The sequence below is a fragment of the Rousettus aegyptiacus genome, unplaced genomic scaffold (assembly GCF_014176215.1).
Source record: "Rousettus aegyptiacus isolate mRouAeg1 unplaced genomic scaffold, mRouAeg1.p scaffold_m13_p_2, whole genome shotgun sequence".
Lineage (NCBI taxonomy): Eukaryota > Metazoa > Chordata > Mammalia > Chiroptera > Pteropodidae > Rousettus > Rousettus aegyptiacus.
The window spans coordinates 58880274-58952362 of NW_023416295.1; positions in this window are offsets into that span (position 1 = coordinate 58880274).

A 72089-nucleotide genomic window follows, 5' to 3' on the forward strand; every position below is an offset into this window, starting at 1 on the left:
TTTTCCTATTCACCATCAAGTTTAGAATACATATCTTTGTCGCAACTCCTGCTAATTCTGTTTGGAATGAGATGGAACATAATTAACTAGTTAATTAATTATCTAATAGCTACAATGAGCAACATGCATTTTTGTCCTGTGCAGTCTAATGATGCCTTCTAGTCATTCCTCATATCTACTCATGTCTTCTTATAATATGGCTTCGGTTTGCCCACCTGCTTCAGGATGCTGTCAAGACTGTCAAATGGCAGTCACCATCCACAGTACTTGGAACTAGCAGTTTGATGGCTCTTTCCCAATTCGATCACCAACTTAGTTATATAAATACTCTTGTTCTCTACTCGAAATTGCAGTTAGCCTCTGAAAGATAGTTTTTGTAACAAATTGTTGTGTCTATTGTTTCAAATAAATCTCTGTTAACTAAATATTTCTATCTCAGAATATCTACTTTAGAATGTAAATTTCCAAGAACTATAGTTATCTTAATAACATACAAAATGTCAAGTAAAAATAGTTGCTTAAGTTTTACTTCTATTAAAACCAATGGAAAGTGATTCTTAATGACAAAAGGTAGTAAAAATAAATTAAGTAAGAGACCACCAGCACTCCCCCCCGACACACACACACCCTGCCATACAATGACACCTTCAGGGGCAATATGAAGACTCAGACTTGGCAAAGGGACATCACTATGTAAAGGATAAGAAGGAATATCTGTCTATCTATCCATTTGTCTGTCTATCTTTCCCTATCACTATATTTGATTGCCATGAAATTCTTAAATCTACTGAAGGTCAATGCAGGAACTACAAGTTGGGCTTATTGATCTGAGCTGTGAAATGACAACACAAGGTCTGTAGTCTGTCCTCAGATCAATGCCGCATGTGTGTGTGTTCCTGAAGCACATGGTATATGCTGTGTCTGTCTGGCAGAAACATTTGTGCTTAAAATACAGCCTGACAGTTCCCTGCCATCTTGCAAAACAGTGTGGCTTATTTAGAACAAATCTGTTATGACTGACCACAGAAAGATGTATGTGTGTTTCTGAGCCTCTCCCTATGAATAGGCAAAAGGACCATCTGGGCACGTGGCATTTACACATCTTTGAGCAAAGTTAGCATTCTGCCTCTGAGTAAAATCCATCTCTCAGGGACTCTGTGGGTTTGTGATGCTTCCTGTAGAATGGAGGAGGAAAACAAATGCACTTCAGTAAAACAGAAGTCTCTTTTTTTTTCATCTGTCATAGCCACAGTTTGATAGTATCTGTATTTCATTTTCACTTCGGAATATCACAAGAGAGAGAAATGGCAGGAAGCAAGTTGCTTCCACATGGTTGTGAAAGAGAGTTGTTATATTTGGTTGCTCTCTGTGGCACATCTCTGAAATTTAAAAAAAAAAAAAAAAAAAAAAGAGGAAAGAAAGAAAAAAACCTAACTACCATTTTGATGGTAGAGAAACAAAAAGCAATGTCCTTATTTTTTTCTATGGATTATTGCTAAAATAATAGAGTGATCATAATGACATTCCTTCTTTGTCTATCTTTAGTACAATCAGTGACTTACAATTCAGACAAATACTATACTGATGTGATTATCTTAAAATTTGTTTTTTATTGGACAATGCAGAATACTCAGAGAAAACATGAATTAAAATAGACTTAATTATTTTATAATTGGAACTTATTAAGCTCCAAAATTTTTTTTTAATATTAAGGAATTCAGGGCACTTTGCTTGACCATGGAGGAACATGCTTTTTTAAAAAAAAAGAAAATTATGTAGCCAAGCAAATTATTGACCATTGCTAGAAATGATAATTTTTTTCACTCAGAACATTTTTTGTTTCCTCTTTGTAAAATGACTTTCACAACATATAGTTTATTATTTTCACTATTGGAAACATCTTTCATCTTGGAATAATAAATTAATTTAGAATAGAGTGAAATGTAGGCAAGTACTACTAACAAGAAAGGTGAGCAACAGGGAACTAACTTTTCGTTTGAAGGAACAAAAAGTGTTACTATAAACACTGAGGCTGATCTCAAGTGTCCTTTCAACTCTAAAGCGGAGCTTGACATTCCCTCTCAGAGACAATCTTTTGCAACTTGGAAATTCAGAGGGCAACTCTGAAAGAGGAACACTAAAATGTTTCACAGAGATGTCAACATTGTTAAATTTCATGAAGAGCTTTATGAAGGAGCCATTTTGAAAGATCATCACAGGTTGTCACACATGATTGTAGAGAAAAATTGTCAATCCCATAGGTTTCTAGTTGCATATTTACTTAAATTTGGTGGTTTTCCTTCTATCAAGTGAAATGCTAAATGAATTAAATCTTGGCCAAATCTTATGTCTTTTAAGTCAAAATAATTTCCCTTTCTGCTCCCTCTTCGTCTTTGTTTTGGTAGTCCCTGACGTGATCTAAGTCAGGTACTGGAAATTTTTAGGGGGGATGCGGACAGTTATTAAATATTTACGGTTTTGTGAACCAAGAAGTAAAATCAAGGGTACGATGCAAGTACTCATGTTTCAAGAGAAAACTCCTATCCATCCTGCCTTGTTTGCTTGGGTGGATTGTCTAGGTAGTGGAGATGCTTTGTGATGATTTGCTATCTAAGGAAGACTTTCTCTGGATGATGGTGAACTTAACCAAAGGGTAGGAGGCAGGTCTTAGCAGTCAATGACCGGCTAAGTAGCTGCCGTAGTCAGTTTCACCATCTGTCCCAGTGACACTCAGATCCAATGCAGTCATCTCAACTTGGGCAGCAACTCAGAGGCAAGGCCACTCACCAGATTGAGATTCTGATATTGGTGCGTCCCAGTTGCCAATAGCAAAGTCCCAGCGCACAGGTGACAATCAGCATGGACCCTGGGAAGTGGCAAAGTGCGACTGGGAAGGCAGTTACTGAATGTGGAGGAGGAATGGGGAAGGAACTCCTTCCCGCCACACTGCCCACCTGCCTCTTGGTCTCCATGTTTCTTTGTGCTGGTTCACTGGAGTAGGGCCCAGAGACAGTACAAAAGCAGGCCGCAGGACTGATTTGGCCCACGAATGGTCTTTCAACTGTGGTTTAGGTTATCACTTGTATATAATCTTTGTTTTTAAATTCCAAGAAGTCATCTCTTGGAGAAATAGTCTTTCCTGAGGCAAATAGATAATAGGTGTAAAAAGATCTTGCAATCATTCTTAGGAAATTTTGGAGGAGGTGGTTAGTTGCTATTTCATGTAGTAACTTATGTTTAGATCTATCCCAAATCCATTTTTTATAGCAGTTCCTCATATTCTTCCTCAATTCAGCAGAAAAATAAATATGTCTCAAATTCTTTTATGAGTAGTGAATTTCAGGTAGATTCTTAGGTGTCTCTGCATTCCTTTCCTAGATGCTAAACAGCATTGTTGTATAGTATAGGGATTAGCAAACTGTAGCCTGTGGGACAAAACCAGTCACCCCTTTCCATTTTTTTTATGACCCACAGCTGAGAATGATTTTTTACACTTTTCAATATTTGGGGAAAATCCAAAGAAAAATACTATTTTGTGACACATGAAAATTTATGAAATTCAAATTTTAGTGTCCATAAATAAAGTTTTATTGGAACACAGCCATGCTTATCATTTACATATTATCTATGGCTGCTTTTCGCTAAACGGCAGAGTTGAGTAGTTGCGACAGAGACCGTATGGCCTGCAAAGCCTAAAATATTTACTATCTGGCCCTACATAGAAAAAAAGAAAAACTGATTGCCGATTTAAAGTATTGCCTTAAAATGAAACTGTATTCAAGTTCCTCTACATCACTTTTAGTATTCTCTTGGACAATTTACTTAACTTCTCCTTCATCAATTCCTTTATCTATGAGATAGCGATACAATGGCACCTACTTCGTAAATTGATATGAAGAATAAATATCTTAATCTGTGTGCGTGACTTAGACCAGAGAGTGGCATACAGTAAGATTCAATAAATGTTAGTTAATTTTATTATGCTTTTTGAAATCAGATTTTATTTGTATAAATATGCATAATAATGAAATAAATGTATTCCAAATATAAGAAGCAATTAGATGGCAAAGATTTTGAATTGCTTTGGTATTTTATACAGTAATTAGAAATACTTAGTTGGCACTACACATTTTGTAGAAAGACATGGAAGACACCAGGACTCCTTCTAGAAGCTATCAGTTTACTGAGGGAACAAAGGTCACCACACAAAACTGAAGTACCTTTAAAAGATTACTTTTTCTATCTAAAAATTTAGAAAGCATATACTTTTTTCTACTATTTTAACAGCAACTCAATATACTCAATTATCTTGAAAGACTCCATTTACCAAGCGTAATAATAAACCAAATCAACATATAGAATTCAGTTGCATTTCTATATACTAACAACAAACTATCAAAAAGAAAAATTAAGAAAGCAATCCCATTTACAATAGCATCAAAAACAATAAAATACTTAGAAACAAATTTAACTGAGGAGTTGAAAGACCTGTACACCTAAAGGTATAAGACATTGATGAAAGAGATAGAAAATGACACAAATAAATGGAAATATAATTTGTGTTCTTGTATTGGAAGATTTAATATGAAAATGTACATATGCCCAAAGCCATCTACAGATTCAACGCAATCTCTACAAAATTCCATTGGCATTTTTCACAGAAACAGAAAAAACTTCTAAAATTTGTATGGAACCACAAAAGACTCCAAATACCCAAAGCAATCCTGAGAAAGAGCAAAGATAGAAGCATCACATTTACTGAGCTCCAGCTATATTACAAAGCTAACCTAATTAAAACAGATTGGTACTGGCATAAGAACAGGCACATAGACTAGTGGAACATAATATAGAGACCAGACATAAACTCATATATGCGTAGTCGAAAATTTTGACAAGGATGCCAAAAACACATAACGGAGAAAGGATAGTCTCTTTAATAAATGGTGTTTAGAAAACTGGATAACCATATCCAAAAAATAAAACTAGACCCCTGTCTTTAACCACTCACAAATATTTACTATAAATGGGTCAAAAACTTAAATGTAAGACCTGAACTCCTTGAATAAAACATAGGTAAAGATCCTTGACATTGTTCTTGGCAATGATTTCTTGGATAAGACACCAAAAACAGGGTGACAAAATCTAAAAGAAAAAGTAGGACTATATCAAACTAAAGAGCTTCTGCACAGCAAAGGAAACAATCAATAAATTGAAAAGGCAACCTATGGAATGGGAGAAAGTATTTTGGAAAACATATATTTGATAAAGGGTTGATATTTATAAAGAACTCATGTAGCTCAGTAGCAAAGAACCAAATAATCCAATTAGAAATGGACAAATGACTTGAATAGACATTTTTCCAAAGAAAACACACAAATGGCCAATAGATATATGAAAAGGTGCTCAAAGTCATAATCATCAGGGAAATGCAAATCAAAACCACAATGTAATATTACCTCACACCTGTTAGAATGGCTATCATAAAGAAAAGAGATTAAAAGTATTGGAGCAGATGTGGAGAAAAGGGAACCCTTGTACTCTATTGGAGGGGATGTAAATTGATTCAACCACTATGGAAAACGGTATGGTGGTTACTCAAAAAAATTAAAAATTGAACTACCTATGCTCTAACAATCCTATTCCTGGGTATATATCCAAATGAATTAAAATTAGTATGTCAAAAACATATTTCAATAAAGCATTATTCATATATAGCCAAGACATGGAAGCAACCTAAATGTCCTTCAATGAATGAATGCGCAAAGAAACTGTGCTATCTATCTATCTATCTATCTATCTATCTATCTATCTATCTATCTATCTTTCTATCTATGACTGCATCATCAATCACATCATAAACTTCAAACATATACAATTATATTTGTCAATTATTCCTTAATAAGGTTAAAATATTATTTTCAATAGAAAACATACCATTTTTCTACTATTTTAATATAGCAACTCAGTGTACTGAAGTATATTAAAAGACTATTTATTGAACCTGATAATAGTGCTAAGCCACAAGTCATCTTTCAGACCTACTGTTTTTCCCCTTATCAGCATACTCGCCTCCTATAATCTAATGTTCATTAGTCCCACCCATTGGGTAGAATAATGTCTGAATAGTAAATTGTAAATGAGCTTTTTTTCCTTTTTACTGACATCAGGGATTATAAATAGACTTGATATTTCCCAAGACATTTTAAATGGAAAATATCATTAGTATATAAATTATAAAACTTCTAGTCAAGTTTTGTTTTGAACTTGAAATTGATAGCTACAGATTTTCCCAGTAAGAGAAACATGACCATTAATTAACTCAGCAACTATTTATTGCCTACCAGGTAGCCAATACTCCTACGGAACTTAGCCTCTTGTGATTCTGGAATGATACTAAGTGATTCTAGTTGACACATCTCAAAGTTTTATCTAGTCTAATCTCTCAAGAATTACAGACTAATCGTCCCCAAATCCTATTTTTGTCATTACATCTTTGTTCAAAAAGCTTTGTTTCTCACTGCGCACTAAATCAAACGCAAACTCCTTAGCATGGCATTTAGAGATTTTCATGATCTAACCCAAGACTATTTGTCTTAATTTTCCCTTGTTACTGCATTATTGCACTTTTACTCTTAAACTCTGTTTCAAATTCACCTACTTAGCCTCTCCACCTCTGCCAGAAAAAAAAAGAAAAAAAAAAGACTACTTCAAAAAAAGAATGAAAATTGGCTGGTACTCATGGAAAACTCTTTTTAAATTTCTACTGTATGAACAAGACATAAATGGGGTTTTATTCTTTTTGTTATTTACATTTTTGTCCCCTCTCCAGCATGATGATTGACTCTGACTATGATATTATGAGACTGAATCATAGTCAAATGCTTCACAGTGACTCATAGAACTGTTTCTGCCTTACCTAAACTGTCTTTGAAACATTTTTTTCTTCCTTTGCTTCTTTAATACTCATAGTTATGATGGTACATTTATCTTTTTAAGTTTCAAACTTTCATCATATTGCATTGATCAGAATTTAATCAACAGTCATATTATGCAGACTGGAAGCTTCGTGAAGACACGGGCTATGACTGTGACTATCTATCTTGTTAAATGTTATGTCTTCAGTAGATTTATAAATATTCTGATTCAATCAATGGATCTTCTTTCTAAAAGATTTTAACACTCCTCCATCAATGTTTAACTAACCAAATATTATTTAATGCCTAATTTGCATAGTACTAGATAGGAACAATGCTGATGTATAATAATGCAAAGATAAAATAAACGTTGAAAAAAATGAACACTATATTTCTATAAAGCTAATGAGAATATAAACATTTTCTCTCCCATGTTTCCGTAGAGTTTTATTTGAATCTTCATAATAATTCTGAATAGAGACTTCTGGCTATGTATAATTTAAAAAATATGTATTTGTGTTATTCTGTCTATAACACTGATCATTTGGAGGTCAGGGACCTGTCTCTCCTATCTTTGAATTACCTACAGTTCTTAGGCAGTACTTTGTGTGTAGTTGATGTTAAACAATAGTTTGTTTGTTGAACAACTTAGGCAATAAAAAATGATTAACATACACACAATTCTTACATTATAAATGTATATTGCTAAGTTTTGCACTTAATAGTCACATATGCAACTTCGGCTGGTGTTTGTGATTTATGTTTTGCATTTTGTTGTTGTTGTTATTTTACAAAAAGAGTGAATAAGAGCTGTGCCTTCAAAACCTAAAATCTTATGCCTAGGTTAGTCTTGTCAATAGGTGTACAATTGCCCATAATACACAATGTATAGTTTTCTATTACTGCAGCCCCAAACAGAACTTTGTTGGAAGCTAATTCCAGAGAGGAGCGTTCCCATTTCTGTCTTCACCATTTTGGTTATAGCTTATCTGTTTCCTAATTCATTCACCAAGTAATGATTTATAGAACAGACCTTAACTCAGTCATATTGATTTGCCTCTTGTGGTTATTATGATGGAGTCAAATTTTACTGCATTTTCAAGATTAAGATTCTATGTAGCCCTATCAAGTTTCCGACTAATACTTTCAGTGACTTTTGATTCAGTGTAATTTCCTTTTTTTTTTACAACAATGTTCTTACATGCTAAAAAGAGAAATAGAATACCTAGGGAGTGACATTTTAAGTAAATGAAGGCTCTTATTAGAAATAAAAACAATCGTGTCAGTCCAATTAATACATGAGTTGCACTTATGGATGTCATCATAATTCATTTTTTTTAAAGTATGATTTTATATTAATGTGTCCTGGCATTTACGAGGAGGTTAGGTTATAGTTATGAATTTGCATATAAACAAAAAATTAACACAAAGCTAAGCTTGTTTTACTGTTATTTTATTTTAATGAATTATATTAAACTTTTAATTTGGGAAAAACATCTCTGCAAATTGTCTCTGAGTCAGGTCCCCAAGCTGCTAACCCTAACAAAAACTCTTGTATTTTGCTAAAGTAGTGGGAGCTATTAGAGGAAATCTTTCTCATTTTTCAACTGCCGCAATTAAAAATTTTTTATGTACCTCTTCTCTTTAGTCTCTAAAATTTGTCCCTCCTCCTTTCAAAGGTTACCGTCTAGCATTCTCGACCTCATTCCCTCTTGTTCAGGTTTCCTTCTTTCAATTTCCCATCTCTGCCTTGTCTTTAAGCTCTCCTTTACTAGTGAAACGCCCCATTTTTGCTTTTAAATTTATGTACAGATCTCTTTAGCAACAGCATTCTGTTTTGTATTTTATTGTCCCTGATAGGCATATCCTGTTTCCTACCTTTTTTTCACTGCCAGATTCTAAAACAAACCGATCTAACTGCCCTTATTTTTATACTCTTATTACCCTCTTGTTCCTATGTATACTCACCTAATTTATGCTCCTGAAATCACACTCTTGATTATATAGTCTTGGTGATCTCCTTGTGATCAAATTTAATTAATTTATTAGATTTTGTAATCCTCCATCTTTTTGGAAGTTCTCAGAGATATGATTATAACTAAAATTTCTTTCTTCCTAGAATATTATTTCATCTCTCTGATTACAACTTCCTATCTTTTCATTGGCTTCACTTTCTATTAACATTCACTAGATGCAAGGTATCTTCACTTTTATTACTGTGTGCTCTCTAATTTTTCTTGCCTATGGTTTCAACTATTCTCCCATATCGTTCATCAGTACCCTGTTAATTTAAAAAGCAAGTTATTAAGAAACTGATCACTGTTTCTTTTCCTCTTTCTTTCTTTCTTTCTTTGTTTCTTTATTTCTTTCTTTCCTTCCTTCCTTGCTTGCTTCCTTCCTTCCTTGCTTCCTTCCTTCCTTGCTTCCGTCCTTCCTTCCGTCCTTCCTTCCTTTCTCTCTCTCTCTCTCTCTCTCTCTCTCTCTCTCTCTCTCTCTCTCTCTCTTTCTTTTTTTCTTTTTCTTCCAAATCTAGGTAAGTACTTTGCATTTCTAAATATTTTCTTTGGTCTTGAGAGAAATGGGGGAAAAAGGAGCTTTGGTGTTTCGGGCTCACAAAGAAATATTTTGAGAGAGAAAAGCAAATGGAGCAGGATCTGACAAGAATAAAGTTGAAGCATCTTTAAACAGCTTGGGGTGGCTAGATTCAGTCTCTGATTGCAGCTGGCACCCCTCTCAGTCCCATCAAGGGCAGAGAGGACGAAGACTGAGAGGGCATCTCTGAGTGCATTTGTGTTTTGGGCACCAGGGCTCAAGGGCAGAATCACAGAATAGATAAAACAAAAGACATAATACTGAAGATACAGACTCTCAAATTAAGAGCCAAGTTCTTCTCTAATTTATCAGTCCTAAGTAAGCTTGGGATTCTTTTACAACCACTTTGAGGGTGGAGGCTGGGAACCTTCAACAACAACAAGTCAAGTTTTCTGCCAACAGACAGGTAAGAAATCAGAGCAGATTAAATTTCCTTTAGAGATATAGATATGTTCAATCTTAAGGCAACATTAATAGTTAGAATTTATATTACCTGCTTTGACCTCTTTGCTGAATTTCAGTTCTGATTGCAGAATCTACATTTTCTCTCACACGTTACATTATGACCTCTAAATCAATTTATCTTATAGTAGGATTAGATTTTAGGTTACAAATAAAACTGCAAAGAACATGCCTATGATGATGTCTTTCTTTTAGATTATTTCCATAAGATAAATTCCCAGAAGTGGGCTCACTAGGTTAGGATCAGAGTCAGGTGGTAGATAAGAATTCAACAAGAGACTAGCTGAGACAAGACGAATTGTTTATTGTACATGGAAAACTAACATGAGTATAAAAGAAGTCTTGAAATAAAAAATCTTTCTATGTTGCTCTCTCTTCTGTTTTTACACTTAGACACTCTGAAAAACATCACAACTATTGACACACTGTTGCGATAAAGAAGTTGGGAGAGGAAGCTCTTTTGTGCATTGGAGGATGTTTAATAGTGTTCTGGTCTCTACCTACTAGATGCCAGTAGCAAGCAAAACTTCTTTTAAGCTATAACAATCTAAAATGTCTGCAATTCACTACACTAGGTCAGGTTACAAATTTCCTTAAGTTGACCATTTTGACACAAAAGATATTTTGCACAGCTATTTTATTTATTCTTTTTTGATGTATAAAATTTGAAGCATCGTGAAAAGCTGTTATAAAATATATTTTTAAAAATAAACATGAAATAATGTTGATATCAGATCTCTCCACTATATCTTTGAACTTCATTAAAATGAAATTACTTTCTGCTCATTCTACACATATACACATGCACGCACACATACAAACAAAATTGTATGATGCTACCTCGTCAAAATAGCAAGCAGTTTCAAAATGTCCTGCTTTATTGCATTATCGCTCTCTGTGTCTCTCTCACTTTTTTCTTTTTTTTTTTCTTGTGTCATAACCCTCCAGCTCATACTATTAGATTAGTTGACCTGCCCATAAAGTTTTTCATTTGAATACTTACTGTTGCAGCACTCTCTGCCTGCTGGGTATGTGGGATAGCAATGGTGGGACGTATACTCGAACCATTGGTTAAAGGAATTTGAAATGAGCTAACTACTTCATCATCATGGCCAGTTAGCAAGAGTGACTCATGGAGTAGTGTGAGGAAAAGCACAGGTCAAGAATGTCTTTAGTAGACCACACAGAAAATTTCTGCAACAGTCTGAAAAGGTGATATATTAAGAAGCAATATGTTCACTTTATAGGTTCAAAGACCTTATAAACTGCAAGAGCTCAGAGTATAAGAATCTCTGAACCTTGTATAAAATCCAGAATAGGAATTATATGTAACCACTGCTAATGATTTAAATTTTGACTTCATGATAGCCAGTCATTTTCTCCGTTTCATTTCCCCTAAGAATAAAACTCAGTTTGGGTAAAATAGTGGGAAAAAAAGCCCAAATGTATTTGGTAATAGGGATCCTGGATTCCCTGCAGGTAGTGCCACATATTTGTCTCAACACTGCAATGCTTGCGCCTTGGTTTCTTCCTCATCAAATGAGCAGTGTAAAAATCACCATCGTTATCATTAAAGGAAGAGAAGCACCTAGAAAGAAGTCAACCCACAAATATAACAGCTTAAATGTTAACCAGCTTTGTGGAGTTTGTTTGCTATGAATACCTATGTTCAGATTGCATTTCAGCCATTTATATTAAAATGCTACATCGGTGCAAAATAACAGAGTTGCTGTAGGCTGCCACCCAGCTGTTCATTTCCCTGTCATAAGCTGTTTCTCTTTGGTAATCTGGTAAGAGGCAAATCACTCCCCTAAAGAATATTGGTGGATGTCAAAAGGAAAACTTCACACGCACGCGCGCGCACACACACACACACACACACACACACATTGGTGCTGAAAAAAATCAATACACTTTGGTGTAAAGGGCAGTATAAAGTTATTGGATCAAACTGTAGAAGGTTAAGAATTTAAAGGTTTTTAAAAGAAATTTAAAAGTTTTGAAAGAAATTTTGTTGAAATTTCAGCGACAATAAAGGTTTAATTCCAAGGAAGTATAGTACTATCAACAAACTTCTGTATGAGAGCTTCTTGTGTACAGGGATCTGATTTTACTCATCTTTGAATCCCTAGTACTTACTGCAGAACCATGAATAGGAGACATATTTGATACACATTTATCATGTTGAATGTCATCTGGTCATTCCCAAATTTGTGACCTATAAAGTTTTTCATTTGAATACTTACTGTTGCAGCACTCTCTGCCTGCTAGGCAGTTTGATACCCCTGTATCGTCTTAATTTCAATGTGAACGCATATATTTCTCCCAACATGGTTCCTTCTTCAGACACTCATAATTTTATGGCAAACCTTTTTACCCAACTAACCAGGAATAAAATCTCAGTAGACTGATTTTTCACATTCACTTTTTCTTATTTATTTCTCTTCTACAATCACTATCAGATCTACATCTACAATGGTACTATCCCAATTGTAATATGTTATAATGGAAGTTCATGGACCTGGCCTCTAATCATGATGAATGAGACCCTGAGCAAGCCTCTTGGAGTCTTTATACCTTAGTTTCTCTTCTTTAAAGTAAAGGGGGTGTGCCTGATTTATGTTTTACAAAGAGCAAGTCACAACCTCTTAGAAAACTTAAATATAATGTGTTCCCATCAGCATTTTCTAAAATTTAAAAGGAATAGAGCAATAAAAATGTCAAATGTCATTATAAATACTAAGGATAAAATTTTTTTGTTAAAATTTTTTTTGTTTTGTCTTGTATGTATGTGTGTATAAGTAAATCACATTTCTTAACTATGGCCCATGGTTACGAAAAATAAAAATAAAAATGCTTGAAAGCTACTGCATTAGAGGATCTGAAGGTCTTTCCATTTATAAATTACATGATTTCGTTCTGGGCCTTTACCATTTCATGCATAGATTATTTCAACAGCCTTCTAACTACTCTGCCTGCTTAGAGTCTCTTCCCCTTCCAATCCATCACGTACACTACTGCGAGACTGCTCTGAAGTAGCTCTTTCCCTGTATAATTCCCTGGCGTAAAACCTTTAAATTATTTCCCTTTGGAAGAAAGTTTCCATACTTAGCTTAGAATAAAAAGTTCTCCCCCATCTGGGTCCATTCTATCTTTATAACCTAATCCTCCTCTGTCATATATGGACTCTGGGTTCCCTCAAATGTCACTACTTATTGTCCTCTGAACATCCTTTATAAATCGCTACCTGAAAACTTGACCCATTCATTTTTCCAGATTGGAATACTTTTTTTCCTCCTTACTTCATGTATCCTAAGTTTATTTTTTTTTCCAGATAAGCTCATTTATTCAATTTAAAAAAAAAAAACTTGGTAATATTTAGATCAGGATTATTTTGATAAGGATTAAATTAGTTTAAACAGAACTGAAAGCATTAGCATATTGAATATTATTACCTGCAAACAACTAGCTTTTAAGCTTTCTTTTAAGTCCTTAGGTAGTGTTTTAAATATTTCTTCACATATGTTCTAGGAAATCCCTAAATAGTAAGTACTTAATAAATATTTCTTAACAGTAACTTTATTAACTTTAATAATGAATTAGTGTACTTGGGCTAGGAAGGACCAATGTTGTTCATTTTAATTCATTAAACTAATAGTAAGATTAAAAGATTTAAACACTTTAATGTCAAAATGATTTGTTGAAACAACTTATAAATATATTAAAAATATAAAAGGGCCTTGAATATAGAATTCTAAAATATTTATTAGACAATAAATATTTATCTTCTTTGGTTCCCCGTGAATTGAAGGTAGGCTTCTCTTGCATGTTAGGGGTAGGCTTTCTCCTCTTCAAGACAAATTAGATGACCATGTGGAAGTCATCAATGCTCATGATTTGGTGGGTCTGGGAGTGGTCCCTCAATAAGTTCCATATGCAACTCTTCCCCACCTGGGTCAGAAGTTTAAAACAAATAGAGAATATCAATAGAAGCCATAGATAGAGTCTAGTGGAATGACTTTTTCATAGCCTCAATCCAATCTGGGGTACGAATAAGACCACTTTGATTTTTCCAGCTTTTCCTGGAACTCTGATCCATCTCCCCTTGTTACAAATAAGAAGAAAGAGACTATGGCATTGTTACAGGAGTCCACACACAGAAAGATCATCTCAGAGGACTTTTTAACTTTTGAATCTTGTAAATGTAAAATCCATTATCATCTGATTGCATAAAAATAACATATAAATGTTATAGGCTATAGAGCTTGGAAGTATGGTTGTAAATTATGTAAGCATATCTGTATATCTACATATTCATATTATGATGCATTCAAATGATGAAAAATATTCTTTGCTCCATTGCTGCAGCAAGTTTCCTTTCTAAAATATGTTCTGGAGACATTAGCAGTGTCTCCTCTCTGTGAATGACTAATGCGAGAAGGTAACTTTGGAAATTACATTGCAATGTAATCATCCATATTGTGTATTGTGGATAAAATTGATTAGAATAATATTGAAACTCCCCCAAGGGACTCTACAATTATAAGTCAAGTCTCAAATGGAAAAGGTTTTTTGAAAAGTTGGCAGATGTCTTAATGAAAATGAAGCATTACAGTAATATATTAGGGCAATTTGTTCATTATTGACAAGCAAATCACTAAACTATATAAATTACTGGATTAGACAGGCAGAATTACTTTTCTTTCAGTGAATGGTTAATCAAATATTACTTTTAAATGCTCATTTGTTTAAGTTTTTGATATGCATATTAGCAGACAAATGATTGCCCTTTACTTAGAGCTCGAAGTTGGCTTTCAGTGCTGAAAAGCCAAATATTTGAATTTACTGTCTAGTAGGAACCAAAGTCAACTACAAGATTGAAGTCTACCATTCACAGTCCACAGTAGAATATATAAAAGCACCAAGATTTCGTATTTCTCCTTAATAAACACATTTATTTGGCATTTCTTTCCTTTTTTTCCTGTTTTTATTTTTAAAGAGCCTTCATGAAAAAAAAAAAAAGCATTGAAAGAAATCCTTAAGGAACAGATAGAGCCATTTAACAAGTATGGTGATTACATATCACCATTCCGCATGCTGAGAGGTTTTAAATGATTTAAAAGTTTATTTCTGCATTTGTTTCCAAGGACTTGACCAAGCACAGAAGCCCCATATATATTAGCAACTATGGCAAATTTATTCTAATGGATATTTATTCCATGAACAGAAATCTTCCTGTTTCATATTGCACATGAATATTAAATAAACTACCTGCTGGCAACTACACAATATTTTAGTCTCTAATTTTAAAAGTACACTGTATTTTAATACCTATTTTTAAACAGATATCAATTTTTATGGAGCAGTACATGAGTTGTTGATGGATAAATCACCCAAGCATGGTTAAAGAGAGCCTAATCTCCAGCTGGTACCAAATCCATTTAATTGTATCTTCTGACCTCACCTCACCTGAGCCTGCATTAAAATCATAATACAGTTCAAGTGTAAAAATGATATACTGTTTGTTCGCCCTGTTTATAGAGGGGCAAACATACAGTTAAATTCATATGTTTAAAATTAGTGTAGTCATTTGAAAAGGTTGAGTTAGATCAAACTGCCTCTCAGCGGTTCTCTGCCCTTTTTTTATTCAAATGACTAGGCCTCCATAACTAGATGAGAGAGGCTGTTAAGAAAGTTGTAGCAGCTTTTCCTGAACACCCAGAAGACCAAACACAGCTTTCAAGCATCATTTAATAAGGGAACAGTCTTTTTTTTTTTTTACATGTTCAGAAGGCAATAGGACAGGAACTTTTAGGTGTTCTATGTCTTTTACAAAAATAGTAATATTTTGGAATGGCCTAAACAGCAGCCTTGGAGTTGAAATTCATTTTCAGTAGAGTGAAATTTTATCTTTATATTTTATGGCAGTTTTACTTTCATAAATTGCAGTCCTTAGGTTTTTTTCTGTTTTAAAAGCTAAGATATTTTTTTGTTTTTGTTTTTTAAAGTGCACTTCCAGCCACACCTATATTGATCTTAATGTTCCCAAAAGCTGACTTGAGAAAATTAAAAATGGCATTTTTTAAAAATTCTAAATCAAAGAAATGATTAGCTAATACTCATCACAAATAACATTTATCAAGACCTTTCTATGTACTAGCAAACTTCATGTTGAGTTTCAACAAGTAATACACTGAAATGCATATCTCCCCTTCTCCAAGTAAGGATCTTGTCTGTTTTATTCACCACTGAATCTCCAGTGCCTAAAAGTGTGCCTGGAAGAAGCAAATGCCCAATGAGTAAGTGTAGAATCAATCAATAAATCAATCGATCAATCGATTCAATCAATGCATTATTTCACTGAGTCTCTACAATACCGTATGTTGTAGGAAATATGTTTATCCCCATTTTGCAAATGAGGAAACTAAAGTTCAGAGAAGTTAAGTAAATTGCCCAGGATCACATCTATTTAGTAGCAGAATTTGGAAATGTCTATCTGATTCTGAAGTCTATTTAAGAGACTATGATAATAGCTCAGTCACAGTGGTTCCCAAACTTTTATGTATATCAAAACCTCCTCATAGGCTGATTAAAATCCAGACTACTACCTCCCTTGCCTGTAGAGTTTTTATTTCAGTAAGCCTAAAGTGGATTTACAGAATTTGCTTTTCTAACAGGTTCCCAGGTGAGGCTGATGCTACGGATCCTGGCACTACAGCTTGAGAAACACTAGCCCTGTGTTTCAAACTGTCTTCCCAATATAATAAATAAAAGTATGTTCAGATCCACTTTTGCTTGTAATACTTATATCCATTGGTTTTAACAAAATAAGCTCTTTCTATTTCTATAGTTTACAGTACAGATCCTTTCCTACATCCATAACTGCACCCTTGGGGTTCACTGCAGCATGTATAGCTGGTTCTAAACAGTAAATACATTGATCATTTTGATTGATCTGATGGGTAAATTCCTCTCATAAATTAAATTTTATGATTTTTCAGAGAGTTTTGTAAAAACTAGAATATCTCTCTGAACTTACATAATATTAGATTGACTCCAAAATGATAAAAATGAACCCAATATACAGAAAGAGGAAAGTCAAAGTCTGAGCATCACGGTTATTCTGTTACTCTGTCAGAAAAAGAAAACATTACAATGCTATATTTAACTCTCATGGAAACATTTGTTGAATGGTGAACTTATGGAATTTAGAGGCCTGAACTTAATGTCATGGAAATATCTCTGGGAATATTTGCTAGATGTGGAATTCCAGGACAATTTCGATCTTTGCTGCCAAGTGTAGCCAGGTCCCTAGGAGGACCAAAATACTCTATTTCTTACTGTGTATTTTTCTTAGACTCTTCAAGTAAAGTCAAGGTTAATTGTTAATTGATTAGTTACAAATTTATTCCCTGATGTTACTTCTCCCTGGCATACACTACAGTCTTCAATCCTTTCTCGTGGATTCCTGGAAGCACATCCTAATGGTTCTGCCATCTCAAGACTGGCCCTTGCCAGTCTCTCTACATAGGCCTGCCAGTCATTTTCTATGATGCAGACCTGACAATGGCATCACCTTGATCAACAACTATCTGTTGCATCATAACATTTTGGGAGTAAGATTCAGACTTACACATTTTGTCTTATGAGACCCCTTACAAAGTTTCTGCTCTCTACGGCTCTCATTTCCTAGCACCGTTTTCTGACGTGCACCTATATCCATCCAGCCTTACTGAAACACTTGCAGATACCCCAATGCATTTTCTTCTTAGGCAATTGTGCCTTTTATTTTCTACCGGGAATACTCCCTCCACAGCCTACATACCAACAAATATATAGGCCTATACACGCCCTTCGTCTACTTAATTCATACTCATTCTTCAAAGCATACTCTAAGTACTACTTCCTCCATGTCCATCTGCATTTGTTTCTCTGATTTAAAAGTCTTGCCTCTTGCTTCACAGCAACTTTGAATATTTCTCCCATAGAATCTATCATTCTGTACTAATATAGGCAGTTTACTTTTCTGTCTCCTCTTCTGGACTATATATTTCGTGAGACAAGTACCAGATCTCATATAATTGCAAAGTTCAAGTGCTGGTTGAGTGTTGGGCTTCTTATAGAGATTCAAAAAAAGAGAGAAAGAAGGAAGAAAAGAAAGAAAGGAAGAGGAAAGGAGGGAGACAGAGGCAGAAATAGAGACAAAGAAAGATAGAGACAGAGAAAAATAAAAAGAGTGATTAAAAATCTCCAGATGGTTGCTTTAAGTAGATTGCATATTTATTCTTTTGCAAAATCATATGCTTCAGAAGAAAGAACTCTGGACATGGAATATTTCCTCAAGCAACTTCGAGTAACCCCACGGTCACTAATCTGCAAAATAGTAGGCTCCTTAAAGTACTTTCCAGTATAAAATTATGCAATTAGCCACTTTGGATGGAAAAAGGAATTAAATCAAAGATGCCTTAAAACTAATGGGAGATATTATATTTTTTCTTTTTTAATTTGTAACATTTAAAATATTGAAAAGATCTTAATCCTGCTGAATATTCACCTCTTTTGTGCATTTCATCAGAGTTTTATATAGTAATCTGTGTTCTATGAGTCTAAATAATCTAAGTAGTTAGAGCTAATTTTGTGTATTTTATGAAGTATTACCTCCTAAACTAGTGATAGGGAAACTGTAAAAAAAAAAAAAAGTCTCCCATCTTTAAGGCTGAATTATTAATGATTTTCAGCGTTTAACCAATGATATTTTTTTCAAACAAAATTTGCTTAAATCAAATATAGAAAACTTGTAGATATTTAATATGTAAACTGATTGAAGTAATATTGTCTTTATTAATTGTAGTGGTAATGAGTAGGGGGTGGAGTGCTGATACTGCCACCCCTTCAATGCCATCTCTGAGACCTTTCCGTTGGGGTGTTGAGGATTCTTTGAAGCCCAGTTTGAAAACCATTGTTTCTTACCCAATACCCTAGAAAAAGGAAAATGAGATCCCCCAGTAGTACAACATCCAGACAAATTAATGGCATTGATAGAATGAGAACACAGGCCCTCCGTTTTTCACAGCAGCATCTGTACCATCACATCCATGTGTATTCTTAGGTCTAATCTAGTTTAGTGCAACAATGACGGCACTTTAAAAAATCCATGAAAGAACTCTGCTTATTTTCTCTTCTTCCTATCTTTTAATCAAGCATCACTCCATGAATAAGTGTACAGTTATACGCATTTCGAAGATGATTTGTGGTCCTGGGTCTTATGGATTTAGGAACTATGTAATGGGTTTTCATTTTCAAGGAATTTTATAAGTGATTAACTAATTATGAAAATATTTGTATTATATCTCAGAAATGATTCCAATTATTGTCATATTTGTAGCCATGAGTAAGGCCTCACAATGGGATTCCTGGAACACCAGAAGTAGAACTGTAAGTGAACTCAGGTTTGGTTCTTCATTGAAAGGCCACTTTTTCTCTACAACTTCTAAATAAGAAATGCATAGGAACTGAAAAGTGGTGAATAATTTCATGACCAAGGAAAAGAAGAAGTCTTGTTTTTTTTTTAAGTGCTTATGTTTTTCCAAAGACATTTCAACCTTATCTTTCTTTAAAAATGTCATTTTTATGAGGCTAACTTCATTGTGTTTTCAGATCTGTGACTTTCCTCTCCCACTGTTTAGGTAAATTTACTATGAGACGGAATATCTACTGTAAAGAGAAATTATATCTTTTATATATGTTTATAATACTAGAAAAAAGTTAAGGTAGTATCATAAATATTCAGGGTTAATTATAGAGAATTTGGGCAAATGCTCAAAATTCTATGATTAATCTTCAAAATTGTTACTTCATATTTGTCAAACTTAAGGATCAGCAATAACTTCTCAAAGTTTGTAAAAGTATTTGAAATAATAGGATCGGATCATGCCTAATTCATTTTGTGGAAGGCATCAGTACTTATGAATATGTACTATTAAAGATAATAGGTAACATTAGAGGATGCATGATATGCCAGGCTTTCATACCCTTAACTAATTTAATCTTCCCAATCTTAAGAAAGAGGAATCTGAAGCACAGTTTATGTGACTTTCCCAGTATTACATAGTAATGAAGTATTAGAGTTCTATACCAACAGTCTTAAACATTCTTATACTATCAATTTCTGTTGCTGGCATTGCATAGAATCCCCTTGGAAGGTTGACAAAAAATTCTGAGAAATTTCGTCCCCCCAAACAACACTCTTGTCTAACTGACCTACAAATTTTACACACAAAAAATTGTGGGGTCCTAATGACCCCTCCTCAAACCATAGACCAACCATTGAAATATATTTTTTGAGCAGTCCTTCTAGCCTTGAATTTCTTCCCTTGAACTTTTAGAACTGATTTAGTCTTGATATAGTGATTTATAACTTTTCTTATCCTCCCTATTGTAGTTTCTAAGAAAGCAGGGATAGTGTTTTATTTATAGTTCTAATCTCTGCTTTATTGGGAACCAAGCTTTACTGAAGTTGAAAATATTGTTCTATCTCCTTATCCTCCACTGAACTTTCCAGTAGAATCAAGGAACACTACATTCCCTGGCCCGGTGGTGTACTGGCAAATATTTAATAACCTGCTCTCTGGAGGAATTTGTTTAAGCCCTGCTTTGTAGAATTTGCCAGTTCCCATGATGTAAATACTATATCATAACCAGTTTCAAGCAACCTACTAATATTACATCACAGAATGCAGAATTAGAAAGAGATGCTAACAATGAGCTCTCGCCAGCTGCCAGTCAGTGAGAGCTCAGCACATCACTGCTTTGGCCATTCAAAAAACTATGAGTCCCAATGAAAGGCGGAAAAAAGATAAGTGAGGGAATGTATGAGTAAATTTTGACTTTAGAGTTTCTGTGTAACATCCTCTGGTCCCATGAACCTTCATAAACTACCCAAAGGCTCAGTGAGCTGCTCCTGCTGTTATCTGTTCAAAATATCTGTGAAGACCATTCATCAAAGCATTGCTATCCCTCTCTTTCTACTTGTCTAGTTTCCCTGGTCAACTGTAAACTCTTTGAGGGCAGAGATTATTTTATCATCATTTGGTCCCTAGTCTGGGTCAAAGAAAGTACAAATATATATATATAGAGAGAGAGAGAGAGAGAAAAGAATAAACACAGGCACAAGAGATTGTACCTATTTCTTTATTAGGATAGGTCATAAGTATCCACCTGGATTTGGATCTTAATGCAGAATTTGCTTGCTTTGTTGATTTATGGTTAATCCATAACATTACCCTTTAACATAGTTATTTGTAGTCGGTGATTAAGTTCTGTGGACTCGTGATTAAGGGGTAATTAATTTTCCATACTTAACACTAATGAAATTTCATGTGAAATGAAAAGTAACTACAGAATTAGCATTTGCATCTACTTAGCAGCTTGTCTTCATTATGTAACAAACAGAAACAAAGTACTTCCAGGCCATCCTAGTCAAAGGCTTGAGAATGGAGTGTGAAGACTTAGATAAAGACAGGCAGGCTGACAGACAAATAAGCAGAGAAGACTAACTTAAATTATTATTAATGTATTTACATACCTAGGTTATCAGTTTTGTTGTAGATATACAGAATATGGAAAAAAATTTTCTATAATTTATCCAGCAATCTTTACATGAGCAATATATAAAAATGAAGAAATGAAGGAAGAGGTTATAGAGGGGAACATATAAATGAATAAATGCGTTAGATAGCAGAGTTGGTGAATGTTTTAGTACATGTGGACTAGATTTAAAAAAAAAAAAAAAGGACAAAAAAATTCCATTTCTGTGAAGTCAAATATCTGCTGGAGAGTAGAAACTGTTAAGAGTAGGAAGCTTATTCCCATCCTTTTATTGCTGGTAGCGTTTTCAAAAACTAAAAGTAAATCTTTCTCATACCATTGTTCTGAAAAAAAGTACAAGAGTGACTAATCAGGAAACATAATAAGGAATGAGAAAAAAAACAAGAGAGGAAGAAGCAGTGCTGCAAGCCAAAGAAAGGTGCATAGGTTTGCTCAGAGTCTCTAACTGCTCTGCGATATTTGCCCATTTAGGTAAAAAAATGACCTTCATGCTCATTTTTTTTTTTACAATTATCCCTATTTCCTCCTTACCATGTACAATTATATAAATGCCATTATTATTATTTTATGTTTTTATGAACATTTTTTAAAAAACATATTGACCTTTACTACAGATAAAACAAAAACATATTATTATCGTTGTCTCAAAGAAGAAACCTAGATGCTGGCTAAGTAGGCTCTGATTTTTACTAGAGAGTCACAGCACATTTAGGCAGAAAATTCTAGTAAATAATTGCTTGTTTTTTATTAAAAAGTAAAATGGGATGGAGCCTCACACAGGTTTTAAAACTGTAGAATAAGATAATCCCAACACTTATGAAAATTTTGGCAAAGAGGGATTTTTTGAGTATGGAATTATCAGCTTTGGTGTAATACTCTCTAATAGTTGCTTTAAAAAAAAAAAAAAGAGCAGGTGGCAGCCTCAAATAATAAACATTGAGATACAATGAGTGCTCCCAAAACCAAATTCAGAAGAAAGCATACATTTTTTTCTTGAATTAGTACTGCAATATTTGTGTGGTGTGCGTGGCTGTGCATGTGTGTATCTCACTGATTCTATTATCTATGCTAATGGATAAATGCAGAGATATGGACAGTGCATATGCTTGTCTTTGATTTTAGAATTTACTTCTGGACAGTGTTGCCTCTGGTATTTAGAATTCTTGAGCACTGTATCTTCTGTGTTAGTAAGTTTTTCAGATACTAAGCACTTGTGTTTTGAGCACTCAATTGCTTTTTTTTTTTTTTTACTCTAATAAGTTTGTTTAGATTTTTCTAAAATATCTTAAAATCTCTTCTTTTTGAGCAGAATACATATAATTGAGTCTTTCTTTGAATCTCTCCATTGGGATCATTGATAGCACTTACTGTTTGATTCTGTCGTACAAAAAGGCCTTCAATGCTCACTAAGTGTATTGGGGCCTTTGCCACTACACTCATGGGCCCTACAATACTACGTATTTTGAGTTGTTAACTGACAATTTTGTTGCTGTAATTAAGTCTGTCAGAAGCAGTACTCCTTTTATCATTATTTGTTTTCCTTTTTTAAGGCCTGAAATTTAATCATCATATTTATGAAAATGATTCATATAAAAAATACAATGCAGAAGACTTTTAGTTTACAAATTCTAATAACATCTCTTTACACCTAGGTTTGAACTCACTTTTAGTTTCTTGGTTATGCCTAAAATAAACAAGGTATTTGCAATACCAACATTTGAAAAACTAGAGTGTTTGATGTTGTAGGAAATTATGGAACCCCAAACAGACACTCGTAATGCTAAAATGTCTAGATTAAATGTGGCAGTGATATTGAAAAAGAATCAAAATTAAAAATGTGAAATTTTATCTCTAACCACATATTGTTATTTGGTAAATTTAAAAAATTCTATTATTTATTCATCTTATATGTTACCCTATCTGATTAGATTATGAAATATGGGCCTAAAAAAAAAAAAGGACCTATTATAGCATTCTTAAAAAGAAATTTCTGGCCCTAATGGTGAATATATATTCAGTGCTTAGATGCATTCTTTTGTTCTCTGTGCTTATAATTTCTACCTCAGAGTAACATTAAAGTTTGCATATCAAATGACTACTAGATAATATTCTTGATTAACAAATATGACTCAAGTGTTTAAGGAGTCCTTATTAGAAATTGGAATGCTATTAAGTTGATCCTAAAACTACATGGCTGGGATGTGTGTAAGATTCATAACACATGACTTTGATTCTCAGCCTAGAGAAGAATTTTAAAGTCAGGCTGGGATTCTGTGGGAAAGAGAGCAGTTTTTGATTGATGATGTCCATTCCGGAAGTAGGATGTAGGAGTTGCTGTGAGCTCATAGGCCAAGGAAATGAGTGCCTTGGTCCTGAAGAAGGAATATTAATGGCACACCAACATTACTACACCGCTCCTTTACTTATAAAGCCATGTTGATCTCCCTTTTCCTTCTCTCTTATAGAACTCTAATTATTCTTACAGCAAAGGTCAAGTGCCACCTGTTATTTCTTTCCTTATCTGACCACCCTAGGCTAGAGAAACTTTCTATCCCTCTGAATTCCTTTACTGTATCATGATAGATCAGGACACAGCAGATACCAAACACAGTAAAGGCAGATTAGAGATTGAAACACAGCCCCCTCACCCCTACTTTGGCAATATTTATTTTTGCCTGACTTGCAATGCATGGGAGTTTTGTTTTGGGCCGAAAAAGTAAGGAAAGTGCCTTGCACCTGAGACACAGAAATATGTAAAAAACATAAACTATAAAGGCACTGTCATTGAGTTCATTTTTATGTAATCCCAGAAAACCCCTCACCTTTACAGCAGTTAGAAGCAAAGTTTAAGGAGATATTTTCAAGATACTTAGAGTTCAAGTAGTGCCAGTTCTGGGGCTAAGGTGACACTGAGTGACACAAATTAGGTGTGTCTTCTCCCCAACTATTCTCAAACCTCTTGCATCCCTTGTACTCCAAGAAAAAGTGATGTGGTATCCAAAGTTTAAGTCACCTCTTGGAGGGCTCTGTCAGTGACTAAGAAGATGAGACTATTTTTCAAGAGTTATAGGCATCGATGAGGAAGCTGAGCAGAAAACATAAATGGATAGTTCATGAGAACATTTGAGCAAGTCTCTGGGGACTTTGCTATGTGAGAGAGATGGCTGAGATTATGCCCTGATGTATGAGGTAGGGGTGGGAAGGAGCTGCTGAGTTAATAAGATTCATGCATGGTTTTAGTGTGAGCTAATTTGAAAACTCTAGATTTACCTAGAAGTCATCACATAATGCCTTGGCGTCTTTATCCACGTGTGAATTCTCTCTCCCTAACTAGGTTATAGTTTCTCTGCAGGTAAGAAACATGTCTTTCCTTCACAAATATTTGATTAATTTATAGATTGGTGACTGTGGGTCTCTTAGTGTTCTGAAGAGTGTTATTTATTATTTACACCATTCTTATTTGCAGACCTGGACTTAGTAAGCAAAAAATCATAAGAGTGTTTTCCTAATAGTCGCCATCTAGTGATTAGTGTCTTACTTCGTTAGCTCTTTTTAAAGTTAAGTTCATAGTTCCTGTGCCTTTACTTGTCTTCTTTTGAATGTCTCAAATTCCTATTTTCACTTCTTCCCATCACTGGCAGTTATCCCATTGTGGTACAGCCTCATTCCCCCATCCAAATCTAGAAGGCGTAGAAGATCACTGAGTTCTCAGATGGGGGTGACATTACCCCAATGTAAGGGTGTTTAATATGTTTGAGCCACAGACAACTAAGTGAGTTAAAAAGAGGCCCTACCAAGTCTACGTTACTTTCTAGTCTTCTTCCCTTATGTTCTTGGATTTTGGGGTTTTTTTGCCTAGATGTTTTGGCAACAAAACTGAATACTGATAAGGCATTAATTGATGTAGTCACAAATATTTTTAAAGAATAGATATGATGGTCAGGTTAACCAATTAGTCTGAGGGGATTTTGTGAGATTACCCATGGAATTGTAGGTTAGTTGGTTTTATCCCTATATTTTCTTGTTCTCTTTCCCAAACATAGAAAATTCTCACTATACAAAGTCTGCTCAATGCTAAATTTCAAAAATGACCTCCAACATACATACTTTGTTCAAGATGTGGGAACCATTTCCTGAATTTTAACTGGGCCAAAGAGACATATGTGTATGCATATCCATGATATTCTCATAAATACATAATATGTTACATATATAAATGTTTTATACTTTTTTCATAATGAACAATATGTAGACAAACACAGAGAGTAAGACAAGTGCAAACATAAATAGGCGAGGATTCTAAATCGTATCTATGGAGAAAGAAGTGGACGGTGGTTTTAGGGGTTGGTACTTTGCTTCATAACAGGGAATCTGTGCTTGGAAATTTTTCTGTATAATTCAAGAAGGGTTTTGACTGGACAGACCAGACAATAACATCACCTTATTTATTTATTTATTTATTTTTTTGATGAAGATTGAAGGTAAGAAATGCAAAAGAGAGCGAAAAATCTCTCTTTTTAAAATTAACGCCATTGTCTTGCACAAGCTTTAAATACTCCCTATACTGCCAAGTGACAATAAGCATTATGAAATCATCTTATAAAGGCATATCCTACTCCTTGATACCCATAAAGCATCTTGATTATTGGCTATCCTCTAGCTCAGTTTCTTAACTGGCCCAGTCTTCTTTCTGCAAAGCTTTTGTTAAGGCAGTTCCTTCCTACCATTACTTATAAAAACTGAGAAGGTCAAAGTGTAAGTGGTAATTGCCTTTAGAAAATGGTTTTCTTTCCATACCTATCATTTTCTCTAAAGCCTTCTTCTGTTGAGTTTTTATCAATTGCATTTTGCACTGTAGATCAACATATTTGGGGCCTCTCTGCCTGCTTAGTTTCTTTCTAGTATTAGGAAGTCTAAAAATCAATGAGGTAGCTCAGTATAAACATATTTTCCATACTGTATTTCTGTGAGAAGGAAGAAGATATGAGTAGAAAACAAGATTTTCGTGTGTGCTTATGGTGCCATCATGGAATATTTGATATTCAGGAATGGGTTCATAGAGCAAAGAGGCAAGTCATTTAGGGGAAAACTTAAAAGGAGAAAAAACTTTAATATTGTTTTCCTCTATTTAGGATTACTATGAAATGAGAAAGACCATATATATAAGTACTCCACCTTTTCAAAGCATATGCATCATTTTATTTAAATTTCTTATTAATATCCAACTAATATCTCCATGAGCCAAAACCACTGCTGCATTTCTCCTTTCAGTGTTTCTTAATGACTTGACTTCTCTTCCTGCCTTTGTTATTAATCCAGAGCTCTGCTTTGATCTATCTCTGCTCACATTTATTTCTTCAGGAGTTTAGTTGAGCTGTTTGCTTCTACTTCATAGAAAACCAAGAGAGAGATATTCTGAGTTAAATTTCAGTTAGAGATGTCTCATAATTTTATTCAGTCGTATCATCATTACTTTGAGCCCTTATTCATATAGACAATGAAAATTTTCATTACTGGATTAACACTTCATTTTCTTCTTCTTGTTCACTGTTACAGCAAATAACATTTTGCTATAATAAAAGCATGCAATTGTACCTTGAAGCTTTATTCCATAAGCATCAAATTCTATAGTAAAAATAAGTCATATTTTATAAAACTGACCTGAGCTTTTTAGAATTAATAAAGAGGAAAGGCATTCTTGAGGTAATCATAATCCATCAATCTTTGGGGGGAAGATATATTTTAATTTGCCAAATTGACTCATGTTTTCCAGTAGCAATAGGAAAGAATATGGTAATACTTACACTCCTATGGTCCTTTTATCTCAAGATCATAAATATGCTGCAACCATTAATTAATTAAGTGGTACAGACTTACCAGTGAAGTAGGTGAGTTTCCTGTCTCCAACTGAGGCCAGCACTCAGAGAGAGGCTGAGTCTTCCTTAATTAGGCAGTGCTACACCCCTAGGGAAAATTTCTGATCCCTGCGGGAGATCAACTTGTGCCCTAAAGAAATGGGACTTGATAGCCCTTCAAGTTTTCATTGTAACCTCTGTCCCTGCGGTTGATATTCTTAATCATATCAATATCTTTTTTTTTTTTTTTTTTTGGTCTATTACAGAGCTGTTGGTCCACAGGGCATCTGGGGTCTAAAAGAAATCACAGAGGAAAAGCACATTGTGTTAAAACAAACAAACAAACAGATCCTTATCCTCCATTTTTAGCACGAATCTCTCTCTGTGGAAAGGACTAATTTAATTGGCGTTGCTAGTTTGAAAATGGCTTCATAGCAGGGAAAGGAGCCTGCTGTGGCGTTTTATTAAAGGTGGTTAAGGTAGGCTTTGGGTGAGGGCCCCACATGCACTGGTTGGTTCTGGTATTGTCTGAACTTCTCGCCAGCGCCAAAGGTGAAAACAGGATGGCTTTTTCATAGCTTGCCAGGATGGGAGATAGAAGTGAACGAGGGAGAGGTGACACTTAAAAGCTGTAAGCAGCGAAACATCAAAAATTCAGTCACTCTTTATTACAATCAACATTCTGCATAAAATTCCCAGATCGTACAAAGATGTTGTGTGTATAATACTCTATGAAAGAATTACATGTTAAGGGAGCTGTTTTGGAGATATAATAGCAATAAATAATTCAACATGCCTAAGACTTTTGACTAGGATGTTATAAGTACAGAATATAACAGCTGGTAGGGGCTATAGTAACAGGAAATAAAAAAGTGCCTCTTCTGATAAATGGTAATGAAATGTGTTTAGGCTCCTGTAGGGATTCCTTGTGCTTCTGGCCTTCTTATTTGGCTCTAATCCTAATATATTTGCTATTTAAAGTTTCACTGTATTACTCTTGTAATACCCTTAGGAGTTCAAGAGCAAGGATTGTTTCTGACCATTTAACAATAGTGGAAGTAGTGGCAAATAAGGGACTTAACTCAAGGTCACATAGACAATATCATGATTTCTAATTTAGCATTAATCCCCTTCTCACTCTTAGTTGCCATAATCTCAAGAGTTATACATGTATGATTTTTCTTTCTCTTCCAGTTTCCTAAAATTCATGTTGTCTGATCTTTATTCGGTCTCGTGCTTTGATTTACTGTAGAATTTAACCATTTTACCTTAAAAGATTACAATTCTATCAAGTTATGAAGAGAATGTTTTAATGAATTAGATACTTCCAGTAGATATTCCATGAACGAGACAAAGTGGTCATTATTTTAAATTTTTCATTGATTTTTTATGTTATAACAGGAGTCCGGATGCTGTTTCTTGGCTCAAGTTAGACAAAATTATGTAGCAAGCAACATTTCTCTCAGATTTTATGAATCTACTTTTGGTATCCTTTTTTGGTTCACCCATTGCTGCAAAACAATATTTCTTACTGAGTGCCTGTGTTTCTCCCTCTTTTATTACAAACTACTCTCCAGAAATGATATAATAGTTGCTAAATGTATTTTTCTTTTATCAATACATAAGTAAGATAATTTGACTTATTCTCATATTTATTCAGCAAAAATTCATTGAACAATATTCTATTTTAGGCTCTAGCATAGCTAGACATATCTAGCTCGTGTCCTCATGAAGTATAGCACAGGAGATAGGATGAGCACTCATTCTTCATGTAAGGTAGATAAAGTTTTTGTGATCTCCCAAATGTCTCAAAGTTAGTGCGTGGAAGAGCCAGTATGCAAATATATGCCTCTATGATTCTAAACCCCATACCCTTCACCATATTCTCATGAGGTGGCAAGGGGATATTTCTAAGTTAAAATTCATTCAATTCATAGAGAAGCTATTAATTTTACAAATGGAATTGAATATTGGACAGCAGGCCTTACCTAAATCAAAACCATTGCATACCACATAAGCCTGTCTCTCTTCAGTGCAATTTAGAATGCTTGGGGTTATTAATTTATTTTTCTGAATGTTTATGTAACCTTTTTTACCATATTCCTTTAGGCCATAAAATGCCTCAATAGAGATTTGTCTGTTGCTAAAGGCAAGGAACATGGGAGCTGGTTCCAGGCATAGTTATAAAATAAATATATTTTTTTTTTCCAAGAAGAAAAATAGCCAGGAGAAAGCCATTTTCCTAAACGAGATATGTTGGGATTTATTTTTTTCAATCATAATTGATTGTGGCACCAAACTAAGATTATTGTTTTGTACATCTAAAATATATTTTTTAAAACCCAAAATAAGTTTGTAAAAAATATTGAAGCTAGCAGATCTCATATAAATTCCTAGGACCCAACACAGAATTCATTTCAAGGCTGACCATTTGCAGATCATCTTAATATATATATTTACTCACTTATTGATATGCAAAATACCCTGTCACAAGTACAGTTGTTGGTTTATCTGGCATATGCTATACAACTTCTTTGAAGAACAAGCCACTTGACTTCCTGTTTGAAAATGTTAAAGAAGAACTATACTCCACAGTGTTTATTCTGCAAAACAGCATCTTTGCAAGAAGGATCAACTCAGAATGAACTTGCATTTTCTTTCTTTGTATTATCAAGGAAATGTCTCAATGTTAGATCAATTTTATCCTCATTAAACCAATTCCAGAATGAGGCTTTTAAAAGTGGATGGCTACAGAAGTGTATTTTCATTTGTTACACTCTACTGAAAAGGCATTGCTGTACTGTGTTTTGACTGTTTTAAAAGTTCTCAGGACTTGAATGGCTGGTCATTGTTGTTATGTCTTATTTAAACTCTCAACAACCTGTCAGAAAAGGGTATAATGGATAGTCAAAATATAAAACATACTAAACATTTCAAAGTACAGAGAGTCTTAAGCTGTATGTATGTGTGCAAGTGTGTGTGTTTAAACAATCTAGATTATGCATTTAAATCTCAATACCTCATTTTGAGAAGAAAAAGTCTAAATGGAATAGAAAATGACACAACATAAAAGTACTTCCATGAAAATAAAAATAACTGGAGAGAGGAAACTGATGTTTGAGACCAAAACTTATCGTTCTATTTGGAAGCAAGAATATATCTCTTCTTAAGAAATAGTTTAGAGTCAGTCTACATTCTCCTTGATGTTTCTAATGATATTTTCCACCAAATATGGAAGACATCTATTAACTTTTAAAACAAAAGGAAATCAAAACCATTTTCCCAAACAGATAGTAGTTGACAGTAGATATTGCACTTTTATTTACTAATTTATTTATTTATGACAAATTGCGAGTTGGGACAGTTTTCAAATTCTACTGACTATTAAATTAACTTTCTGATTTTTCTCTTAAAATTAGGCTATTTATTAAAAAAAAAACTTCATGTTTTCCTACGGATGATAATTAAGACTAACTTCCTCCATAGTTAAATATCAGTTATTTAACTCAATGTCTTTTAAAAGAAAGGTTTGGCCTCAGTATTTTTCTACTCATTCAGCATTTATGAGAAAAACATTCATTTTTACAAATGCTGGAAGGAATGAAGCCAAAGCCTTAAATTGTTAATATTGATAGAAATTGTACACAGGCACAGCATATGCCCCTTGCCATTCACAAAACATATGCTAATTAGAAGTAAATATCATCCATCCATGACTAGACTTGCAAACTTAAAACTGTTTTATAAATAACAAAATGTGCCTTTTCCTTATAGAGCAGAAAGAAGAAAAATAACCAGTGGCTCTGTGAATGCATTAATCGATACCCTATTATTTATTCGACTAAGAAGAAGTTATGCTTTTAGTGTTATCATTGAATCAATAAGAAGAAATGTAGGTAAGAAATGAAGAAAGAATCTTAGATATAATTTCTCAATGAATTCATATTCATTAAGGAAAGCATATATTTAACTAAAAACACCACATTTATTCATTGTAATTATTTATTGATTCTCAAGTTTACTAAATTGGTTTGTCAAATAAAAATGTTTCTAAATACTCATAATTTTTTACTGAAGTACAGAAGCTCAAAGAAGTCAAATAACCTAAAATAAATAAATAAATTCTGAGTTCCTGGTATCTTCATATTATATATAGTCGAACAACTTTGGACCAAGCTGAATGTCATATGTCTGTATTTAAGAATAAGATGACTTTTTGGTCTAATGGTGCTCTCCTTTAGTGCTTCTTTCCTCACATCTGGTCGCCAAAGAGTCGTTCCGTCACCCTGCAGCCTGCTAATGAGATCCCCCATTTAATTAATACCATAAGAATTTTAATTCTGACTGAATCAATTTAACGTGATGTGATTTTGTCAGCTCTATTCCCCAAGTAAAAAGTGAGCCTGATGCTTATTACATACATCATTTCACGGGCCCTGCATTCCCTGCTGACTTAAACAAATTCTAATTAAGACTAATTAAAGCATCATTTATGAAAGCGCTTGTGATAGCTATGCAAACATTCTGGGTGGGTATGCTTTGCATAATAATTATCCTAGTTAATATTAAGGCTAGGTCCTTGGCAATTAGGTCTTTGAAACAGAGAGTTATTCTGAATTTAGCCCTTTTCAGTGTGAGCAATTAATAAAAAAAGAAAGTGCTAAATTTATGTAGTGGCTTCATTAACAAAATAAATTTAGAAGTAGTAGTAATGTTTCCATTTTTTAAACTAAGCATAATTCTTAACCCAGGTGACAGTTATTAAAATAAAAAAGATGCAATTCTTTGATCTGGTAAATTTATTATAGTCATCCAAGAAAAAAAAAACTTTATAAGTTGTAGTCAGATTTTTTTATAAACCTTATTTAGCTTCTAGAGCATATTACTTAAATATGCAGATGTCTATAAAGTCATAGACATCTGAAACAGTATTTTATTTGAAAATTTAGACTTTTAAGTAACATTTTAAAAATCTGATGAGAACTCAAAATGTTATTAAAGCAGATTAAATTCTTTGATTTTATAATGACTTGATAGGCCTAATATGCAGGAAAATGCTTCCTTACACCTGCTGAGTTTAGTGAAATTAAAAATTCTTACAGCATTCATAGTTAGCTTTCCTTTTGTTTTTAAAGTGTCTATTATACTGTCAGTATTCATTGTGCAGCAAAAGTGAAATGTACTAGAATGATGTAGGAACTGCTTGCCTTTCAAACTCTTATATACTTTTTTCTAGGATTTACTAGAAAGTAGTATATAGGCAGGGTCAAGTGAAGTTAGAGTTTTCAAGAAGTCAATGAGAAAAAAAGAAAATCTAACTTCTTTATTAAATGGGTAAAAGAGATTGATAATAGAAGGCACCAAAAAAAATGTAAAAAGCCTCTTTCCTTCCATCTTTACAAATACAGTGACTAATGAATTTAGGATAGGAAACTCAGAGGTAGGACACTTTTAAAATAGCCTGAGGTATTAAAAAAAATAGAATTGATTGGCTTTTATCCTGCGCTGTTAAAAAACAGAAGTTTCTCACAAAGTCCTACCTTTGAACACTTTATGGGTTGAGAATAACTGAAGTTGAGAAAGAAATTCTATATTTTAGTATGTAGAAAAACAGGGAACCTCTCTAAATTTCTATTGGCCACAAATTTTAAAGCCTGCAGTAAACCTCTATGAGAGCAATACAATACCATAGACAGCAACAGATAACAAACAGACTGAACTGTCTCCAATGATTTTGTGGGACAAACCTGATAATACAAAGTAATGTACATATATCTAGTAATGTACACGTGATTGCAATGTACACAAAATGGACTTTTAAAATATGACCTGATTCTGCAACTCTAAGGACAGTACCAAAATGTCATGGCAGGCTGTGCCCAGGCAGTTGGGTCATTGAACTACTCTAACCTTTTTATCAGTTAGTTGGATGTAGAAGTGGGCTCATTTAATTGGCAAAAAGCATGAAGTGAGAAGGATTACCATTTTAACACCTTGAAAAAGTCTCTAAAATTGTACCTAATATAATAAAGCTTATTGGGAATACTTCCATAGTCTAAGCTAGTGAAAAACAAACTGTATAAGACAGAGGTATCAAAAAGTTTCACGAAGTTATAGTGAATAAGAGTTTAACCATGATTCAATTTAACAGTAGGTTTTCCTAAATCCATCATGATTCCGTATATATAAATCCTATATAAACAGAACTATATCGTATAAGAATCATGATAAAAAGCTTTCCTTCGAAGAAAAGTACAAATGATCAGTATAGCTAAAGAGAAATGGGGAAATGAACATTGAGGGAAAGTTATTTAGGAAAAGTGATTCAATTCCATTTAACAAAGAATTACTGAGTGTTTTTCACAACCAGGCTCTTAAGGACGACTAAGGGAGGTATAATCATGGCTTCCTGTAATTTATTTGTTATTAAGAAGTCTCTAAAACTCAGACGAATAATTATGACAAATCACAGAGGTTCCTTCTGAAAACTAGGGCAGAATATTTGGGAAACTTCTCTCCAGGAGTGGTGAAAGAAATAGCTCCTAGATAGGCAAAAGGATTATGGGGTTGTCAGACAATCTAAGTCTGGGTGGAAAGATGAGGACAATTCTTGCCCAAACTGAACAACTGATGAAGTAGGAAGTGGGGAGGCGTAAAACTTTTTAAGTGTCCTTAAACAGATGGTGATCTCTACAATCACATCGGAGAGAACAAAAACAAATAGAAAAAACAAAACTTTAGCAGGGATTAGGTGAGAAAATAAAATACAATAGAATAGACTTGAAAAGGACCCTAAAAACTATTTGCTAACTTTAAAAGAGGGTAGGTAAGTGTGGCTTTCTTGCCAGTGAGTATCCCTTTAAAGCAGTTGTCTGTAGCCTTGTATGAGCGTCCAGTTTTCTTTCTCTCATCCTTTTATCCCTTCCTTCCTTCCTTCCTCCCACACAGAATTTCTAATTTAGTGAGTAGACTTCACTACTGAGAATCTGCCTCTCTTATATGTGGTGAAAGCTGCCGATTCTGGACCATAATTTTGAGAACTAATGCCCAAAGTTCAAAGGTCCCACAGTCAGAGTATTGAAATAAAAATTGTAACCACTAGTTTGAAAAACTGTAATCTTTACATTAAATATCACTGATATTCAGACAGTAAATATCTATATGGCCTTATCAGTTTTTATAAGATGGTATTTGTGTTAATTGTCTCATACCCAGGTCAAATTAAAAGTTTTGAACATCACCCCTGAATATTATCGATGAAGTGTCCACACATTTCAAATTCAATGCCAAATTTATTCTTGCTGAGAAGAAAATCATAAAATTTAATCTAAATATTTTATTTTATAGTTGAGTTGAACTTTCAGTCATAACATGTATAATTAACAACTACTAACAGCTGCTTAAAATATTTCAAAATAATCACAAAGCCAAAATTTCACATGATACTCTAAATTTCAATTGTTAAGGACAGTGGATAGAAATACAGTAACATCTGAGAAAAAACATGTTGTCCAGTTCAGCCATTGTGAACACCAGCACCTTTATTACTCTTTTGAGGAAAAAAAAATGAAGGACTTGCCTTACATTTAGAGTGTAAAAAACTTCACATTAAGGTAGCTCTTAAAACATTAGATGGTATTACCAAAAACAGCTATAGAATCTTCTGGGTTTATAACCTTTGAAGTAGCATTGCTTCTTTCTGCTTTGCTAAGTACTACCTACTTGGAGGCAGATGAAAAGACTGCCTAGAGGTTGGAGATACCATTACAACCTTATATGTACAGACATTTTAATTACCACAAAAGTTATTAGAATCTCAGGCTGATTTTTAGTATACATCATTACTAGATATAGCACTTTAAACCCAGTTAAGATTTACAAAATATTAAAATGAATTAGAGATGGTAACTGGGTCATTTAGTGAAAGGAGAAATGGCAACCCTGTGTTAGTTGTAGGCAACCCAGCGCCACCCACCCCACATTAAGAAGGAATAGAAAATATCTACCCCTACACCAATATATCACATAGTTGAACAAGTTCACTGTATAAAGGTGAAAACTAAAGCTGAGAGGTTAAGTGTCATGCCTGAGACCACACAGAATTAGGTTAAGATTAATTTTTTCTAAAACAGGGCAGTGAATTTTCCACTGTCATCTCACTGCCTCCATACTAACCACTGATGAAAATGGATTAAAAACTGACCATCGAGGCTGATGTTTCTAGAGTAGAAATTTTGTCTCTCAAGCGTTATGACTTTTCTACATAACTACCTCCAGGAACACAAATTCTGTTTTGTCCTATATTTGAACTGCTCATTTTGGACAAAGCTACTGTGTGCAAATCTGAGTGTTGTCAAGTAGTGCTGACTTGTTGGGAGATTAAGAACGAGCCAGCTAATAGGCTTGTGCTTCTGATTTACCCCACCCACCACCCACCCTGTAAGAAAGGGATGTATTGGCAGTTCTGGTAAGAAGGAGAAATAGCCAGAATCAGAGAGTATTGTGTTCCATGGAAGCCTCTAAGAAACTGAGTGACAAGAGATTGGGAAGAGAATTTTTGTTTGTTTTCTTTTCGAGCACACAAGGTTTGTATGGATTTAATTTGATCAAGTGAAAAGCCTATAAAGAGAAAGAGGTGAAATGAGGTTTCAGCAGCTATATCCTCCAGTGACTAATAACTGGCAGTGGCAACCGGGGCCTAAGTGGAAGTCAGCAAGTTGGGCAGGGATTTAACTCACACCCTGAAGGGAAGGTCTGTATATGGGTTGTTTGTTCAAATAACAGTTTAGCCTGGGAGTTTAATACAAGGTATTCAAGTAAAATAAAAAGTAAACTCCACTTGGCAAGGCAGCAAGATCAAGAAGGAATTTGGCTTGATGATGGACATTTTCAAAGCTAGTGGGAGGAAATAGTGCGCATGTCTTCTTCCTGTCCTAACAGAAAGGGTCAACAATGGATTTCGCAGAAATCAATCACAGCGCTTGTGAGTGCTCCTTTGTTTTAGCCACCTCTCCGATGGTGGCCTCCTTCATCAGAGGAAGCCCAGAAGCCAGATCAGAGAGCGTTATAAACTTCAACTCACTGATTGTTAACTTTGGAGTTAAAAATGAAGTGCAGGAGGCAGTGTGAGGGCAGGAGGTGAGACTTTCTAAATGGAGTTTAGGGAGCTACCTGTGAATTTCATGCAGTCGTTCCCTACCTGACCGTCAACATAATGGAAAGGTGAAAGTCAGTTTTATTCACTTACAAGAATACCTAAAATTCGGTCTCTGCCCATCACTTGTATCTCTACACAGAGCATGTAAATAAATAGTGCAGATGGAAATAAAATTATTTAGTTAGTGAATATTTAACAGGGTGAACCCAAAATCAAAATATAAATATGCATTGTATAAACAGAGAAATTTAGAAATCCATGTTAATTGTATCTAGTTAATTTTTAACAGCTTCTTGGTATATTAGCTTTCTAGGTTGTACTCTGTTCCTTTCCGTATTACTCTATTGACAGGCAGCTGGTGCAGTAATAAAACTGCTATTCCCAGATCTGCCAAGGGCTCAGAGAGAGATGAGTACAAGACAGCTATCTACCCACTCACCATTTAACGTGTACCATTTCCTACTGAACATGCAGATGGCATGGCGGTCCCAGATTTCATTTGAGTTAATCTAATCCCTCCACTGCTCCCACTAGAAAGGAGGGCATTAGCAGCCATATGTCAACCAGATTTGTCAGATTATTCATTACAATTAATTGCTGTTCTCACTTAAGGCCTTTAAGGCTGTGAATTGCTCTGAATTCTATTGCAAACACAAAATTATGAGTAAAAGACTTTAGCCCTGTCATTCAAATTTCATGCTGACCTTTATCAGCTTTTGGCTTTTCCATGGGTGCTGGGCTGAAAGCTTTCTAATTGGTGTTCCATTTCTTCCTCACTACAGGTAAGCTGTCGGCCTAGGCAATAAGTATGACCAGAAAGACAAGAGGAAAAACTCTTAGGTCCCAGCAGACAGTATTTAACTGCCAACTAATAATACATTAGGAGGGTAATGAAACGAGCTAGATGTCATAATGACCCAGTATACTAATTAAGCCTCTAAATACTGCAGGTTTTTAAGACATTTTCTGTCTTAGAAAGGCTTATTTTTGGAACCAAATTTCTTTTTACATTGTTTCATTTTTCAAACTCTTTTGTAAGTTATTATGGATGATCATTAGAAATTAACCAAATTAATACCCACACTTTCACGTGGTGGGGAAGTCAGGTTTCAGGCTCCAGCATGCTGGACTCCTTCAATGTTATCATTTTAATGTATTCTCCAACCAAGGAAATTTTGAGACTTCTCAGCTCTACAAAAGTTGTTATTGAATTTATTTTATTTACTGCTACTTAATACCATAATTTGGAGTTAGAAGCACTTCGTTGCACATTCTTTTGATTTTCAAGGTGCTATTGAATCTGTTTGGTTATGGATGAGTCCTCTTCTCTATAAACTCAACCAAAGTGATGGTGAGATAGAATCAGTACTGCTTGATTAGATGATCATCAGAGGAACCTTGATTGCCAAGAAGTGTCTGTCATTGAGATTATTAAGCCACAGTGGGGCTGCCTTGATTAATACTTTGTTTGCAACTTCAGACCAGTGATTTTGTCAGATGTTACATAAATCTTGACACGAAGGTCTTATTAAGGATCTTTTAAGCAGAAGCTGACAGTTGAAACTTCTGGTATAATTTTCTTATTTGCATTTAAAGTCCTTGTTTGTAGAATAACTTAAGGTAATACCTTGGGTGGGTTTTTTTTCCCCTGATTGTTATAGAGATACTAGTAAAAGCCAAAAGAAATTCTTACCACTCCAGTGCTGGAAGAGTCGTGTATGAATGTATGAAATGTATGAATGAGAGCATGAGGTTGGCAATATTCTCTACAACTAGAATAATAATTTAATGTTTCCTTAATGCAAATGTTTATGAAATAATGAAAAACAATTATAGCAGTTAAATCAGGTCTTCATTGAAATATATTGTTTATTGTTCTTTTTATTGAACATGGAGATTTTCAAATGTTAATGCAGGTCAACCAAAAGGCCAAGGATATAGTCATTGGCCTATAAAGCTATAATTAATACATTTTCCCTCTAAATGGGAAATAAGAGTATTCTTGTTTACTTAAACCTCTCTTTTGATGAAATATTGTTTTTGTTCAGTTTTTAAAACCCTGAATATGATTTAGAAAAGTTTATACAACGTGACTCCTATGCTATGGTTAGGTTTCTCTTAATTTTAAAATCAAAGACATTATATAAAAGAGAAGACATTTTGTTTACATAAAGATACATAAGTTTATATCTTTCATTGCTATATAAAAAGACAATACCTATTTCTACAAATTAATATTCTAGAGAAATGGTTGCCCAGTTTTCAAATGACAGATTACTTTCTCTCACTAGCTACTAGATCACTAAATAGTTTTACATTTAGACCTTTTTTTCCAACCAATAGGATTTCCTTATTGAAATAAACTGAATGATGCTGAGACTGCTTGAACAAGCTTTGATATCAGATGGCTGCCATATCAAGAAAAAGTCAGGCTCTGTACTGAAGCAAAAGAAGGACAAGCACAAGATAGAAAAGGAAGGAATAATGATGCAAAGGACAAGTGACGAGATAGTCACAAGCAGCAATGGCAGAACTTGACTACCGAGAGAAAGTAGAAGGGAAAACAGTGACCCCAGAAATATCAAATAGGACTAATATTTCAAACTGCGGTCAGGCTTCAACTTAACTGGTTCAACCCTGACCCTTGGTACTATTAATCACAACCAAATGACATAGGCAGGTTATATCACTTCACTGAACCTCATTACTTCATCTATATTAATGAGACAGTTGGAATAGTAATTTTTTTATATCCTAAGTTTGATGCTAAAAGTTATAAAATGCAAAGGAAAACCAAAAACAAATATAAAACTTATCCAGAGGCACAAAAATCTGCATATCAAAGATAGAAAAATTTTAGACAAGTTGGTCTATTTTTATTTGTTTATGAGAATTTGCTTGAAGTAGAAATAAAATATTAATGAAGTTAGAACTTTTCTTCGAAAACATCTAAACCCATTGTTTTCTTTCTGTAGGAGCAGTTCAAACCAGACCATAGCTGATTAAAGTTTTTGTTTTTGTTTTTGTTTTTCTTTTAGTGGTAGCTGATGAAACACTAAATAGCTCTCACCAGCAGTAGAAATCAGCAATATTAAGGTCCACATTACAAAATTTGACTTTGCCTTGCTAAACAAAGGGCAAATCTGTGGAAGCAACGTTTCTAAGAGCTTAGATTTTTAAAAGGGTGATTATGCCCATTTACCTTTCACACGGGTGAACACTCCCATATTCTTTTTCTGGGATTGAATCAGTTCATTTAATCAACACTTAATGTGCAAATAACTGTATGTGGGTTGTTTGTTTGGCAGTTTGTTTGTTCATTTGAGATTAAGCTGTAGTCTACATAGTATTTGGGATAACTTGATGTATGATTTCTAACATCAAAAAATAAAATAAAATATTAGATCGACTTGGAACTAAATAAGAATTCAAAGCAAATGTTGTAAATGTTGACTTTAAGATAATGTTTAAAGGCTAAAAAAGTTGTTAAATATAACATTGTTAAGAAATATCTTTCATTAAGAAAAAAAAATGTTCCAGATATAAACAAAAGTAATCAAAGCAGACTAAATATTAGAATTCACATTACATTTGATCCTTCAACAACAGAGGGGTGGGAAGCCTCCTCCACCCATGCAATAAAAATTCTCCTATAACTTCAGCCAGCCCTCCACATAGCAGATAACCAACCTTAGAAAATACTACATTACTTTTGCATACAAATATGCATGAGAAAATACTGGAATACATATATATCCAAATGTTAACAGTATTTTCTTTGAAAAGTTTTTGGTCTATATTTTCTAGAAATTCTACATTTGGTATAAATTACTCTTTTAATCAGAGGGAAATGTTAAGAGCTGTAGGAAATTCAAAAGATGGACAGAGAATTTGGAAATTCAATAATTGGAAAAAATTCATGAGGAAAACAATTAAATTTGAACTTTGATGAACAAATGCGTGTTTTTCGAGGTGGAAAGAATCACATGAATGGCACCCAGGCGAGAAAGCATCAGGCTTGTCTGAGGAATGGTACAGAGTCTGTGTAGATGGTACATGGGCTGAATGAAGGGAAAGTGTGAGATGAGACACTGGAAAGTTAGTTTGGAGTCAGGTTATGAGTAGCGTTCAAAGCCATGCTAAGGGTTGTACTTGATTATGGTGACAGAGGGCCGGGGGCAAAGAACACTGACAGTTCATGAGAAAGGGACTCCCATGAGTATAGCAATCTAGAGAAGTGCTCTTGACAGTAGCCTATGATGCTAATGGGAAGCAGAAAAATGTTTCAAGAAGCTTTGCAAAGATTTTTTGAGAGCTTCCATGGGCATAATAAGAGTTAGGCTAGGGAGCAAGAGGTTTAAAGGGCTTTTCAGAGTCAAAATCATTAGGATATGTTACCTGACTGACTCTAAAGATGTCTGGGAGGCTGGGCTCTAGGAAGACTGTTAGAGTTTAAGGGCTTGGTGGCTGGCAAGGGAGTCAACTGGTGGAGCCCGATATCAACCCACTAGTTTAAACCTCATATTAATGCTCTTAAGAATGTGAAAGAACTGACCTTGCTGCACAAGTACACAGGGTGGAAAATACAAATATAAGGGCAAAATTCTGGAGAATTTCTTGTTTAAGGAGCAAGATGACAAAGACAAGTCTTTGAGAAAGCAGACAGGATGCTCAAATACAACCCAGAAGTTTTGTTTAATAAGAGAAAGAAAGGAGAATATTTCAAAAGAAAAATGAGTGGCAGCAAGGTTAAGAAGCTTTGAAGTAATTGGGAAAGAATATTGAGGGTTTCAGCTTCATTTCCACCTCTCTGCTTGTCCCACTCCCAACCTTTGAAGCTACTCCTGGGGCAGTTGTAACATGCACCCAAAACTTCCCCTACACAAAGGGATATTTGAGAGGAGACAAGAATAAAGAAACAAAATCCTACCCTGAGATTTACTTAGTTGAGAAACATTTCATTTTAAACCTAGAAGGACCTTCGGGATCATTTAGTGCAAAATATAGAAAAATATATTTCCATTTTTAAAAAAATGCTAAATAGACAAGAAAGAACACAGGAAGGAGAAAGAGGATAGAGTGTGAGAATGTATCAAAACATTACCTGTAAGTAGAACTATCTGAACTGGGAGACATGAAGGATAAAAGAAAACAGGTAAAAAGAGCATCTTTAAGGGCACCATGCAGGAAAAGACATAGGAAGGTGAACTGGTTGAGAGGAAGGTCACATGGTCAGAGTGTTCTCAGCAGTCAGAAGATATGGTCCTATGCCTAGGACAGTGCTCTCTGGAGAGAAGAGTTGGTTAGAAATTGGAAGCAGCCTCCCTGTGAATCAGAGAAGGAAGGTAGTGTGCAAATGGCCATTCCCATACAATTGACCATGATGTAATTAATTTGGAGAGTAGCTGTTTTATGAAAATTAAGGTGACATTATCTGTCATGGACTGAGTGTTTACATCCCCTCAAAATGTATACGTAAAGCTGTAAGCCACTAATATGGCTGTATTTGGAAATGGGGCCTCTCAGGAAGTAATTAAAGCTAGTCGTGATCATGAAAATTTGGTTCTGATCTGATAAGATTAGTATCCTTATAAGAGGAGATACCTAAGAAGTCATGAGGTCCTTAAGGAAGGTCTTCAAGGGAAGTTCCTATGGTTAGAGAGCTGGGCCTTGGCTCCTGTCGCTCATGCCTGACTAAAAATTCCTCCATTCACTTATTAAAAATGTTTTTACTGTCTTTCTGCTATACTCTGTATGAGAAACCAGGAGTACAAAAGAGAAATAAGACTAGAGCTTGTCCTTGAACAAACTGGGTCCTAGAAACCAGTGATCATGATGGTTGATTCATCTCTGGAATCTTCAAATGTAGCTAGGTATATAATGGTGTGTTCTATTACCATGGAGGCATCATTTAAGCAAGATGCATGAAAATTTCATTTCAGTAGAAGTTTCTTATATCCATAAATGCACAGAAATAGGTTCTGTATTTAATTTCCTAATCATTTACTTCTTTAATGTGTCTGTTGTTAAATCGATATCTGGGATAAGTTATTTTCTCCCTACAGGTTAATTTCCTATAACTAATACATACACTTCTACTCACAAACTTACTTAAAAATGGCACATACTTTTTCTATACTCTGTAAATTCCTATCTAGAGAACAAAAATCTTACAGTTACTTAGGAAAGGCTGATTGTATTGTTAATAGTGTTTATACCATCAGCCAAAAATTAGCGATTTAGTAAAATACATTCTAAGAATTATGACTAATTTATTTGGAGGGGTTCTGTTTGTTCTATTATGGAATAATTCAAACAGTATTGGGGTCTCAGATCCTCAGCTTCTGTTCTCATTGCTTTCCTCTCTCCCTTAACAACATTCTCAACACAGATTCTACCTCCAAAGGGGATTCCACCTGGTAATGTGAGTTTTTAACCCATTAGCACCTCACACTTACTTCTCTTTTATTCAATGACATTTTTACCAAGCAGGGCCCAGGCTATCCCTTACTAGCTTTTATGCTAGCCTACATGGGAAGAAAACAGTATAGGAGCCTATACATCTGTTTCGAAAACACCTGGTCTGGGGAGAATACTCACTTTTATTTATTTTACTCAATGGCTCCCACTCCTACTTTCATCAACTTACACTTCATATACTTTGTGATATACCCGAATGCAGCCTGTCATGGTTACCCAGTGACTGATATTATTAAATATACAAAATCATTTACCAGATGATAAAAGAAGCTACAGTGTCTAAAAAATTTCATATATCTAACGTGTTGTATAAACAGCCTAAATCCCTATACATTTTATAACTTCAGCAGTCTAAAGGTTAAAGCCTGTCAGTTGAATTTCACGAATTCCAGGAAGAAATGGTGAAGTAGCACCAACTCTTCATTGTATACCAGTGATCAAACATCTCCTCATTACACTTCAATATTGTTGCCTCTAAAGGTCACCATTGCTGAACATAATCACACAAAATCAAAACTGCAAACTTTATATATCATGGTGGTAGTAAATAGCTTGGAGGTTTATTTTCTGGTGCCTGAACAACATTCTGAACCCATTTATAAATTCCTGGGAACTGTGGCATGAACCAAACATATTTGCAATGCCTGACAATAGCTTCAATTAAATCAATTTCCTGTTAAAAAAAATTGTTTTGCAGTCATTTTAGGTGAAAAAAACAACTCTTCTACTCACAAAGTAGTTTTTCATTGATATGTTTAAAACGGATTTTTTCTTCTCTTATCTTCTCGTAAAACTAAATTTGATAATTATTTGTAAATTGCCCTCAGGACAGGATATCTCAAAGTTGAACTCAAAGGGAAGTCAATAAATTCATTTAGTAAAGCACTGGTATGTCCAATAAATCACATGTGTTCCTCACTTTTTCTATTCATTGATGTTGCTGTGTGTTATATGGGCAGTATGCCACCTTGTAAAATCTATAGCCTCACCTCACCTAAGGCACCATCAACTCTTATCTGGATTACTAAACCAGCCTGCCTCCACTCTTACTACATTCCTTCTCTGTTCAGTAGTCAACATTATTTTTTGAACATATAGCTCATTTTATTTCATTTCCAAGGCTTCTGATTGCACATAAATTCACACTCTTCACCATGATTTATAAAGCCCTGAATAAGACTTCTCCTGCATATCATTTTGATCTCAACTCTTATCATTCTTTTTCCTTGCTCAACTCCAGCAATACTGAACTCATCATGTTGAACATGCTAAATCATCGATTTCTAAAGATTTGCACTTCCCTTTATCCCCTCTGCAGACAAGCATCCTGACCCTGAATATTGACATGGCCATTTCTTTCTTTTCTTTCTTGTGTCCTCTAGAATGCTTTCTCAGGAAAATTATTTTCAACCACCCAAATCAATTACTTCCCTTTTCTGCAGACTGTCTTTATTCCATGCTTATACATTGTTTCTATCATAGAACTTACAGTGTGAGTTTATGATCTGTCTTATTCAGATAATTTGCTTGCTTGTTTGTCTCTGCCTTCACTAGTGAACAAATTACACTAGAAGTAGATACTTAGTCTATCTTATTCAGTGTCATGTAGTAGAAACTCAATAAGAATTTGTATAAATATATATATAAATATATAAAAATAAATACACACACACACGCGCACGTGTGTGTATATATATATTTCTAACAAAAAATTCCAGAAATATATATATACACACACGTGCGCGTGTGTGTGTATATATATTTCTGGAATTTTTTGTTAGAAATTTCTTTACTCCTTTAAAACAAATTTTTAAGAACAAGATAAACAAACAGAGACTTATGGACATGGACAATAGACTAGTGGTTACCAGAGGGTAGGGGCATAGGTAGGAGACAGGAGGTAGATGGGGTAAAAAGGGTCAAATGTGCGGTGACAGAAAGAGATATGGTTGTGGGCAGTGAACACAAAATGCAACATATACGTATGCCTTGCTGCTGAGTTGCACACCTGAAGCTTACTGGATTTCATTAACCAATGTCACAATAAATGAATGAATGAATGAATGAATGAATGAATCAAACAAGTTTGCAGTCTTAATTCAGAAAAAAATAATAGTTTCATATGCATCAAAGCTGCATGAGTGTAAAGTATACATGCATATGTTGTACTATTTTACATATTCATTTATAATTTTTGTTTCTCTAGCATGGTTCATTCAATATCACATTTTTCAGGAAGTCTATGACTTTTACTGTATTATAATGAAAACAGTTTTAATTAGATTCTTGATTCTTAATACAGTTTTTACAAAAAATGTTGATAATGGTGTTTGTCTTCCAGTATGCAGCAACTACCATGGAGTAATATTATGACTATTCAATTAAACATTCAATATTATATTAAGTTCAGATGTACAGCATAGTGGTTAGACATTTATATAACTTACAAAGTGATCCCCCCAATAAGTCTAGTACCCACTTGACCCCATCAAAAGTTATTATAATATTATTGACTCTATTCCCTATGCTATACTGTACATACCCATGACTATTTTGTAACTGCCCATTTGTACTTCTTAATCCCTTGAGCTTTTTCACTCTTCACCCAATCTTCCTCCCATCTGGCAACCATCAGTTCATTCTCTGTGTTTATGAGTTTGTTTCTGTTTTGCTTGTTTGCTTATTTTGTTCTTTAGATTACACATTTAAGTGAAATCATATGGTATTTCTGTTAGTTTGTCTGATTTATTTTACTTAGCACAGTACCCTCTAGATCCATCCATGCTGTCACAAATGGCAAGATTTCATTCTTTTTTATGGCTGAGTAATATTCCATTGTATATATGTATGACATCTTTATCCAATTTTCTATCGGTAGACACTTAGGTTGCTTCCATATCTTAGCTATGTAAGTAATGCTACAATGAACATAGGGATTCATATAACTTTCAAATTAGTGTTTTGGATTTCTTCAAAGAAATACTCAGAAGTGAAATCTCTCGGTCATATGGTAGTTTTATTTTTATTTTTTTAAGGAAACTCCATACTGTTTTCCATAACGGCTGTACCAATTTACAATCCCATCAACAATGCACAAGGGTTCACTTTTCTTCACATAAGCACCAACATGTTTTTTTTTTAATTATTTATTGATAATAGCCATTCTGACAGGTGGGAGGTGATATCTCATTGTAGTTTTATGTTGCATTTTTCTGATGATTAGTGACATTGAGCATCTTTTCATATGTCTATTGGCCATTCATAAGTCTTCTTTAAAGAAATGTCTATTCAGGTCCCCTATTTATTTTTTAATTGGATTGTTTATCTTTTTGGTGTTAAGTTCTATGAGTTTCACATTTATCAGTCCTTGGCGTCTCCATTGCATCCAGGACATGTGCAGTTTGCTGCTTCTTAAGCAGATAGGTGTCTAAAAATTGAGATGAAAGAGAATTAAAAATGAGGTAAATGATTGGTTTCTCAAAACTTTTGACTTCTTCATGCACTGATTCTGTTCAACCAAATGACTTAATGCTGAACCATTACATTTCCCACTGCTGCTGAGCATTATTTCATGGAGTTATGTAGTTTTATGTTTCTTCTCTTATTTATGTTTGTTTGGGGAATTTGTGAAATGCTTTTTGATCTGCAATGAGATGAGGGTTTTTTTATATTGCAAAATAATGGGACTACATGCTGCATGAACTATCTTATTCTTTGTTCATTTTGCCCATTTTATTATACCCATTGGTAGCCAATAAATATGTCAACATGCTCTCATGTGAAACCTGTCAGACCTATGAGGCATGACTCCCCATCAATGGATAGAAATATGAAAACAAATTTATCCCTGAAAAGAAATGAATGATAGGTTAAAGTATTCAAATCAGCCAGGAATTGGTAGCAACAATTTTCTTAAATGGCCATATTTAAACAAAGAGTACTTTCTTTTCTACATTCAAATTATTAAGAAGTCTCAATCTAAAAGAAAATCTGCAAAGTAATTGCTTCTAACTGCAAGGTAAAATGGCTGCTACCACCATCTCCTAGAGTTTAAAGCCCTATTATCTCAATCTTATTATCTCTTTAAATCACTAAAAAGCAATGACAAAATAACATCAGTAGTTACAAGCTGCACTATCCAATAAGTAGCCACAAGCTACATACTTAAATTTAATTAAAATCACACTACACATTTTAAAGACTCAATAACCACATGTGGCTAGTAGCTACCATATTGGACAGTGTAAATAAAAAATATTTCCTTCATCAAAGAAAGTTCAGTTGGATAGCACTCTCTAAAGCATCATAAATACACATTTGCCATCATTTTTAGTCTTGGAAAATGTGTTCCACAGTCAAATTGCTAAATGCCACTTGTCTCAACCTGCACCTGTCCAATTTTATAAAGAATTTTAAGAAATCTCTAATTTGAGGTAAATAACTAGTAAGTGGCTGCCTTGTGAAACATAAGAGCCACTTTTATAGTTTAAGGATTCCCAAATATCCTTTGGAAAAGATCTAATAATCCCTTTTAGACAATTGTTAGATATTTTCATCTTTGTTTTTCTGAATTTCAATGAATTTAGGGAATAAGCAGTAAACTTGCTTTTCTATTAAATATTATTAAAATCTCCAGTAGTAAAGAACTAAATCATCATGCTCCATTCAGTTTCTGCCTTATCTTAATTATTTGAGTATTAGGTCCATTTCTCAATCTGAAGACCACCTCTTACACAATAATTCACCATCCTTTTTAAATGCAGAAATCTTTCAACAAGGGAGTAAGTGGATTTTTAACAGTCTAAAATGAAATGCTAAGGGGATTGGCAATTAGGAAAAAGACTATTTTGATACAGGGACAATGGAAGGATAAAAAGATAAATCAGACTTTCTGATCATATGGGTAAGGTTGCTTGTACCACCCAAAAGAAGCTATTTCTCCCAAGGCGTATTCACGTTTGTGGACCCAAACCAGTGCTATGCCTCCTTCCACTCTATAACTTGCAGGACATCGTTCTTATAAGCAGTAGGCAATGCAGTTATTAACCCCCAGTCACTATGGAACAAGATACTTAAGTGCAAATAACAACTATGAAGAGCGGTTTATGCTATCTACATCAAAGAGTATATGTCACTTCAAAGATTAGAGGAAAGCTCTTACTCAGGACCACTCACACAGCAGTGCAGGTTGGATGATGCACACGCTTTCAAAGCAGCTCTAGCTCTTCAGCTCTGCTTGCCTGGGAATATACCCAACAATGGTCCTTAAGTGGAAACTGACATTTAAAGAATCTAATTTTAAAGATGAGGCAATTTCAATCTTGACTTGGATGGTTCATTTATATATATACATATATATGTATATATAATTTTTTTTTTTACCAATTTAGGTATTTTCACTCCTAATAACTTTTGGCCTTGCTTAGCAATTTTACTTTACAGTAGGATTGTGAGATGTGGTGGAATCACGCACATTTGGATCAAAACCGCGATGCCTGCCACTTACTGATTTGATGATCTCAGGTAAATACCTCAGTTCTCCTGAGACCCCACTTCCTGTTCTGGAAATGTGTGCTCTTTGATCTCAAATGAGATCTCTGAGAAGTAAATCAAATTGCATATGTTGAAAATGCAATATGTACTGCTTTTACTAAAAACAAGTAATTTTTTCAGTTATTCACACATTTCAAAGTTGTAGATAATATTCTTCCTCATTCACACAGTATTATTTTTTGATCATTTACCATGTATCTAGCACTTGCCAAGTCATTTACATATATTAGACTCATTTATTATATGCATTTTCAGATGAGGAATCTAAGGTGGAGTGAGATTAAGTAACATGCTTGAACAGAATTCACCCAACACAGAAATATATATGTTGAAACCAGGAATTTGAACCAAACTTTATAATCCCAAACTATGGTTTACACTACCTCCCAGTAAATGAAAATACAGTATTTAGATTAGCATATGTGTAAGCAAAATTCCAGGATAATCATTTGTCTCCAATAAGGTAGAAGGTATTTTAACAATATTTACTTCTGATTAATCAAAGAAAGCTTCTCTAGAGGTTAAAGGCATATGACTTCGTAAGATATATGCCTTATACCAATTTCTCCACCAGTTTCACAGTGCCTTTTGGCCATGTAATTAATTCGCTTTTGTTAAGCACCTATTAAATCGACATAAAATATTTTCCACTGCTTTTTTTGGGATGATTACTGAAACACATGGATATATGTAGTGTCTTAATTATTTCAAAATACGAATTTTCTCTGAGAATTGTTTAAAAATTAAATGTTAAGTAATGAAGAATATATATATATATACATTTACAAAAACACAAGAACACATATATACATTTTCATCATAATAATATATTTTAATTTTTAACAAGTATTGACAGAAACACAGAATAACTTTAACTTTGGTCAGTAGCACTAATTTTAAATTTTTTTTGAAATTTTAATTTCTGTTTTTATATCAGAACAGTTTCCATCTTTTATTTCCTGAAGAAGTATTGGGTTGGTAGTAAATCGACGACAAAATTAAAATTTGTCCATATCTGCCAGAATTCTCACTCTGCAAAGTGATGACTCAAAAGAAGTAGAAAACTCAAGGTTAATAAAATTATCACCTTTTTTTTGTTGTTGTTTCTCTCTCTCTCTCTCTCTCTCTCTCTCTCTCTCTCTCTCTCTCTCTCTCTCTCTCGGGGCAGGGAGGGGGACGTTTGGTATTGTGTATCTAACTCTGTGCTGAAGGCTTTTCTTCACTGAGCAGAAGATTGTAATCATTGTTAAAGTCTCAGGTTTTTGCTTCTCTGCACAAAAATGAAATCAGTGGTGTGTGTAGCTGAATGCATTCCAGATAGCAATAGCATATCATTAGCATATTGGTGACAGCAACAAAAAATACATGAAAACAAAAACATTGCATACAAATGGAGATATGTAAGAGTTTTCTACAAAAGAGAAACTGTTTTTCTTGTTGCTTTTGGAATAAGTCTTTACATTATAGCATGACAGAGCCAAGGCTTAAAAACCTGAACACTGTAAAATAAAATAAAAACCTGAAGCTGAGAAATACAGATCCTTTTCCTACTAAGTCACACTGTTTTCCAAAGCATATCATAAAATTCCAGTGTTTCTAACTTCACGATCTACCTGACCAAAGCTAACATTTGTCTTTGTAAAGCATTTAGTAAAGAACACCCAGAGAAGCTGCAGAGTTTGCTTTATAAGTAAGCACATGGTCCAGCCTATTAGGGATTTTTTTCTATTTTTACTCCCTGTCTCTCAATAAATTAAAACATAAGAAAAGTTCTATAACTCGATTTATTAAGATAGGCTAATACTGAAAATAATAGAAATATATATCAATGTAAATATAAGTACATAAATAATATTAATATAATATATAAAATAAACATATTTGTATACATTTGTATGCAAGCATGTATGCATGTATGTATTTCTCATTCCTTAGAGCCAAAGACACATATGTTTTTTGTCAACAGGGAGTTGTCTTGCACATGGTCATTCACTTAACAATAATCTTTCCATCTGTGGCACCCTCATTTCCTAGCGTCTTATTGTCATCTACACCTGGTAGGCAGAAGAGGAAAGAGCATGCAGGATCCCTTTGGGGAGGTTTTATGGAGGTTTTTGCTTGGAGATACCTCTCACATTCCATTGGTCAGAATAAAGTAAATTACCCACATCTAATTGCAAGACGGGCTGGGAAATAGACTATAGGCTATATTTATAGTCCAGCTGTGTGTCCGGGAAGAAGAGGAAATAGATTTTGGTGAACAGCTAGCAGTATCTACCATATCAGGATTCTATATATCTTGTCTGGCATAAATTATCACAATTCTCTTCTAGCATTTTCTCCAGCATAAGAAGTTACAATTTTTTCTCAATGGAAGACACTCAACTGAAAAATTGAATGTGACTCATCCTTTTCGTCACTCCTTTAGAACAATAGCAAGTCATTCTGCCCTTCTGCGATTTGATCCGCATACCACCTTCTCTATAAGAATTTTGAATGTTACATTTTCGGTGATTTTAAAATCTCGCTTTATATAGAATTTCTTCCAAAGATAACATCGAAGAAGAAGCTATAATCTGTTTTTGAAAAATATAAGACTCATCTATCTGTACTTCTGACAAATAAACAAGAACTAAGAAAATATTGATCACATCATATGAAAGCTATAAAAGAAAAACCTTTCTCTAAATGCCATACATAGTTCATGACAAACGTTCAACCTGAAACTAAATACATCTTTAAAAATTAACAGTGTTTTCTAGGTGTGAGCATGACCCATTTTAATCAGGACACAAGAGAAATTTTTGTAAAGTCAGAATATTTTTGTGTTAGTACAATTCTCCTTTAGTTAATTAGACTTTATTTCTGAACCTGTGATATGTGCTCTAAAAATTCTAAACTATTCATAAAATAATTGAAGAACAGATTGAGATTTTATTATTTATAACTCAGTCAAGATACCAAACTGACTAGATTGTAAACCTGCTGATACAGTAGCTTTTCTTCACCACTCTCCGAATTGTTGCTACTCAAGTTTCTAATTTATGTGCAAATTGAATTTGCCTAATGCATACAGTAAGCTCTTTTCTCTTTCTATTTTTTTGAGCAATTTTCTATACAGTGTGGTTTAAAGCACTCTTTCTTCAAATTATAAAGAGATAATTGTACCAAATAAATTTATTTATTTTCTTAGTTCTCTATATTACTGTTCACACACCCCATCCAGAGCCTGGAATGATTTCCTACTATTCATCAGGAAGCAAAATCTCCTATGCCCTGACCAGATTCAACTGAACTGAGAAATAAATGCAGAACTGCTTTTATGACATGTGTCGAAAGCACAGAAGTCAAGACTTCAAGATTCTGTTTCAATATTAGTTCTAATCTTTTCAGTCAAATGATTGTCATTGTGTCCATAACATTTAAAAGAAAAACATAATTCCTTTAGAGTGAATTCACTTAGTTTTATCAAACCTTCACCCTTTTAGGCACTATCTGAAGTATCAAGAATCAAAGGCAAATAAAACAGTTATTGTTCTAGGGAAATGCACAGTCTAACAGATAAGATGGGCATGTAAACAAATCACTCTTACACCAACAGTTATCAACCTCTCAGGGTTCTAGAAATACTTTTAAATACTAAAGTCATTCAGGATATTTGAAAAGATTAAAAGACTCAAAACATGTCAAACATTATTTCCAAAGTGTCACTCCTACTGAATAACAATTCTGTAGGACTCTAGGCAATATTTGATTCTCTCTCTATTTGGTAACTATAGCATTCTGTTGCTGTTTAAATAGACTGCCCTGACCATATTCTCTTACATATTCACTAGAAAAAGTTAGCATACATTCCAGTAAACATGGAAGTCTTTTATGGGATTGAGCCACCTACCTACTAGAAACATGTGCCGTGGATGGTGACGAACATGACAAATACATTTTCATTATGTTTAAGCCATTATAATTTGGGGGTTCTGTTTGCTACCACCACCTAAACTACTCTAACTAATACAACATACATAACCCTTCATCCCTACAGTTTTGCTACTTTATTCATCCTTGCTCAAATAAGGAGTCAGAAGAAAAAGGCTAACTAATATTCACCAAATAGCTATCTCCTCTACCTGGTCATTAAGGGTTTCTTCACAGAAACATCTGTGTACTTCTTCCTCACACCTTCTTAATAACCTCCTATTCTAGAGTTTTGTTCATTTAAAGTTCCTGATCCTCTGGACAGATCATCAGCCAGTGTCCACTAATCAGTGTCTGTGTATTCTTCCATCTTGTCCATGTATTCCTCCAGGAAAAAAAACAAAAACAAAAAACACCTAGAAGTATTGCTTTAACTCTGAACCAGAGAGCCTTTCCCATTCCCACAGTTTTTAAGGGCCATCCTGTGTGGGCCTGTACTGTTGCCATAGTACATGCTGGACAGCACCATCTTTAAAATGGGCTGTTTTTTTTTTTCTTCTTCTTCTGTGAACTTTTTGTAGGACACCACCTATGAGGGCGTAAGATTTATTTGAAGAAGAGGAGGAAGTCAACATGAGTAGATAGAATGAGTTTGAGCCATCTACTCTCTCAACTTACTTGTGCTTTTGGGTCCTGTTTGAGCTGCTGATGTGTAGCCATAGCCCAGGAGGCAGAGTCATTATGTTGGACCCACATCATTCTGAAAAGGAAGTTATTTACCTTTCCTGGAATAGATATTCCCCAAAGAGGTTTTTCCCTGACTACTCAAAATTCCTTTGAGCTTATCTCCATTTGCCTGCTTACTGAATCCCATATTCTCTGCCAAATATATTTTACAATATTACTTTGACTAATAATTCATTTTACAGTAAAAAAAAAGTGAGATAATTGGACATGTGTTGATAGATTTCACTACATTTAGCATATACTTCATTGTCCAGAGCAGTTGATGATGGTATAGCCAGCTAGGAGTGATATTTTGTGAAGCTGGGTATTTAGTCTACATAGGATTCTCAGACAAAATAGGGGACACACAGTTAAATCTGAATTTCAGAGAACAAATAAGCCTTTTAGTATACATCAAGTGTTGCAAGGGACATACACTAAAAAAGTATTCTATGCTTATGTAAAATTCAAGTTTAACTGGGATTTCTGTATTTGTATTTGCTAAATCTGGCAATCCTAGTTTTATAAGCTGCAATGCATGTTCTGTGCCAGCAACAAATATAAGATGCCATTTCTCACATTATCAGTGTATATGAGCCAAATAACCAAGGAGTGGACATAGGAGGACCACCTATTACACCAAGTACACTAGAAAACAATTGGCTTCCCATCACAATTTTGCTGTTGCTAGTTGAGAGGTTATAAGTTACCAGTGAAGGAATGTTTCCACCAGAATGCATAATAATGGTTACACTGAACTGAAAGCTGAGGCTCCTCAGGCCAAGAATTCAACAGGTAAATAAGAGGGCTGCTTTTACTTCCTGGTGCTCTGGTTATGTATTACCATGTAACAAACCACCCACAAAGCAGAGACTTTGAGAAACGCAAACATTTAATTTGTTCAAAAATCTTCAATCGGTCAGGCTCAGTGGAGGCATTTTATCTCAGCTCCACTCAGAGTCAGGTAGTCTGGCTCAAAAGCTGGGGGCTAAATCAACTGAAAATTCAATCGCTCATATATGTCAGGTATTTGATGCTGGCTGTAGGCTGGGTCTGGAATGTAGTCTTTCCATGTTGTCGCTTGGTTTTCTGGCAGCATGGTGGCAGTGTTGCAAGAGATCAAATGTCCCAAGAGAGAAAACCAGGTGACAGCTGTATTGCCTTTCTAACCTAGCTTTGAAAGTCAGGCAGGGTCATATCCTGCTTATTAAACACAATTTACTAAGTCTGGCCTAACCTTAAGGATTCTAGGTCCCGAATTTCATCTTCTAAACCAGATCCAGATATAAATGAGGCTTCTAGCTTGTCATTCTTTAAGTATGGTTCCTCCAATACAGTTTCTCTTAATCTGAAGATCTGTAAACTAAAGAGACAAGTTATCTGCCCACAACGCAGGTAATAAATAATGGAAGGACATGAGGAAGATCACTTTTATAAAACCATTTGAAAGAGGGAAATTTTGAGATTCTTAAGTTTGCAGCTATTCTAGAGTCCAGCTACACACAAATTTCCATAACTTTGGTTAGGGCTAGGTTCTAAAGGCTGGGAATGATTCTTCAAGGTTATTGGCTCTGCCCTCTGAACTTGCAGTTTACCCTTTGTGCCATCATGCCTTTTCCATAAGAAATTGCCAGTGTTTGTAACTAAGTAGATTCTCCAACCTGTTTCCCCAGCCCACAGTAGTTCAGAGGTCAAAGGCCTCTTTTAATTTTGTGTTGTCTCTATCTTTGTCAGTCCAAGTTCATGCTGTTTCTACCAAAACAATGTTCTTAACTTCTTTGTGATTTTCTTTGAGTTTCATTGGGTTCATTCTATTAGATAAAAGTCACACTTATAAATCTAGAGATGAGCCATTCTCTAAACTGGGCTTAATTTAAGGCTGTAGTGAAACACACTATGAAGATTCTTAGAAGCTCTATTTTTTTATTGGAAAGAATCCGTGAGGCATGTCTGTAATATTAATAGAGGGACTTTTGTCTGTTTGAGGTACCAAATTAAATCTTCTCCAGGTTTTATCAAAGGGTTTTAAACTCATACTCTAGGCTTAATCTTTAGACTATGTTCCTGACAGGAACCAAGATTTCATATCTACCCAAAAGCTTTTTTCTTTTTCTTTTTCTTTTTTAATTTACCATTATTTGCATCAGGAAAGACTGGAAATAAAAAGTTGTTTTTGTTTCTCAAATGAAGCAAATTCAGGATTCCCAAGATTTCTTTCTTTCAACTTATCTCTTCTAATGTTTTACTATAGGCAGCTAGAAGTCAGGGAATACCTTTAATACTATTCTTAAAATTATCACTAGCTAGATCATCCATGTCTCTGCATATATGGGTGATAGTATTGCTAAGCTTTCCATCACCTCAGAGCAAGCACTGCCTTTTTTCCAGCTTGCAATAAAATTTTCCTCACTTTCTATTAAGTCTTCGCTTAGAGCCCTTTCATGGGCCATCAGTCTTCTGCTAATAATCTCTTAAATATGCTTAAGCTTTCACTAACATTACCCTCCTGTTCCTTCCAGATCTCACTCATAACCCAATTCCAAAGACGCTGCCACATATTTTAAGTTTGTGTTGTGGCAGCAACCTACTTCCAAGTACTAAAACATGTCTTCTATCACTAAGTAATAACCCATCCCAAATCTTTAGTATAAAACAACAAACAACATTTATTTTTGCTCAGAAATCTGAAATCTGAGCAGGGCTAAACTAGGATATCTGTCTCTGCACTAGTCAGTATCAGTGTGGCTCAAAGACTGAAGGTAGAAATTCAGGTGGAAGCCACAACACTTTTTTAATTTATATGTCATTTCTGCAACATTCTATGCTTAAAAGTGAGTCATTAAAGCCAGCCCCTATTCAAAGAGTGTAGAATTAGACTTTGTCACTTAAAAGAAGAATTTGCAGACATTTAAAAACCACCACAGATGGGAAGACTGATTCTAATTATCAAGGGAAAACCTAGTCATTGCTACATAATGGAGAAGAAAGGAATATATGAAAAAAATATAACCAGGAGTTTCTCTGGCATGTCGACTAATATTTTGATAGCCAGTAAGGAAATTAATAGATGTTACAGCAATCTAATGGCAAAGATACTTCCAGAGCAAATAGTTGGGTAAAACCATTAGGTAGAAAATACGAACCACTTTAAGCGTTGGCAGAAAGCAAAGGAAACAGGAAGAAGAGGAGCAATAAAGTTTTAAATACTAACTATGGCTCGTGAGTAGTTGCATAAAGGCTTCTTCCTCATAAATATATATTTGTATGTATTTAATTTTTTTCTCTCCCTTCAATTTTTACTTTCTCATACAATTTTATATAAGCTATGTCACTGCTGGTTACCTTTATACTTTAGTTTTTAGGTCACAGAATATTAAGGTATAACCATAATTGCCCTAGAAGAGTTAATATAACTACTGATAGATATACTCCTTTTGAAAATATCAATAGCACTGGTAAATCTCTAGCCATACAAACCAAAAAAAAAAAAATTACTAATAACTAATACCACAAATGGAAGAGGAGCCATCACCACTGATTCCATGGATATTAAAAGGATAATAAAGGAATATTATGAATATAATATTATGATTATCAAATCATAAATTTGATAACTTAGATGCTGGACAAATTTCTTCAAAGACACAACCTATCAAAACTCACACAAGGATAAATAAGTACCCCAAATAGGCCTATATCTAGTAAAGAAATTGAATTAACAAGTAAGAACCTTCCAAAACAGAAAGCACCAAGCCCGCATGGTTTCACAGGTGAATTCTAACAAATATTTACAGAAGAATAACACCAATTCTCTGAAAATCTCTTCCAGAAAATAGAAGCAAAAGACACACTCTTAGCATTTCCCTAATTATCAAAACCAGACAAAGATAAATAATAAAGGAAAATTACAAACCAATAGCTCTCATGAACACAGGTGCAGAAATCTTTTTTTAAAAGACAAAAATTGAATCTAGCAATGTATGAAAAAAATCAGACACCACAACCAATTGAGATTTATTCTAGGTATGCAAGGCTAGTTCAATTGATGTAATCCATTTATGTAATCAATCACAACAACTGAAAAAAAATTATATGATCATATCAATAGATACAGAAAAAGCATTTGGAATAATTCAACATTGATTCATGATAAAATCTCTCAGCTAACTAGAAATAGAGGGGTAAATTCTCAACTTGATAAAGAACATTGACCAAAATGTCTATGGCTAATATCATATTTAATGATGAGAAATTAAATACTTTCTTACTAAGGTCAAGAACAAAACAATGATATGCCTTTTCACCACTTCTCTTCAACACCATACTGAAAGTCTTTGCTAATACAATAAGAAAAGAAAAGGAAATTTAAAAAATATATGAATTTAGATGGAAGAAATAAGACTATTTTGTTTGCAGATGTTATGATTATTGTCTATGTAGAAATTCCCAAAGATTTGACAAAAAACCTTTGAAACCAATAAACAATTAATATTGCAGAGTTTCAGGATATAAGGTTAATACATAAGAATAAATTACTTTACTATATGCCAGCAATGAACGATTGTCATTTGGAATTAAAACAGGGCAGCATTATATTAGCACCCCCAATAATGAAATTCGGAAATGAAACCTAACAAATTATGTACCAGATCTACATGAGGAAAACTATAAAACTCTGATAAATGAAATAAAGAAATCTAAGTAAAAGGAGATATTTTATGTTCATTGATAAGAAGACTCGAATTGATTAAATATCATTTATTCCCAGTTCAATCTGTAGATTCAACACAATCACAGTAAACTATCCTATGTAGCTATTTTACAGATATTAATAAATGAGTTTAAAAGTTTATATAGAAAGGCAAAAGACCAAAATTGCCAACATAATACTGAAGAAAAAAATTGAAGGGTTGACACTACCCCAAATCAAGATTTACTGTAAAGCTGCAGTGACCGAGATAGTGTGTATTGGTGAAAGAATAGATAAATAGATTAACGAAACAGACTGGAAAGCCCAGAAATAGACCCACACAAACACTGTTAATTATTTTTGGCAAAGGGGCAAAGGCATTTCAATAGAGAAAAGATAGTCTTTACAGTAAATTTTTCTACAACGATGACATCCATATGCAAAATCATCATCATCATCATCATCATCATCATTATCATCATCATCATCATCATCATCATCATCATTATATAAACACAGACCTTACACCTCTCACAAAAAAAATTACCTCAAAATGGATCATAGACCTAAATGTAATGTGGAAAATATAAAATATCTAGAAGATAAAAGAGACAATAATCTAGGTTTGGCAGACATATTAGATACGACAACAAAAGCACAAAGTATGGAAGAACATCAATAAATTGGACTTTATTATAGTTTACAACTTCTGAGCTGCCAAAGGTCCTGTTTAGAGAATTAAAAGCCACAGACAGGGAAAAAAACTTTGCAAAACATATATCTGATAAAGAACTTATAATCAAAATATAGAGAGAACTCTTAAAACTAAACAATAAAAAAAAATCTCAATTTTTAAAATAGACAAAAGATCTGAACAGACATCTCAATCTCACAAATATATACATATATATACATCTACATGTATATATATGTATATATATGACAAATAACCATATAAAAATATGCTCATTATAAGCCATTAAGGAACTGCAAATTAAAACAATAAGATACTACTACTCATGTTTTAAAATGTACCAATAATTTGTTTAATCAGCGATAGTAGGACAAGTAGATACAGAAATGACTGTGATGAAGAAAGAAGTTTCTATATTCAAATTCCTAGAAACAGGTGGCATAACTCACGACGCAGGACCATATGGGGAACATCAGAGTCAGTCAGACGGCAGAGGAAACGAAGGAAAAGTATGGGCAATAATCATTATTGTGGTTTTCACAGGAAGAAATGAATGAAGCAAGGTAAGCAGGTTTAGGAGTATCTAGTTTGAATAATTTAAGCAAGCACTGGTACCTCACCCTTGGTGGATTAGGCAGGAGAATGTTGACTTAACATGTGAAAATTCCATCAAGGAAGTTGTTGGGGGTTATGGATTTGGGGTTGATTGGTTTGCATATGAAAGCAAGATCACGAAGGAGTCATTTACTATTTCTTGGAATTAGCTAGTCCTAGAAGGAGCAGTCTTTAACCATCAGGAAGGCTCCAAAATGTCAAAATATCATAAAGTATAGAAAATAAGAAACATGATTAATACAAGACACCTATCAGAATGGCTAAACTCAAAACACTGACAACGTCAAATGCTGGAGACAATGTAGAACATTTCTTACAAAACTAAACAATTTTGCCATATGAACCAGCAAATGCACTCTCAGGTATTGACCCAAATGAGCTGAAAATTTAAAACCATGCAAAAACCTAATACGTGAATGTTTATAGCAAATGTATTCAAAATTGCCAAAAATTGGAAGCAGCCAACATGTCTTTCAATTGATAAAGAGATAAATAAAATATGGTACATCTACAAAATAGAATATTATTTAGTGATAAAAAGAAATATGCTATCAAGGCACATAAAGACAGAGATTGAACCTTAAATTCATATTGCTAAGTGAAAGAAGTTAATCTGAAAACACAAAAGATCAGTGATTTTCATGCATTTGAGGTTAGAGAAGAGAGAGGGATAAATAGGTGGAGCACATGACATTTTTCAGAATGAGAAATTATTCTGTATGATATTGTAATGGTGGATATATTATATTAGGCATTTTCAAAACCCATAGAATGTAGAACAAAAACAACAAACCCTCATGTAAATTATAGACTTTAGCTTGTATCTCTATTAATTCATCAATTGTAACAAATGTACCACAATAAAGAAAGATATTAATAATAGGGGAAGTTATGTTGGCATAGATGAGTTCTAAAAGAACTCTGTACTTTCTGTGCTATTTTTCTGTAAACATAAAACTTCTCAAAAAAATATTCTTAAAAAGTGAAAAGCAGCACAATCTAGGAGAAGATATTTGCATCTCATATAAATGATGAAAAATTAATATCCAAAATATTTAGAAAATCACAACAAATTAATCAAAACAAAGAAATGTTTTATAAAAGATAAAAAGGGGAAATGAATAGAAAATTCATGGAAAATAAACCAAAATGGCCAATCTACCTATTGAACTCAACCGTACTACTTAAAAACAACAATAAAATTGACATAGTACTCATTGGCAAAAATGTATACATTGGACAATTTCAAGTGATGGCGAGACTATCGAGCATAAGGACTCTCAGAAACTGCTTTTAGGTGTGTAGATTAAAACATTTGCTCTGACAAGGTCTTGTTGCTTAGAATTTGTTCATATCATTCCACGCAATAGCCACACCTGCTGAAGACATCCAAGAGAAACTCTAACACGTGCACAAAATGAGATGCAGACAAAAATATTCATCACAATATAGTTGGTAATATTGAAAATATACAAATAATTTAAGGAAAGAATAAACTGTAAATGTACACAATTAAACAGTACATAGTATTTGACATGAATAACCTTGAGCTATTTTTATCCAGAAAAATAGTGACTTAAAAAAGCAGAACTATATGTGGAGAGCGATATTTAAAAACATGAAAAGTTTTTATTTAGTATACCTACATATGTAGTAATATAATAAAAACATAAATGAAAATAATAAATACCAATTTTGAGGAAAGTGGTTATCTATAGGAAGAAAGAGAAAAGGAAATTGGAGAATGTTATACAAGGAGCTTCTATTATAATTTGTAATGTTTTACTTCTTTAAATAATTCTGAAGCAAACATTGGCAAAACGTCAAGAATGTATTTAAAGCTGGGCGGGAGTACATGACTGTTGTCTGTGTTGTCATACTCTTCTGTATATTTGAAGAACTTTAATTAGTAAAACAGTGTGTATGTAATAAAACAGCTCCATAGTGTTTATCTTGAAGATGAGAAAGAAAATTGAGTGAAAGATGTTGCTTGGGACAATGACATCTTAAGAACTGCCCCAATAATAATATAATAAGGTCAGTGGGCTGGTTCAGGAGACAGTGATGAGACTTAGCTGTCATAAACACAGAGAAAACGATGCCTAAAATTGGCAGCAGTGGCAAGGTCAAAAGCCCAAATACCCTTTTTCCAGGTAGGAAAGTTGTCTCACATCACCACTTGCGATGGGCTGATGAAAACGAGAAGGTTTCCTCTATCGGGACTTCCCTTGTTTTCAGAAAACACTATCAGCTGAGCTGTTATTAACAAAACCTAGAAGGAGAGTGAAAGCTTTGTTTCTCCCTTTGCCTACCCTCTAACATCGTTTGTTGTACTTATTCAGTTGTTAAATAAACTTGTTGCATTGCACAGCTGCACTGTGCTGATATGAAAGTGAGTTGATAACGCTGTCTGTAATTACCAGGGGAGTGTGAATGTTGTGTGATGTGAAAAGTTTATGTGCATACAGATTGACTGGAGAAGTCAATAAAAATAAAATAAAAAACACTCCGCAGAGTTGTGGATAGACATTGTGAATTTTTCTGAGATTTCCAGTTGGGTTTGGTTTTTTTCTAACAATGTAATCCACTCATGTCTGAAAGTAAAGAAAGAAATGAAAGAGAGCAAGACAAAGTAAGTAGCAATAGCAGATATCTGAAACGGTCAATATGAAGATCAAATAGTAAGTCTTCCTGGAAATGTAGTAAGATAGGAGTCTGGAAAACTAGACTTGAGACTGAGCTCTGACATAAATTACTATTTTTATGTAATTCAGTCATCTCATTTATAAGATGAAGGTTTGGGGCTAGGTCCTTAGGTCACCTGCATTGTAATCATGTAGAGCAGCAGTCCCTTCCTTTTTTGGCACCAGGTACCGGTGCTCCTATAAGAATCTAATGCCTGATGATCTGAGGTGGAGCTGAGGTGGTGATGCTAGTGTTGGCAAGCGCTGCAAATACAGATGAAGCTTCTTCGCTGGAGGGTCTGCCGCTCACCTCCTGCTGTGCGGCCCTGTTCCTAAGAGGCCATGGCCCCGTTCTGCAGGCCTAGGGGTTGGGGATCAGCATGCATTGTTTGAGCTACCAAGACACATTTTTAACAACCTCTCCATGAATTTGTGTACACCATTTGGATCCAGTATTGAGTATATATACCTCTTCCTATGCTAATCTTTGATGATTGACTATGATTCTGTTTGATTATGTCTCTAGATATATGATATTTTCTGTGTTATGTAATAATCTGTTTGCTTTCTTAAGTTTTTGACATAGTTTTCTGAAGAATGAAATGTATGATCTGCTCTTTGAATGAAATTGTCCATAATTTCTAGTAAAAACAGCTCTCTCCAGAAATTTCTAATGCTGCTAAAAAAATAATAAACAGAATGTATATTTCTTTCACTCTGAAGCATGATCATTTAATTTCATACAATGAAACAGGATGATAAGTTGTTTAGAAAGGGGAGGTAAGATCTTTTATAGGACATACCCAGGATAAGTTTCCTTAGTTTACAATTTTCTGTACTCACCTGCAATATTCCACTCTGTTGATTCTAGTTTAGTTACTACACATTTGCTTTCAGTTTCTTTTTTTTCATCAAATATTTGTTATATCTTCTAAATGACAGCAGTTTTGTTTTATGCATGGGGATGCTAAGATTTAAAAAAAAGTTTTGCTTTATGCATGGGATACCAAAATTAAAACAGATACTCTCCTCGAAGAACTCACAAGTTTGGTGGTAAATAGATAATATATACTACCATATCACAGTGGGAGTATTAAAACAGTTATGAAAAAAGTGATTAAACATCACAGAGAAGGAAACAAACTTGCTCTCATTTAGGGAAGTCAGGGAAGGTTTTTCAAAAGAGGTAATATTGGATCTGAACCTCAGAAGTTGTTTTATACTAGAGAAGGAAGGTAAGTACAGAGGGCCAGGAAGAGAATTTCCAGGATGAGGAGAAGTCTAAGCAAAAGCATTAAAGTTTAAAATACTACCATCTGTTTAAGAAATGATACACTATTCTTTGTTTATGAGAGAAAGGTAGACTATGGGTTTGTAAAATGAGTTGGGGCTCAAATTGGGAAGTTCTTGAATGCCATGTTAAAACAAGATAATATTTAATTCATTGTGATGGCATACTTTAATATACATTTTGAAAAATGTCTCTAGAATAATATGAAAAGTAGAGAACAAAGTAAAACTCAGTAGCTAATAGTTCAGTCAGAAAACTGATGCAGTAGTCTACATGAGCAACTGAATTAGTAAAGAAGCAATAGCAATGAGAAAAAAATGGGCATAGATTGGAGAGTTATTTCAGCAGCATAATTCAAAGAAATTAGTTTATGATCAGCTGTGAAAAGAAATGGCCTAGAGGAAATGTCAGAGATCTTTCTATGATTTCTAGATTTGTTGACTGAAAGATTAAAAGTACAGTTTGCAAGAAATGGATCTACAAAGGAACAGGAGCAAAGTGGGGTGGGTGAACTTAATTTTTAACATGTGCAGATTGAAGTTCTTACCCTTTTCCAGAGATTTGAAGCTCATGATAATGTAGGCCAAAGCATGTAGATTTAGAAGACATCAGTGTAAAGTTAATGGCTGAAATTACCAGAGTACATAAGATGCCCAGTGGGAAGTTGAAATGACAGTATAAGAGAGCTGAGGACAGAAACAGGAGGACACCTACATTTAACTTCTGTTACATACTGGCAGACTTCATGCATGCATCTAGTTAACATGACGAAAGTGCTACAGTCATATAAAGGCACAGAACTGCTTAAATTACCAATGCTTAAAGTAGCAATTGATTACTTTATAACATTTCTTTCTTCACACTGGACCATACCAGATGTATAACATGCTAATAAGAGAGATTTTATTAAAAGTATGTAAAGTGCATTTAATGAATGGCATTGATATGAGAAAATTCAAAGAAAGAGAAGCAAGTGACAGGTTGCACTAAATGTAAAAATAGGCGTGCCATTACTTTTTTGGACCACTGATTAAATCTCATAAGTTTTTACAACTTGAGGTTGAGAATTTTTTATGATAAACTGAAATAAAAATTATATGAAGAGAGAAATACCCAGAAATAAAAGAAGTGAACAAGTTACATTTTAATTTCTTTCAAAATCTCTTATTTCATAATTTTACTACTAAAATTTCTAGAGTGAGTAGAAGAGCAGAGAATGAATTTAATTCATAATAATATGCACTTTTTCACTAGATAAAGAATTAACAATTCAGAGAATGAGAATCTGGCTCATTATTTTAATTAATTCAATATTATTCTAATAAATTTTTATTGAGTGCCTACCATATGCCAGATATATTCTAGGTGCTGGAATACACCAGTGAACAAGACAGACAAAAATTCCTGCCTTTGTAAAGCTTATTGAGTAAATAACTAACTGATTTATAGTTGATAATTGCTAGAGTGAAGGGGGGGGGGAGGCAGGAACAAAGAATAGGAAGTATATGCGGTGAGTAGTATTTGAAATTGTAAAAAGGATAATCAGGATAACCCTCATTGAGAAAGTAATATTCGAGTCATGACTTCAAGGAGGGTAGGGAGAAAGCCAAGTAAACTTGGGAGAGAGGAATAGTTCTAGGCAGAGACTATAGCAAATACAAAGCCAAGGGTAGGAGCATACTTGGTATACTGGGAGAACAGACAGAACTCTAGTCTTGAGAGTCTGGACTGGACTGAAGTATCCAGGGGAAGAGAGGCTGGGAGAGGTGAGAGGCAATGTTGGCCAGATCATACAGAAATCTGTATGCCAAAGGAGGTTTTCAAGCAGAGTTGAAAAAATTCTAGTTTTGTGTTGCAATGGAATAAGGTACTGGCACAATTTCTGTGGTTGGCTTTCTCATAGAAAATAAATTTCTTGTTCTTTGTATGTACGTACTGTGGTGGGCAAAATTCTAAGGATGTCCTTCAAGATTCCCATACCTGGCTGGCTACCCAGTACCAATCTAGGTACTACTATAAAAGGACAGAAAGAATTAAGGTTACTATCAACCAACCTTAAAAGATGGAAAAATGGGGTCATGCAGGCACCCTCTAGAAGCTGAGAACAATCCCAGGCCAGCAGCCAGATATGAAACAGGGACCTAAGTCCATACCTATAAGCACATAGATCCGAGTCTTGCCAATAACCTGAATGAACTTGGCAGTGGAATCCTCGCCAGAGCCATCAGAAAGAAAAGCAGCCCTGGCACTTTTACTTCAGCTTGTGAAACCTGAAAAAGAGAACCAGCTGAAACTTGCTTTGTCCAGACTTCTGAACTACAAAACTGTGAGATATTAAATGGGTGTTGTTTTAAGCTGCTAGCTTTGTGGTACTTTGTTATGGCAGCAATAGAAAACTAAAACACATGTGAAACATAAAACATCTCTAAATATTGTATTGCCTGACACTTCATTGAGAACAAATCTGTGCCTTAATCTTCTAAGAGAATTCTCTTTATTCTTCTGTATGTGAATGTCCTATTTCAGACATGATTCAGTATAAGAAGATGAATTAATGAAATAGAGAAAGAATCATGTGTTGCTTCAGTGGATAAAGAAATCAGAATGATTTCTTTGGGAATCTTGCTTATTGTATCATATTAAAAAATAATTTATGTTCTAGTGAATTCACAAAGCTTAGGATTCATTAGGAAATATTAAAATATATTAGGGGATGGAGATTAAATAAATAATTATGACATTTGCAATATTCTTTTTTCATAACTGTCTGTTAAAAAAACAGATAAGGAGAATTTTTTTTTTAACTAGTTAAGACCAAGAAAGCAATGAAATAAAATGCTACCATAAAATCCAAACTATAGTAAGGAATCTCAGAGTATGCAGGATTATAGATTATGAAGACGAACTCTGTAGTTCCCCAAACTGTCCCCAGGTTTGGTCTCATGTATTTGATATTGTCATATCTGCCATAGAATAAAAAGCAGACTTGTTTTATGATGAGCTTTTTCTTACTATCATATAAACATAAGAAACAACAGGTCACATGTTCCCAGCGTCCTTAAAATGTGAAATATTTTTATAGATTTCATACCTTGCTCCCATCTGAACATCTTGAGCTTGATGTATCTCTTGTTAGATTTTTTTTTTTTTCTGGTACATTGTATACACATGTATTAAGCCCAGTCACTGACGTCAAAACACAGACTCTGCATTTTCCTGTAAGACATCTTGGCCATTTTAGAGCCTATCAAAAAAAGATAGTGAAAGCTGCCCCCACAAGTTCTAGTCTTTAGTGAAGATGATGAAACACACTCAGAAATAAATAGCTTCATTCAAACTAAAGCTTAAAAACACCAGATTGATCCACTGGTTTCAAACGGGTTTTCAATAGCAGCTGACGGCTGCATCCTGTGGAGCTCAAAAGATGGTCTTGTCTTATTTGAAAGTGGGCTTTTCAAACACAGCCATCATTCAGAACACTTCAGAAAATCCTTCTCCTTCTCCCTGTATATTTGACTCCATCCTTTTCTCTTCCTTTTGAATATTTCCCTGTAGAATAGATCAACTCAGAAAAGAAAGGGAAAATTCAGAGCCCAATAAACCATACATATAAATTTTTATATGTCTCAATCATTTCCTACCTAACCAAACATACTAAAAACATATATGAATCTCCTTTCCAGATACTCCAAACGACCAAAGATTGCATCCTTAAAATTTTAGAATATATTTGTTTTTGATATTTTGAATTTAATGAGAACTGTACAGAAGGTTAAAAACCTAAGACTGTACATTCTCACTTGCATCAAGGGGTACTTTAGAAAGCAAATATAATATTTTGCATTCTAAAAGTGTTTCTATTGTCTATTTTCATTAATTCCATTATAAATAGTTTAATAGATTTCTACTGCACATCTACTATCATGTATCAGGTTTAGTACTTGGCACATAAATTAATAGGATGCAGTCCCCATCTCTGAAAGCTTTATAATCTAACAAACCAATTTTATACACATGCACACACACACACACTCACACTCATCATACACACCTACTAACAGATGCCAATTGGAAGTTACTTCTGCAATTAAGATGATTAAGTTTCTCTCAGTTGGGGAGTTGGAAATTTGTCAATAAATTATGACCTGACCCTTTTACCTACTCTCAAATAGATCTTTATCATCTATTATTTCTTAATTGATATTTGAGGCTAAACTAAATCAATATATCTTTTGCTGTCTTCTTAAAGACAATCATATTTCTTGGAACTACAATGTACTTAGGGACCTACAATTGTTATTCTTAAACAATCTTGGTAAATAAAATTAGACATCATTTCTATCAGAGTTGGAATAGGTGCCCACAGAGACAAGGGGGCCAAGCAGGGAATTTTAAAGGTACCTCAATGCCCCATAATGTCCAACAACCTATGCCAAGAATGTATTTCATAACTGTGCATAAAAAAATACTTAACAGTAGTATCCTCCGTTAAGTGGTGTAAGTTGTTCTAACAATGATTCAGAGAAGCCATCTTCAAGCATGATAACTTTAAACACAAACTTGCCTAACACTTGTTACTTTTCTTTGAGAATCTGAGGACTTTTCTTTAGAATAGGCAATACTAGATGAATATAAAATTAATGGGAGCAGCAACAGGGGTGTGGAGAAGAAAAATGAAGATCTCTTCCTTTGACGACCGTGCAGCAGAAAGCAGAGGAAACCAATGTATTAGTTCCCCTCTGAGAATGAGATATCTTGTTCAAGAGGAGATTCAAAGTAATAATTTCTGTAGTTATAATCTCTTTTCCAGAAAATCTTGAAAATAATTAAAATTTCCTTCTTTCTCAGGGCCAAAATTTCATGTTTTATACTTATTCAGGAATTTGCATAATTATACCTCTTTGCCATAACCTAATAAAGTACTTTATTTCAATAAAACAGCAACTAGACCATACATGATTGTTAAACTAATATCAATTGTCCCTTATTAACGTTGCAGAGAAGTGATTAGCATTTTGAGGCAAACAAGGTGTACTTAGTTGGTAGGACATGACCCTGCTGTCACTAAATTATATCTATGATTAATGATCTCCAGTTTAAAGTTTGAATCATAACAAAGAGGTTATAAGTGAAAAATGAGAGAAGGATAGAGAAACCTTAAGACTTAAATCACACATGCCACTGTTCAATACTGAATTCGGCTCATAGTGCAATTGACCTTCAGGTTGATGTTCAAATTCCAAGGCAGTGGTTTTCAACCCTGGCTACCCATAAAAATCACCTGTGGAGCTTTTAAACACCCCCAGTGTTCAGGTCCCACATCAGACTAATTAAATTCCCTGGAGGTGAGACATGGGCACTATGAGGTTTCCAAAGAATAAGTGCCATAATATCTGCATTTAGGAAATAAAATTGGAGTCAAGAAAAGAAAAAAAATATACATTAAATCAGAAATCTATGTTTAAACAAACAATGATAAAGATCCAGTTTGGGTTTTCTACATTACATTGATGAAATGAAAATCATGTTTCAGTGACATATTAGTTAGTCTAGAGCTAAACAGAGAATTTTTGTATGTTAGTTTCTAGGTACTTATTTCATCACTGGAAGTATCATCTTATTCTATGAAACATAGTTTTATTTCAATACATTGTCATCACAGCCAAATTTGAGAAGTCAAAACCTACAAAATTATAGGGAACTATTTTAGAACTCTTGGCAAAAGGTTTTTTTCCTGTGTGCATGTACATATACATAAACTCATACCTACTACACTTAATATCAATAGATTTGTCATCAGAAACACTGAAAAGACAACTTCATAGCCCAGCTCATCTAGAATGAGATATTTCAGGTATATCAAAAATAAAACTTAAAATAGAATTACACTTACGGCTTCACAAGTGCTAGTCATTGAAAAGATTGATATACTTCTAAATGCAAATGAAAGTAAATATAATATTAAGTCATTGAATAAAATTTCCATATATGCTGATTTAAAATAGCTTTTTCCACATTTTCTGACTATAAAATTCTGGGTAAGTTCATTAAAGTTGAAATTTTGTCAAAATGTTGGTGTCTCTAATACACATCGGCCAACCAATTGGGTATTCTATCACTATATCATTCATGTCCATGAGTATACATGAAATATTAATTTTTTGCAGACTTCATATCTAGCACACCTCATAGCTAATGAGGAGATGAGAAAGATGAAGATTAAAGAGCTTGAATAGAAAAAAAGAAAAACAAAAATAAGAAAAGAAGAAAGGAAGGAAGGAATGATAGGAATGAAACCAAATAGAATTTGCTGTTTTTTTAACCCATAGTTCTCCAACCCATCTCTATTGTTCATTTGCCCTCTTCCGCTTTCATTCATCCCTCCATCCCTCCTTTTGACAAATACTCCTAGCAACTTTCAAAGTTGGAGGATTGCCATTGTACCTACTAAAACAGCTTCACAAAATGGCAAACTAGATTCAGAATTAAATAATTTCTTGTCAAGTTTTGAGTAACCCTCTTAGACCTTGTACAGATCACTCAATTTCGAAGTCAATCCAATTGCTCTACCATCTACAATTCTGTTAAACTAATTGATTGATATACAGGTTTTGAATGTATTCATTTTATTATTTAAGAAAGTAATTTTCACCTCAGTAGTGCAACCTGTTAAATTTAGTATATTGATCCTTTCAGTCAAAATTTTAGTGTGCATTATATGATATTAATTTTTGCAAATCTGGTCAGTTGTGAGATCTTTTTAGTGTTTCTATTCAGAAACACTTTTTTCCTCTGCTAATAGGCTGTTACTATGGCTTTAAACTCCCTATGAATGAGTTCCTTACTTTAGTTGAGTCATTTCAGATAAAGAGGAATCAGTACAGCAATTCAGACCCCTCCATACATATAAACCATTCCAGGTCCTTTTAGTGTGTACCTTAGAAATAGTAATAGTCAGAAGAAAATAGAAAAATAGCTTTATTTTTTAATAATGTCTTTTAGTCATCACTCAGGAAAGAAATGGTCTTCATTTAATTTAGTAAAACAAACAAAAAAAAAATAGTTAATTTTATAATTAGTTGATACATTACTAACACATTTTATGTAGTGGCAGAAGCATTTAATCTTGAGTCTTCCACACCCTTGGAATACATTAGCATTGGAAATCATGTATTAAATTCTTGGGCATATTGAAAAGGTAAATATAATGGTGATATGTGTTATATAAATATGTGCATAAATATGAAGGTAGAAATAAGGTTTGGAAATGGCTGGACTGGTACATTATCTTATCAGTTATGAATTTTTTTTTTAGATTTTTAACTTGCTGCCAAATTTTGTGCTTAGTTGGAGAGAGTTTCATATGATTTTTTTTGTATGTTTATTTATGGTATTTTTTTTTCCACTAAAAATGCATCATTACCTTAGCAGCTGCTGCACCACATGGAGCAGCATGTGTGCTTTTTAAAAGAGATCCAGAGCACCTTCCCCCAGAAACCCAGAGCCAATATGCTTTAGGAAGTCTGCAGCAGGATTCAGATTTCACCAGCAAGATAATGTACAATTTAGGTATTTTTGCAGGCTTTTTTTCCTCAATAATAATTTTCTTTAGCATTTCCTCTTTCCTAAGTATTCTATTTAAAAATACTACTTCAAAAAAAGAAAAAATATATAAAAGTTAATTCATAATGAAAGACAGCTTAAAATACATTCTCTCTTTTGCTTGGGGCCATTTTGGAAGAAAACTTGGGACTAGTGCTTTACAACAAAAACATGAGAGAGAAAAATACAGATATGGGTAATAGTATGCGTTACATTCACAAATTTTGTGTTTGAAATAGTCTGCACCTTATTCCCTATTTCATGTTTGTGTGTATGAGAGAGTGACTGCGGGGGGTGGGGGGATAGGGACAGGAGTCCAAGTCTACCTAGTCTTCTGCTTAGATACTCCAATTCCTGTCCCTACCTTCATGCATCTCTTGAAAATCGCATATTGATCTCCAGCCCCAACTCTATGTACTAAATTCTATATCTCTTCTCTTTGTCTATATTCCAGATTACTTTTGGATAACACATCTTCAAGTCTGCTACTCAGGTCAGGCATAGACAAGTGAACAATTGAGCAATGCTAGCAAAGTTATCCAAAAATGTAACATACTGTATATTTTGTGTAAACAATGTTAAGTGATTTATTTCTCTGGATTTTTCATGAAACTAAATATTTAAATAAAATGTGTGGTTTATTTTAAATCATGTGGACTTTACAGATAGGTAAGAATTTATCTCAACAAAGCACATTAGTTCAAGATATGCCTTGGATACTTATTAGATCCCTTGCCCAAATTAACCATTGAAGAGTTGTTATTGGGGATTAAATTTCTAATATCTATGGAGGGGAAAAAAAAGAAAAGATACAATTTTGAAAAATGGTATTATGAGGAAAACTATACACAAGTTAAGATTCCTGAAACTATTTACATCAGATGAATTATGATGAAAATAAAGCATAAAAATGGATTTGATATAACAGGTACATATTTAATATATGGTATTCATTATTATGCTCATTGATTTGAAAGCATAAATCTATAAAGATGAAGAAAATAAAATATATCAGAAAAGAAAAAATTTTCCTGAATGTGAAGTTGAGCCAGCCAGATCTAATCCTGACTGCCCAAGCTGGGACCACTTCTGCAGACCTTCGGTCCCTCGGTGGTAAAGTATGCATGATGGGTAACTTCAGGTGGCTCACATTCAATTGTTTCCGGTCTTGGGCAGGTGATATAAATGAGTGAAGGGCTGAGTGATATTGAAGACAGTGAGAGAAATGGCAACAGACACTTGAACCCCAGGT